This window comes from Camponotus vicinus, unplaced genomic scaffold, assembly GCF_025532165.1.
Source record: "Camponotus vicinus isolate PSW18456_S1 unplaced genomic scaffold, iyCamVici1.0 SCAF_14, whole genome shotgun sequence".
Taxonomy (NCBI): domain Eukaryota; kingdom Metazoa; phylum Arthropoda; class Insecta; order Hymenoptera; family Formicidae; genus Camponotus; species Camponotus vicinus.
In genome coordinates, this window is record NW_028141950.1 from 11,793,108 (window position 1) to 11,865,196 (window position 72,089).

Genomic DNA, 72,089 nt, shown 5'->3' on the forward strand with positions numbered 1-72,089 from the left:
CCGCGTTTACATTATAACGTGACAAATATGGATGATTTATGGGAGGCGGATTTAATCGATCTTCGTAATCTTAAGAGTTATAATGACGGATATTCCTATCTACTGGTGGTTATCGATGTACTTAGCAAATTTGCTTGGGTAGAACTTTTGCGCGATAAAACTTCGGCGTGCGTGATAAAGGCCTTTCAGAACATATTCTCGAGAAACAAAAAACGTTTACCTGTGTACCTACAAACCGACAAAGGTAAAGAATTTATTGCCAGTGCTGTACAAAAATTTTTAAAAGAAAAAAACATCTGTTTTCGTGTAGCTCGTAATCCTGATATTAAAACAGCTATGGTCAACTGTTTCAATAGAACACTTAAGGAGAGGATGTGGCGTTATTTTACGCATAAAAATACTCGTCGTTATATCGATATTTTGCAGGATATTGTTCGCGCTTACAATCATACTCGTCATTCTAGCATTAAAATGCAACCCGCGGCCGTTACGTTGGAAAATGCGCGTATCGCGCGAGAAAATATGAATCGACGTTGGAATATCAATGATGATGATGATGCTGAAGGGAGAAAAAATCGCGGACGCAAACAAAAGTGTAAATACAAAGCGGGCGAACTCGTACGCATCAGTAGAGCAAAAGCAGCGTTTGAGAAAGGATACGAGGCTGGTTGGAGTGAAGAAATATTTCGAATTCATCGCGTTCTCGAATGGAGAAGACCTCCTGTATACGAACTAAGTGATTTACAGGGCGAGGTTATAGACGGGATTTTTTACGAGCAAGAATTAACACATGTTATTAAAGACTTGCGAGAGGGAGAATTTATCGTAGACCGTGTGATAAAAACTAAGGGACGAGGTAACAATAAACAATTACTAGTTAGTTGGCGGGGATATCCTTCTAAATTCGATTCTTGGATACCAGCCTCGAGTTTAATATCAAAATGAGAGGGGAAGAATTTTACATAATCCTCCCGAGCAATAGTAGCATGCGATACTTTCCGGAAAATAAAACATCGTGTTTCACCACCGAATTACCTCAACGTATAAACTTAAGCGGTCGTTGGGAAGTAGCGCTCACGGAGATCCAGTTTCCGTGTAGCTTTTTACATATACGCCCTGGAGAAGGTATATTACAATTCCTCAATGTTAGAAGGAAGAACGAAGAGATAATTCTCGTAGACGATGCCGAAGTACCGCCAGGCGTTTATTCAAGTATACGCGATATTATAGAAACGATGAATTACGCGTCGAAATTGGTAAACTCGCATATCGTTTGGGAATTAAAAGTCGGAGGTAGAGTTGTTGTGAAACTTTCTTGCGTAGAAGAGAAATGCGACATGCTCCATTACGTATATTTTTCCGACAAACTTTGTCAAATACTCGGTTTTGATATAGACGCTAAAAAACGTTCACGCTTACTTTTCCCGTCATTTCTTTTTGCACTCGAGGATGCTACCGAGCATATAATAGCTGACAAACCAGCTAGCTTGTTGCGAGGCATTCCCGACAAACTTTTCGTCTACTGCGACATTTGCGAGCCTTATATCACGGGTGACGTTGTGATCGGACGATGGAGAGAATTTGTTAAAATTTCGTGTATATGAGGTTCCTACCTTATCAGTTTTAACGGTCGCCAGCTTGTTTGACCCTCCAACAAGCAAGGAAATGCTTTTCGGGTTGATATTCCTCAAATGGTAGCCCGAGTTTGATAACCACTGCTCGTGGTTGCAGACCGGATCCCCAGGTTGAGCTGCACTGGGTAGTTTTCCAGTCACTCGTCCCACTGGACGTAATTGCGCAGGTGTTTCGTTCCCCTGTCGCTACTGCGCAGCTATCACGTTTCTGTTGCGTGATCGCCGCTATGACCAAGATGGCCGCCCGATCCTGTTTCGACTTGTCGAACTGCGTCGTTTCACTCTCGGTCTTTACTAATTCCTTTTCCCTTTGTTTCAGGTCGCCGCTGGAAACTCAATACCCCCGTTGGATTGCTGGATCCTTCCGGATACAGAGTAGCTCGCTAACACCCAAGGAAATATTAGGAATAAAGATTTTTTAATCCGTTTCTCGATCTATTTGCAGGTTGCCGTTCGGACTACACAGGACACTGGACACCCACGAGAGAACACAGGATTTCTTTCGAGAAGTTTCAAACACCACGACTGTCAGAAAACGAGGGTTCGGAAATGTCTCCACGCACGCGTGGAAAATAAATAATATTCACTTTGTTTAAATATAAATAAAATATATTTATTATAAAAGGAATATTTAATTTTAATTAATGTATATTTTCACATTCACTTTACGCTCGCACGCACTTAACGTTACGCCGAGAAAATCGAATATGATTTTATTTTTACGTCTCGCTAGTAAATTACGCACTATTGCTAATTACTTTAATTGCACGACGGACTTAGATTTCTCGAACTTTTCAGCTTGGTGTTTCATCCGGGAAAAAAGCCCGGAACGCTCTCTGCGCTCGCTCTTACAGTCTCCCCACTCTTCGGTGGGCGTGTTAACGCCAGCGCCATCTCTTAGCGGCGCTACGCACTCGCTACTTAAACGCGTGGTGCACTTCTTGCGCGTTGTACACCTTTCCTACATTTTTAACGAAATCAAATTAAAAACGCTTGCAATACATATAAAACGCTTCCTTACATGTTTTAAACATAAAATAATTTTTTCGGGTATTTACACCCGGTCTGTGCACTTTGTACACTTCGTGCACTTTCCTCTTTAATTTCCGAGGAATCGGTTCAAAACAAAAATAACATAAACTTCCGTATTCCGGACGCAAAATAAACAATTTTTGCGTTTTGCACTTTTAAGTGCAGTTTTGTGCACTTTTGTGCACTTTACATCTGAACTTTTCGCAATTGATGCGAAATCGCTCGCGATATACATATTGAATGTATTTGCATGCATTTCAACGAAATATAATTATTTTGACATTTGCACTTTTGTGCACTTTTTGCACTTTCGAGTGCAGAAGTTATTTTTACCACAAGTAATTATCCAATGACTCGCACGCATATCATACATATTAAAATATGCTTTTGTTTTATGTTTTACATAAAATATATATTTACATGCACGTTTACATTGGTTTACACGCATTCGCAAAAAACTTATATTATAAAAGTCTTTTTCTTTTATTTTCAGACAATCCTGTCTATAACTTTTTCGGATTATCATTGGCTTGGGCTACCCTCCAGTCGCATCATCGGGTCCGTACTGTCCTTCAACGGCAGAGTCCGGGCGGTGCTTCCTCTCGGGCGTCTGGTCAGGCTGGTATAGCCTTCCGGTTGCATTGTACAATCGCCCCTTCTTCGAATAGTCGCGCACAATGGTCGAAATAATTATTCGTTTGCATCTAGCCAGATAAGCCATTTCTCGCCCGCACAATACATCGCTTTGCGTCAAACATGTTTCCGAACAATCGAAATAGATATAAGAGATCAACTGGGGGGAGGTATACCATTCGAATTCGGAACGTTGACTGTGACTTTGCACTTTAGACGTATCGATTAGATATTATAAAATACACGGAATCTGCGAAAGAGAAAAAGTGCATTTGACCGTTCATTATTATTATTATTAATGGACTATTACTCGGTATATCGCGACGAATTACAGAACAGAGGCGGTCGCGGTGGCGGAATCCCGCGAGTTTTCGTCGGATCGCCCTATCAGCGCGGTCACGGAATCGGTAGTTTTCTCGGGGGATTATTCAGACGCGTACTACCATATTTAGGCCGTACGAGCTGTGGGGAAAGAAGCTTTACGAGCCAGCGTTAATGTAATCGAAGACGTCGAAAACAATACGCCATTTAAGATAGCGGTCAAACACCGTTTTGAAGAATCGCGAGACAAACTCAAGAGAAAAGCCAAAGAAAAAATAAGTAGTCTAATGAAGGGCTCGGGATATAAGTCTGATGCGAAAATGCATGTAGCTCAGTTCCCTTTTGTCGGGCTTGATAATCACATCGCACGATCCGCAATAACATCGGCTCGTAAGCGACGACGGACGAGTAAAAAAATCAAAGCGGTTGGGAAAAAAAGAACGAGTACAAAAAAAGCACAGAGAAATAAAAAGAAGAAGAAAAGTCATACGGTTGTGAAAAAAAGACTTAAGACGTCTGCGAAACGGCATAAAATCGATAAAAAACGTACCGTATCCGATATATTTTCTTAAGCGGTTATATTCGAAGCATTCTAATTTAACGACGGAGGTGACCGACGGACGACAGCGAGCAATTTGCGATAAAGAAATATGTCTTTTCTTCACACGCATTCGAGCGAGTGTTTAAAAAGCGAACTCGATCTCTTCTCTCTACCACCTACACAAACTAGCATCGAAAGTTCGCAATGGATTCATTACAAACCCGTGACCTTTCTCTCGGACGACTCGCCGATAGAATTCGTCATCCCCGGACACGGAGAAGAATATTTAGAACTCACGCACACCATGCTGAGTCTTCGCCTACGTGTAGAAACAAACGCCGATTCCGCAAGACAGACTTCAGGAACAAGCGCCGAAAGAATAGCCGTAGGCCCCATAAATCATTTGCTTCATTCTATCTTCAATCAAATCGACGTGTATTTCAGAAGCTCGTGTCGCTTCCAAACAACGCTTACGCGTACCGAGCGTACATAGAGGCGTTGTTAAATTATTCTTCACCCGCAAAAACTTCCCATCTAACTTCCTGTCTATGGGACATGGACGCACCTGGACACATGGACGATCTGTTGGAATCAAATCCCGGCAATCCCGCTCTCGCGAGACGCGCTCGTTACATTTCCGGAGGGAAGGCGTTAGACCTCGTAGGACATCTCCATTGCGACGTTTTCAATCCAGACAAATTTTTAATTAACGGTGTAGAAGTACGGTTGAGATTCGTTCGTTCGAAAGATTCGTTCTGTCTCATGGAAAGTAGCGGATCATCGAAAATTCATATTCTCGATGCTACCTTGCTCATTAGACGGGCGAAAATAAGCTCAGGTTTGTTACTCGCGCATGCTAGAATGATGAGTAAAGTTACAGCCAAGTATCCGCTCACGAGAGTCGAGGTTAAAACATTCACGATTCATAGCGGTGTTATGGGTGAATCGTTAGATAATGTAATACTCGGTCAATTACCGAAGCGAGTAATAGTCGGTTTCGTTAGTAATAAAGCGTTTAACGGTGACAGAAAATTAAATCCGTTTAATTTCAAAAACTACGGAATAAATTTCTTTTCGCTGTACGTCGATGGCACGCAAATTCCCAGTAGACCTTTGCAACCAGCTTTCTCCGCGAAGTAACCGCTTTACATCGAAGCTTATCAAACGCTTTTCTCGGGAACAGGCATTCATTTTTTGAACGAAGGAAATTCTATAAGCAGAGACGATTATTTCAAAGGATATACTTTATTCGCTTTTGATCTTACTCCCGATCTATCCGCTGATTGCGCTGGACATTGGAATCTCGTCAAACATGGTAGTTTACGATTAGAAGTGCGATTCGTAAAGGCACTTTCCGAGACGGTTAATTGTATTATCTATGCCGAATTCGATAATGTCATAGAAATCGACTCGTCTCGTCAGGTCATCGTCGATTTTTCGGGGTAGATTTTTTATAGACGCTTAAAATTGTTCCCCCTCTATTTCGCTCAAAACACCGACATCAGTGCGCAACGTTTCGAAAAATATTCAGTTTCGTTAGAGACACGCTCGGCGTCGTTGTTTCACATAGAGCCTCGCGTCGAATCACATAAGTTTTTTCGTAAGATGGATATAGTCGTCGATATTCAGGGTTTCCGCGATGCGAAGAAAAAGTTTATTCCTAAGGAGGTTGCTGTTGTAGCGATTGACGCTCTAATCGTCAATCATTGGATTATGATACCGCCGCATTCGTTTGCCGAATTACCCGAAAAAATAAGGCAAGAAAACAACTGGCTCACGCGAAGTCATCACGGCATTGAATGGTTCGATGGCGAAACTAATCCGAAATATTTTACATCGCAACTGCGGCAAATTACAAGATGCGTGCGTCACATTTATGCTAGAGGAAACGAAAAAGCGAGTTATTTGCAGAATCTACTTTCTAGAAATATATATAATTTGGAAGGCATCTCACCGGCATTCAAAAATCTGACGGTAGAAGAAGAGTGCGGACATCACGGATTTCGAAAATTCGGAATCTTTCATTGCGCATTACGCAACGCTTACAAATTAAAAAGCTGGATAGTTGCGCAAAATAATTTCAACAGCGACGGAGACAGCATTACTCAAACGATTTGCAGTTCTTCCGAAATTTTGATAGTAAGCGACGACGACGACGACGACGACGACGACGACGACGACGATGAAAATGAAAATATTAAAGCACAATCAAATAATAAAATAGAGAAGAAAAATCTGCAAAAAATCGAACGTACGGCTATTAACCGCTCCACGCAAACAGACATTGAAAATCCGTTAGCTGTACAAGCCGAAAACAAGCCACCAAAAGAAATTATTCAAATAATACCGCTTGTTCGCTCGTCTTCGCTGCAAACAAATGGACTCTCGCGAAATTCTGCAAGCATTGCGTCAGCTAGATGTCAAACATGTGGGAGTCTATCCTGCCGACAGATTGCCGATGGTGTGGACGAGGTCGACGGCCATCGTTGCTAATACTGACAACCATAATCGCCCTGGACAACACTGGATCGCTTTCTTCCTCGACGAACACGGTACAGGGACATACTTCGATAGTTACGGAATACCGCCCTTGTATCCCGGTTTTTTCCTACGTCTCCGACGAAATTCCAACATTTATCGATGGAATACCGAACAACTACAAGGACTTTTCTCTCAAACCTGCGAAACTCTACAGTTGTGTATTTTTATATTATATGTGCAGCGGTTACGATCTTGATGGATTTCTTAGTCTTTTTTCCGAAAATTGCGAATATAACGATCATTTAATCGTAGAATTATTTCATAAAATTTTTCTTTGCGAAAAGAAACATGAAAAATATAATGTTAATTAATAGCGTGTTTAATTGTAAGAAGATATAAAAAGTATTTTTGCGAAGTACTACGAATTGTATGCAGGTATATTAATAAATGTGAAAATTTTTTATCTTAATTCGTCTTTAATGCTTTTAGCGGTAAGACTTCCGAATAGCCCCTACCTCCGAATTTGATGAAACTTCCAGCATTTGAGGACTATAACAGAACACATTCACACCATAAAGGATTTTTTGCGGAAACGAGTAGAAACAAAGAAACTCAAAAAAGAAAGTTTTCATATATTTCGCAAAAGATACTTATATAAATATCAGAAACGTATATATACACACACACACACGCGCGCGCGCGCGCGCGGGGGGTGTAAGGGGGGCCTTCGGCCCCCCTCCCGCAACCACCCCGCCGGAAGGCAAGATACCTAATCTTAACTTTAAATCTAAATTTCAATTAACTTATACAACTTAACTTAAATTTATATATAAATATCAGAAACGTATATATACACACACACACACGCGCGCGCGCGCGCGCGGGGGGTGTAAGGGGGGCCTTCGGCCCCCCTCCCGCAACCACCCCGCCGGAAGGCAAGATACCTAATCTTAACTTTAAATCTAAATTTCAATTAACTTATACAACTTAACTTAAATTTATATATAAATATCAGAAACGTATATACACACACACACACACGCGGGAGGTGCAAGGGGGGTCTTCGGTCCCCCTCCCGCAACCACCCCGCCGGTCGGCAAGGTACCTAATCTTAACTTTAAACTTAAATTTCAATTAACTTATACAACTTAACTTAAGTTTAAGTTAAGTTATATAAGTTAATTGAAATTTAGGTTTAAAGTTAAGACTAGGTACCTTGCCTACCGGCGGGGTGGTTGCGGGAGGGGGACCGAAGGCCTCCCTTGCACCCCCCGCGTGTGTGTATGTGTGTGTGTGTGTGTATACGTTTCTGATATTTATACTATAAGTATCTCTTGCGAAATATATGAAAACTTTCTTTTTTGAGTTTCTTTGCTTCTACTCGTTTCCGCAAAAAATCCTTTATGGTGTGAATGTATTCTGTTATAGTCTTCAAATGCTGGAAGTTTCATCAAATTCGGAGGTAGGGGCTATTCAGAAGTTGAGCCCTTTTAGCTTTTCCCTTCTTCCTTTATAACACCCCACCTCGCGTTCAATCATCTGTATGTTCATCTTTTTACCTCTGTAGTGCAATGTAGTCTAATTATAATTATTGTCTCGTGCTGAGACTTTGTCTTTTCCGATAAAGCGCGTCATGAACCGTTCGAGCGGAGGGGCTTGTTTCGATATTCCATAGTGGGCCCCGAGACGGAGTGGGGAGGTATGGATTGTTTCCTCGAGATATATACCGGCTACCCCCCGAAAGTCGGTAGGTGGGGGGTTCGTTCTGCCAAGACGTAGCGAGACTAAGGGTTAGGTAACGGGAATTTGACTTGGAACCCTATACAGGTGGACCAAAGCTGGAGTGGGAGGAGGATTGCTTCTTCGAGTCTAGTACCGTGGAGGTAGGGAAATAAAAATTTGATAAATCGGCGACATAGGCGGCGTCGACCAATCACAGCTCTGGGCCACTATGGTGCAAGCCAATCAAAATCGAGACTTCGGGAGATGGAGTATTGTTTCTTGAGATATTTAGCACCTAAACCAGCTTATCAATATCCTAGTCCAACAATCAGAACGCCTCCCTCCACTTCATCCGGTCACGCCCACGGCGCCAGGGGCCGACTGTCCCCTCCGGGGTACACCACCTTGTCGTGGTGGAGGGGCTCGGGTGATCTTACGATCCGCTGTGACAGTACCGAGGGTCCAACCCTCGGGAGGGCCGGCGGGGAGGATCACTCGCTAAGAGTGTACCAGGGCACCCGGCTTTGCCCAGGGGACAGTTTGTCCCCGAAGGGTCATTGAGACCCGATGTCGGTAGGGGAAGGAGACCCCGACTACAAACCCCGGCTGCACGGAGCCGATAGGGGAGGATTTCTATCCTCCCTCCGTGCACTTTGCGGGTGCTCCCGCTGGGGGTGAGGGTGCTGCGTGGTGGGTGCTCCTGCCACGTAGCGTCCCTCGGGTGGGGATGTGGGTGCCGGGGTGCCTTGTGTCTGGGGGCGGCATCCTCCTCGCGATCTTGCGGGGTGGGTGCGCGTCCTGGCATGGGGTGCTTTCGGCGTCCCACAATAAAGGGGTCTCGGGGCTAGCCCGTGACTCCTGGGGGGATGCGGTGGCCGGTCCACTCCGGGCCGGGGTGTCACCCAAGTATGGGTGTCCCTCCGGGGAGGGGTGGAAGCGGCGTCCCGCAAGGGGGTAGGCGCCTCCCACCGCTCGGCAAACGACCCGGGGTGTGACCCTGGGATACGCGCCGAGTAGGAGGAGGGGACGGGTCGGCAGGTTGACTCACCTGGAGATATCCGGGTGACCGGACTTGTCCGGACTACCGGCCCGGGTCGCACCGAGCCGCTCGGACGTTTCCGAGGCGGGGTCGGTGTGACGGGGATGGCGGCGATTGGGTCTCCCGGCGGGGGGGAAATAACTCCCCCCCGTCGGTCCCCGGTCGTCGTCTGCCGCCAGAGCCGCTCGGACGTTTCCGAGGTCGGGGTCTGGCGGCGGGTGTTTGGTTACCCGGTGGCTGCCGTGACCGTTTCCCCTTCCGAAGCGGCAGTCACCGGGAAGACGCATAGTCTCGGGTCTAGAGGACCCGAGACGGGACATTATGCTGGTCGTCACGGCGGGTAAGGCGGGGTAGGGGAGCGGCTGCCCCGTCCCAACCGTCCGTGGGGCCCCCCGGGTGGCGCCACCCCTGACGGTGTCCGCGAGATCGGAGGCGCGGAACCCCTGAAAGCCCATGGGAGCGTTAAAACTCCCACGGGTGAGTAGGGGGCTGGAGTCCTGTGCCGGCGCTGCCTTTGGCCGCCGGCCCGTGACATATGTCGACTCCCCGGGGGAACTTGGGGCCCCCCGTCGTGGGTGTTGCCGGTCATGTTTCGGGACACTCGCGGCGGGGGTGAGGGTATACCCGGTCGGCAGAGCCGTCAGGGGACAGTGGGATCAAACCAAAAATGAACTGCACTAACAAAACACAAAACAAAATCCCACAACAAACACCAACAAATATTCAGGAAGGAAGGAAGGAAGAGGAGGGGAGGTTAGAGGCACCCACCACCAGGGCCTCGAAGCCAGGCCCTCGATCATCCAAAATAAGGATGGTTGAGTGCAAAGAAGTCAGGATAAACCTGACAAGAGAAGCTGGGACCTCGGAACCCAGCAAATCCGTATCGCAGACCAGCAACCTTGTGACGGATGAGATGGGAAGGGACGACTATTACCCCGAACATGAGGAGGAACCCCTCCCAAAGAAAAGGAAGCAGAGTCGTTCCACGACTACAGGCGATTATGAGCGCCTGAAAGCGCGGAAAGCGGTGGAGCGGGAGAGAAGAGAAGCGGAGGAAGAGAGAGAAATGCTTGACCCCTCTACACCGCTAACCGGTTCCCGTGCGTGGAAACGAATGCAGGATAGAGTGGCTGGATATCTGGAGGAAATGAGAGAGATACCCAAGATGATGGGGACATTGTGGGTGCGATGCCCCCTGCAGGCGGCAAGTAAAGTCGCTACTGCAGGGAGGATCACGGTAGGCTGGGTTACTGCAAGGGTGGAGGCCTTAAAGCCAAGACCCTTGCAGTGCTACAAATGCCTGGAGAGGGGGCACGTGCGCGAGAAATGCACAAGCGCCATTGATAGGAAGGGATCCTGTTATAACTGCGGTGCGCCAGGTCATAAGGCGAATGAGTGCACCGCTAAAACCAGATGCCCCCTCTGTGCTGAAGCTGGTCTCCCAGCCAATCACAGGGTAGGGGGAACCGACTGCCACCCGAAAAGGAAAGGGAAACCCAAAAATGGGGGAAAATCCACAAACCCTTCCCAAAAGGTGGCAGCGGCAGAAGAGGAGGAAGACGGCCCACCCTCGAAATCGAGGTCGGATACCGCCTCAGATAGGAAGGAAGAGGAACTCCCTAAACCCCAAAGGAAGCCAAGGAGTAAGGAAGCTCCCCGGGGAAAGAAGGAAAAGGGCACCAATGAGGTGCCGGTCGCTGATCTGATACAGCTGGAGGAGGTGATCATGGAGGAGGTCTAAACTTAAACTGCTAATGGTTAAGATAGGCCTCCTCCAGACCAATTTGAATCATTGTGCCAGGGCGCAGGACTTATTCACCCATGCCTTGGCTGAAGAAAAATGTGGGATTGGGATTGCGGCCGAGCCATATAAAGTCCCACCCAACCACCCTTGTTGGGCGGCAGACGACAACGGCTCGGTCGCAATCACCTGGAGGCAGGAGCTAGGCTCCCCCCCATGCTCCAAAATTGGAGCAGGGAGGTGCCATGTGGCTGTTGAATGGGGTCCATTGTGGGTAGTTGGGTGTTATATCCCCCCCTAAGCATAAGAGACTCTGCTCAGTTCGGGGACGTCCTCGATGAGATCTCACTCATCATTCAGAGAAGACTCCCCGAACCAATTGTGGTGGCCGGGGACTTCAATGCCAAGAATAGGCTATGGGGTTCTCGGCAAACAAACCGCAAAGGCAGAGTCATGGAGGACTGGGCGGCGGTACTCGGCCTGGTCCTGATGAACCAAGGGTCGAGCAGCACCCTAGTCAGACCGCGGGGGGAATCCATAGTCGATCTGACATGGGCGTCTCCCTCTGCGGTTGACAGAATCGACAACTGGCGCGTGATGCCGCAAGAGACCCTATCCGATCATCTATATATTCGGATGAGGGTCGACGTCACGCGCCGAGGGGTGCTGAATCGCCGCCGAGATAGAGGGGACCCAACACCCAAAAGGTGGGCCCTTAAAAAACTGGATACGGACAGGTTGACGGCCATTATACTCTCGGAGACCTGGCCTGGTGTGGAAATTCCACTAGGTACAGAAGACCAGGTGGAATGGCTCGGGGCAATTATAACGAGAGCACGCGACTTTGCCATGCCCCGGGCCAGGCCGAGACCGCGCAGAGCGGCGTACTGATGGACCGAGGAAATAGCGAATCTACGCAGAACCTCGGTCAATGCCAGACGCCGCTTCATCAGAGAAAGGAGGCGCGGTCCCTCCGAGAGTATGGAAGAAGCACTTGAGGGATACAGAGGAGCTAGAAAATCCCTCAGTGCGGCCATCAGAAAGGCCAAGGCAAAGGCGTGGGACGAACAATTGCTCACGCTAGATTCGGACCCATGGGGGCGTCCATATAGGCTCGTTATGAATAAGCTAAGACATTGGGCGCCCCCTGCAACGGAGTCGATGGAACCCGAGGTCCTCGAAGACACCCTCTCTACCCTCTTCCCGGTGGCGGGAAGAATTCCCGAAATCCACCAGCGGGAACCGGTGGAGTGGGACGAGGGCTTCGAGGTATCCGACGACGAGATGGCCGGGGCCATCAAGAGATTACGGGCCCGAGGTAATAAAGCCCCGGGTCCTGATGGTGTACCCGGCCGGGTCTGGGTCCACGCCTTGTCCCACCTGTCCGGCACAGTGGCTAGGCTTTTCAGCTCATGCCTCCGGGAGGGATACTTCCCCCCAGTCTGGGAGAGGGCCAAATTGGTCCTCATCCCAAAGGAGGGCAGAGCAGCGGGCTGCCCTTCGGCATACAGGCCCATTTGTTTGCTGGACGAAGTTGGTAAGTTGCTGGAGCGCATCATTTCAAACCGACTCGTCCGGCACCTGAGGAGCGACGGTCCGGACCTCCACGAGGATCAGTTCGGATTCCGCGAGGGACGCTCAACAACGGATGCAATAATCCGAGTCCGTTCCCTCGTGGAGTCTGACACAATGGAGGGCAGGGTAGTTGTTGCGGTTTCGTTAGACATTAAGAACGCATTCAACTCCCTGCCCTGGGGCAAGGTGAGGGATGCCTTGTTGCATCACGGTATCCCTCAATATCTCGTGGAGGTGGCCAAGTCGTACTTCAGGAGCAGGGGCCTGGAGTACCGCAACAAAAGCGGTACTCAATGCCGAAGGGCGATGCATTGCGATGTTCCACAGGGGTCAGTTCTAGGACCCCTACTCTGGGACATCGCATATGACCGCGTGTTACGTACTGCCCTCCTCCCCGGCTGCAGAGTGGTGTGTTATGCCGATGACACACTGCTGCTGGCCGGGGGTATAGACTGGGGGGAGGCGATTAGGACGGCGAACCTCGCGGTGGCATGTGTCGTGCGTGCAATTAAAGATATGGGTCTGAGGGTGGCCCCCCAGAAAACGGAGGCCATCTTTTTTCACAATGGTCTCCGTAGGAGACCGCCCGGGGCCCATATCCAGGTGGATGACACCCCTGTCCAGCTGGGGAAAAACTTAAAATATTTAGGCCTACAGCTGGACGGAAGATGGAGCTTTGACGACCACTTCTATCGTCTGGCTGGGAAGGTAAATAAGGTGGTAGCAGCACTCAGTAGGCTGCTACCAAACCTTGGGGGGCCAGACGATCGGGTGCGCCGCATTTATGCGCACACCGTCAATTCGGTGGCCCTATATGGGGCACCAGCGTGGGCGGACGAGGCGGTTGGCAGGAAACATATAAGGGACACCCTGCGCAGGATACAGCGCAGGGTGGCCATCCGCCTCGTTCGAGGATATCGGACGGTGTCGCACGCGGCGGCCTCGGTCCTGGCGGGTCTCCCGCCCATGGAGCTTGTGGCGCGAGCACAATCCCGCGCCTACGAGAGGTTGAAGGAGCTTCGTGGGTTGGAAGTACCGATCACCGCTAGGATTCGGGACGTCGTCAAACTCCAAACCCGACAACAGATGATGGAGTGGGGGGAGTACTTAACCTCCATTCCCCCAACAGATTCAGGGAGCAGAGTCGTCGGGGCCGTGGGGCCTGTCCTAGACGAATGGACAGAGAGGCCCCACGGCAGTATGTCATACCACCTGACGCAGGTACTCGCCGGACACGGCTGTTTCGGCGAGTACCTGCATAAGATTGGGAAGGAAGGCACGACACAATGCCACCACTGTGAGACGGAAAGGGACACGGCGCAACATACACTCGAGATTTGCCCAGCATGGGTAGAGGAGCGCCGTGTCCTTTCCGAAATTATAGGGGAGGATTTATCGCTCCCGGCCGTTGTTAAAGAAATGGTCGGGAGCGAAGAAGCATGGAGGGCTGTGGCAACCTTCTGTGTCAGAACGATGACACAGAAGGAAGCCGCGGAGCGCGAGAGAGAAAGGGCTGCTGCCGCAATCAGCAGCGAAGAAGAGGATACGGAAAGCGACGGGGGAAGAAGTAGAAGAACAGGAAGAAGGCGAACACGCCGGAGACCCCCCCCCCCCGTCGCCGCCTCATTGGAGGCAGTGATCTCTGCCCTGTCCGACAGGACGGGGGATGATAAACCTGGGGGGAAAACACTACAGTCTTTCCCCCCCCTAATAACACCACCGGTACGGGGGTGGGGTGATCACTGAAACAGATCACCCCACCTATACATATAGGTAGTTCTCGCCTCCCCTCCTACAACAAAGAGGGGGGGAAGGCGAAACAGGACGGGGGCTTGAGCGGGAGACCCAAGCCCTCATCCTTCCCCGGGGAGAAGAAATTTGCTCCCCCGGAGGAGCGGCATGGGAGTGTGACCCTCCTGTGCCGCAACAAAGGGAAGGCCCCCTCTCCCAAATATACAAGGGAGAGGGACAAGGGCCGCCGTCCAATAAAAAGATGGCGGCCCTCGGGCAAGGATAGGCAGGGGCCCTCCGGAAGTATTGCAGGTGCTCGTTCCCGGAGGGCCCCAGACAGGCCCGGGCCAGGTCACCGCAGGGGTTTTAGTGGGTCGGGGGCGTGTCTTAAGCGCCCCTAAAACCCACATAACCCAATGTTTCGTCCCCGCGGGCATTGGGTATCTTGGAGATTTCCCCTGCGTCAAAAAAAAAAAAAAAAAGGGGGGGCCGACTGGTGGGGGTTTGTTTCGACGTACCATAGTGGCCCGTATCTACTGATAGCCGTTCAATTTCCGTTCAACGGTCGTTCATTTCCGTTCGACAGCCATTCGATAGCCGTTCAACGATCGTTTATTTCCGTTCAACAGCCGTTCGATAGATAGAAAAACAGCCGTCGAGCTGTCCAGACGCGTTTACGAGCCATAATTGTGTTATTAATCCGTTGTGTTAATCTGTTGTTCGTGCGTTCTGTGTTCATATTAAAGTTCTGTGTTCTTCAGAACCGTGTCATTATTTCTAGTACGCGAGTGGAAGCGTGTGCTTTAGTTGTGTCGCGCGCGCGTTCGATATATCTCGTGGTCCTCGCCCCGCGGGCGCAACAATACGATAAAAAAAATATGATTCAAAGTAGGTGATTCGGTACGCGTAAGTAAATACAAGATCATCTTTGAAAAAGGTTTTATGCCAAATTGGACGATCGAAATGTTTAAGATTTTCGAGGTGCAGAAAACTAATCCCGCGACATTTATACTCGAAAATTCGCGCGAAAATCTCGTCGCTGGATGATTCTACGAATACGAGTTACAACGCGCCGCTAATCCTGACGTATATCTCATGGAAAAAATTTTACAGAAAAAGGGTGATGACGTATATGTGAAATGGTTTGGAATGGATAAATCACACAACTCTTGGATACATAAAAATAATGTATTGTAAACATTTATTAAAATATAAAATATAAAATATATGAAATACGTATAAAATATAAAATATAAATATATAAGATATAAAATATATAATATATAAAATATAAAAATATAAAAATTATACATGGTTATGTACAAAATATATACGATAATAAACAAAATATGCATTTATTTACAATGGTATCCTATAATGTCCCACGGTAACGTATCGGTGGTTTCAGGTACGATATACGCTTATCGTCGTATGGACTCAGAGCAATTTTCGTCTCGCAGATCGTGTATACTTGGTGCAGTTTCGATCGTATACACGACTGCTGACGCGTCATTTCAATTTCTTCTTTCAAACACCGCGTGTAATCATCAAACGTTATCGTTCTCGCGACAACGTTGCTCTTGATGCCTTTAACTTTCTTCGTATCCTTTTTCCCATCGACTCGTAACGCGTACATCTTTGCTCTGAGCCTAACAAATTCGGTCATTATGGAACCGTTGTTTTCGTCCTTCATTAGACCCGGTACCTTTTTATTTACAAGCGGTATACCGTACGCATTGTTCACCGCATAATCGCTCGTGTCGAATCTATTGACGTCGCGCTTCATATTCTCATATACGTTTTCGCACTCAATGTGATGTATGAGACCGTCGGTGTCGGTGTACACGCACCGGCAGGAATGGTGTCGCGGTATGTATGTGGACGACGTCATACGCACACACGCGAAGCGCGCGCGAGCCACGAATTTATTCATTAAATTTTATCTTTTTATATAATTTAATTATTATTTAATTTAATAGAAATGAATGCCGATCTTTAGTGCATGCGGTTAAGCCGCATTTCTTAAAGAAAGTAAAGAAAAGTACGTATATCGATACTAGAGCGCAAGAGCACGTATAGAAATAGCGCGGTGTCCCGCGCGGTATATAGCTGTCTCGCTTGCACTCTCTCTTTCGAGCGTTGAGCGAGAGAGATGGCTATCGGACACCTCTAACTCGGTATCATGTCTTATAGTGTTTTCTCTCTCGCTCTTATGTCGTACGCGAAGGACGCATCGAAATGCCCCCCACTACTCTAACCCCACTTTCTCTCTCGCCGCCCAGCCCACGTACATGCGTGCTTCGCTTGTGTGAGTGTGACGTCAATGAGCGTCACACAAGCATACCGGGACACCATTCCTGCCGGTGCGTGTACATGACTTTACCTTTGTCGCAATACATTGGCCCCATATACTCGTGATAAAACTCATACAAACACGTCTTGGATATGTCGAGTATGCACATACCCACGTAAATTGGTTTGTAGAATTTCACCTCGAGTTTACGCAATTCCACAGCTATTAAGTTTTCCGAAAAGACGCTTCTGCTGTGGAAATTTGGTTTTGCGGTCATTGCCTCTGCGCCGTACCGCCCGTCCCAGTGTGTTAGTAATTTTACATCTACATGATTGCGCACATTTTCCATCGTTTTGCCAAATACCGCATTGTTCATCAATTTGTATAAATTTTTTTCGAAATCGTTTTTAGCCAATGTTCTGAAATGTGTATTAAGTTCTATGTAATTACGAAGCCAGGGAGATTGTGAAAATTGTAATATTCGGTGTATTTTTGTTATACAAAGACCGTGACGCTTACACTGCTGCAGGTTGCGGTAGTGTATCACGTAACGCTTCTTATCGTATAACGTTGCGAGCAGCTTGAGCTCTCGCTTGCCAGGTGGTTTGTCGCGTGTCGGGCAAAACGGTAGGTCAGTGTGAGCATCGTGAAGATGTTGCGTGTACTCGAGATCGACTTCGAGGATATAGCCTGTAGGCAAATCTAGCGCGATCGATGATACGTCAAAATTGGATACGTCATCGACCCATCGAAAATCGGCACAGGGTAACGGCTGACACATTGCCCATCCGTACAAGTTATTTACATCGAAATACATCAAGTATGATGATGGTTTCGATGGATCGTACGACTCCATGTACTTGTTATTAGCACGAGCATATCTGTTGGAACATTGGCTCAAACTGCCGCGTATACCACGTTCGATAAACATAACCATGTCGATATCTGTAAGTAGCTCGAACGTGATCTTGGTATGTTTCAACATGGCGTCCCACTTGTATCCGGGGAGAGTATAGTAATACGTGGGGTCGAGTCCGTAACTTTCGATACATTTATCGCGAAAGTTTTCAAAAATATCGGCTAATAACAAGACATCGATTTTAAGGTACAAGTCGCTATATTCGCCTAGCGTTTGAATGGAAAATCGCTTCCAGATGTTCTCGGCGTGCGCGTAATCGTTCTCGGATAGTTTCACTGGTCAAGGAACTGTAAAATGATTCGCGCGATGGTAAATAAATATCTTGCAACTTGTCAACGGAATCGATGTATTCGTACGGAAAGACGCCTTTCCGTGTTAATAAATTGAAATGTTCGGTGGATAAATTTTGAAATTCCGATTTTAAAATTTTGAGTTTATCTTTATCTAAAAATGATTCTAATTTGTCGAGACTCGATATTAGAAATTTGTATGAATCGATAAAACGTAATTTTACATGATTTTACATGATTTTTCGATTTTTCTTCTTTAAGGTCAACATTTTTGATAAACGATATATATTTCTCTTTCGTTACTGGAAGTAACTCGACTCTCCCTTCGAACGCTATGGCTATTTCCTTGATAATGAAATGTGAATTGTAACCAGATAAATTATGAAAAACTATGGGAATGCAAAAAGATTCTTTACAATTTAGATTACAATTTGAATGTGCGGAACCTCTGTACGTCCGGTCAGATGGCAATGATCGCGTACGCGTGTATCGTCTTGCGCGAATAGTTTTTTACATATATGACATTGAGTGGCGCTATGGAATTTTCCCCACTCCTCGGGTGTTAAATCTACCATAGGGACATTGGTTGTTAAAATATTCTTAACGCGAATTGCTAAATTTTTAAGGTCTTCAATGAACCATGCTATACAATCAGTACTGCGACGAGAATGGTACGCGGATAATGATTCGTCGTACGAGCAATGTACATAATATGCGATACTAAATATCCGATGGTGTTGATACGCGTTCTTCTCTTCCTCAGTCTTGGTCAAAACGCATTCCAAATCGACGTACACGATGAACGGAAGCCGCTCCATCCGATTAAAGTTGTTAAACTCGAGCCACTTGTCCTTATCGCTCGGTAATCGGATCGCACAGTCATTCATCTTTCCGCAGTCGACCGTATGTGACTGCAATTTGTCGTCTGAACTAAAATAATGCAGGCATCTGTAAAAGAAAAACATTTTTTAATTAAGATTTGAACAATTTGTTATATAACTTATAATTATTTAAATTATATAAATTAAACTTACCGGTCGCAGATATATTTCTTATGGTCCTTTCTGCTCAGTTGCGAGCTCACGAGCCGGGATAAGTTCTTGATCCACGCGAAATGTCCGACGTTGTTGCCGTCTTCCACGTATAGCAGATTCACATACTTATCCCGCTTTTGTTCCGTAAGACAATATCGGAACAATTCCCTCGTTTTCGATGCTGTACACATTGATTGAAACGTCGTTAACAAGTTCAAATTTCTTAATCTGATTCACAGTCACTGGAAACTCAATGTCCCTGAGATTCAGCATTGTCGCGTAATGCGGATACGAGGATTCCCGTTCCGCATTCCTTTCGGCGGGATATAGGGCGACGACCACTGCCCACGCGAAACACGCATTGTCTTTTGATTGCACATTAATCACCGCTCTTTTCATCATAATCTCCCGCGGCAATATGATATGACATCCCGCGCGCATAGGATTATACTTATTTATATTTATATTCAAATTAAGTATTCGCGACAATGCCCACCCGCTGTCGCGTTCCTGAAACTCTTCCAAGGACGCCAAGTGGGTTCGATAACGCGCCGTTCGTACCACTCGCGTAAATCGGATGTGCGAAAGAGTTCATAGTTTCTCGTATTGATACTTTTATTTGCGCGTTTATCACCCGACACAAATTCACCGTTAAATATAGTGTTCACTTTCACATTATAGTGTTTTTTCATAACGTACTTCACATGTTCTAACACAATGTCTTTGGCATCATCGAGAAATTGGCGAGGTTCGATGTGATTATAGTTTATCACCGCACCAGTCAATACGGGACTCTCGAACGCCGTATCAATCTCGCGCCACACAAGTCCATTTTGAAGCGCGCTACATCCGGCACCCGCGTGTACGAAACGTCCGCGTAAAGAATTTTTCAAACCCTCGAGGCGCGCGACCCGAGCAATCAGCGATTGTCGATTTCCGATCGATAATCGCGGTCGTTTGATTCGACTTTTCTCTTCCAACGACTCGATGTATTGATCACATCATTGCTCCCACACAATGTAGTCTTCCAATGAATTCACCAAATTGGATTGCAAACTTTGTTCCTCCATATTGTAACACACTTGCGAAAAGCGCTTTCCAATGACTGTTCTGATGTACTTTAGCGAAAATACTGGCGGGGTGTGCCTCTTTATCATGATTTATATTCTCCTGCATTGTTTTATCATCGAACATTCTAGAATGATTTCATCTTAAAAAAAAATTCCCTGGAATAGCGTGTGCAATTTAACCTTGATAATTTCGCGTTTTGTCACGTACATTTGAAAAAATCTAACGTGATCGCATCAGGAGCAGCCGTACATCGGCGCTTGATTTTAACGCATTCAGCTAAATATTTGTCTAGGGGTGATGCGCATTTTAACGTTGGCGGTTATTTTTTTCACGATTTGTCACGTACATTTGAAAAATCTAATGTGATTGCATCAGGAGCAGCCGTACATCTGCGCTCGATTTTAGCGCATTCAGTTAAATCTTTGTCTAGGGGTGATGTACGTTTTAACCTTGGCGGTTACTTTTTTTCACGTTTTGTCATGTACATTTGAAAAATCTAACGTGATTGCAGCCGTACATCGGCGCTTGAAAATTTTTGTTATATTCAGCTAAATCTTTGTTCTGGGGATGATGATATCATCGCAGCCGTACATCGGCGTGACAAAATTTTAGAGGAAATTAAAATGTTGCGTCAGCAATCCCCTCTACATCGCAATTTGCGATACTATTTGAATTAATAATAATTCTAACACGATCAGTATTGCATCAATCGCGCGTGTGAAAGGCTCACCGAAGAAATCAATATGAATTTTTACGTTCCGATTCGAAACGGTGAAACTCCACCGTGTAAGAAGCCAAAATGCGACACGTAAGATTTGATTATTTAAAAAAAATTTTTTATTAATTTTTTAATATTGTGGTCTAATTATTTTTATTTATATAGCATTCAGCTTCGTCGTGCGGCTCGCATACTTGGAAGAAGATACGCTCTAACGCCGATGTCGTATTTGGACATTGAAATAAGCGTTGGAGCTGTATCGTACGTGGAGCTGATTCTCGGTGATAATCGAGGCAATCAAATAGTGTTGCCTTTTTCGACGTGGAATTTGTTGATGCAGAAGCAAGCAGACATTGACTGTTTTCTACAATCGACTGCTCCTCCATTAAGGATTGGAGATCTAACGATCGAAATGCATATTTTGCATCAATCAAAAATTGTAAAACTCACATTATGCGAAAATTCTTTGTATATGAAACCACAAACATTATTACATTTATTTAATTTTGAAAATTGTATCGATCATATGCACAATTGATTATGCGAGAATACCTATCTCGTTAATGAAAAATTTAAACAATTTGAAACTGTATTACAACGTAACAATATTACTACTGTAACGTACGGTTTTTCGTGTACCGCGTAATCTGAATTATACGGATAGCCGACGGATCCAGGTGGCGGAATCAATAATTCGGTGACGTGGATGTGTGTGTGAAATAATGTATTTATTGTTTCTGGTGTATATGTACAAATGTGTTGTGTGTGTGTATGCGCGTGTTTAAATGTATATGTACAAGAATGTTGTGTGTGTGTGTGCATGCGCGTGTATAAATGTTAATGTACAAAGGTGTTGTGTGTGTGTGTGTGTGTGCGCGTGTATAAATGTATAAATTAATACCGGGCGCGATGCACTCGCCCGTTTCCTAGTATCGGCGCGTTATCGCGTTCTTGCGGCTCGTCGGGCGCGTTTTTGTCGCGTTTCTTTGGCGCGGTTCTTATCGCTCAGCTGTTCGGCTTTAAATTGTTCGGCTTTAAATTCGGTCTGATATTCGGATTTGCCTTAAATTTCCCCGGATGGATTTTCGGGTTTTTCGGAAGGCGTCGCGACGCTAGCGAGCTTCGGAGGCGGCTCTCGTTCCACCCCGTGAAGGCGCGATGCCTGATAAGGATCTCGGTTCGGAGGCGATTTCACAGGCATCGATATCGATCGGCAGAGGCAGCGTTCACACTACCTTCTGGCCTCGTTACTATCGCAAGGATTTCTCTAGACTGCTTTGCTTGCCTTCTGACTAGCTCGGCGGCTTGAGAGGATTGCAAGGATCTGCCTGGTTGTGCCGTCGAGAGCCCGTTTTATACTTGGCTAATTACCCGCGCCGGCGTATTCGGTAATTACCCCCACCGAGCGGCGGTAAAAATCGGAACGGTTCGGATCCGCCCGGGGAGTTAGGAGTGCCGAACGCGGGTTCTCAGCCGCCGGTAACGGCTCCCGACGGCAGTGTCTCAATAATTGAGAGTCCCTGCCCGGTTGTTTGCTACGTAATTAAAAATGGGCGCACAGTGCCTCTGCCATTGCCCGACCGATGTTCGTCGGGTGGCAGCTTCCGGCCGGTGTTCGCCGGGAAACGATGCATTCGGGGGTGCATCGTTACATCACTCCCCCGCTAAATAACGCCTGAATTTGAGGCGTGGCCGGATCTTCGGGCCTATCTAATGCGCCGGTGGTAACGCAGTTTGCCGTCTCTGCTAAACCGCAGGATCCACTGCCCGTCTGCGGTGCGTGGGCGGTATCGGTGCGATACGTGGACCGCGAAGTGCGGGACCTCGAACACCAGGCCCGGTTCAACCTGGACGCGAATCGGCGGTGCAGGAATCGGGCCCATCGGCATCAGCAGCTCTGGCTCTGGCTCTGCGGATGTTGCTGCCGGCCGATTCTCCCGGGCCGGTGGCGGCGGTCGGCGCTCATAGGGCCGTGGTTGACGGCGTCTCGGCGGCGGCGGAGGCGGTGTCGCCAGGAGGGCGGCCTTCCTGGCGTTCTCCCGGTCGGACTGCTGGATCACGGTCCCGACCCGTGGCGGCCGGGGCTTCTCCGCTGGCAGCCCCGGTGGTTCCACTGGTGCGGCTTTCGTTTCGGCCTCCTCGGCCAAGTAGGCATCAATAGCTGCCACGATATCGTCGTGTTCGTTCGACATCTCGCTGCTTTGTGTCGTGAATTCGGTTGTTCACGGCTTATTCGGCGTCGTCATCGCTGTCGGTGGGGATGAGGTCGTCTTCTCCCGGATTGTTTTTGTTTTGGGCCGTTGCCTTGAGGTCTTGTATATGTACGTGTCGAACCCATTTTCCCCGCTTGCTCTTCAGGTCGACAATTACGGGGGACACGTATTTCCTTACCTCGAACGGCCCACCATATTTCGGTGCTAGTTTTGCGTTAAAAGCGTCGGCTTTTTTCGACAGGGGGTGCTCCTTTTTTAGCTCCCCTAGCTGTAGTTTCCAGGCCCGACGCCGCAGGTCATAATATTTCCGCTGGCGTTGAAACACCTGGGCCAGGTTGATGCGCATGAGCTCGTATGCCTCTTGCAATATCTGGTGCATCGCGTCTGGTGTTTCTGGCGTCGTATTCCGCTCCTCGGTTTCGGCCGGCGAGGCGAGCTCTCTCCCATGATTTAAATAGGCGGGCGTGTACCCGGTTGCGTCATGTACGGCCGTATTGTACGCGAATTGTAATTCCGGCAGGTGCTCGTCCCAGGTGCGGTGGTCCTTGTCTACGTACTAACTGATCATCGTCTTGATCGTACGATTCGTACGTTCCACCGGGTTGCAATGCGGTGCGTATGCCGGGGTGATTACGTGTTTAATTCCGCTCTCCGCCAAGCGTTCCTCCAATTGTTTTGAGCGGAGTTGCGTGCCGTTATCTGTGAGAATGGATCCTGGACGGCCGTGTTTCAGGATGACGTAGTTGGTAATCGCCTGTGTTACGGCATCGGCGGTGACACGTCGAAGAGGCACGAACTCGGCCCATTTTGAGAACCTGTCCTGCATGGACAATAACCATGTATGCCCTCTGCGCGACCGTTGCAATGGTCCTACTAAATCGACTGTAACTTGTTCCCGGTCGTGTGATGTTGGTCGCGTGCATCTTCCCGGCTGGTCGGTGTTGGTTCGCCTTATGTCTTTGGCAATTCTGGCAGGCCTTGACATAGTTCGCCGCCTCGCGGAACATTCCTGGCCAGTAATAATGTTCGGCCATTCTGGCGATTGTCTTGGCGATTCCCAAGTGCCCGGCGGTCAGGGCATCATGGGCCTTCTCGAGCACCTTTCTTCGGAGCGGTTGTGGAACGCAGATCTTCCACTGCTGTGCCTCCGGTGTTTCTTTAAAATCGAGGCTGTGCAGCACATGCTTGTAGAGCCTCCCTTGTTCGATTTTATAGTCGGGTCTCGTGGCAGGATGGTCCTTAACCTCCCGGAGGATATGCTGATACCACCGACAGCGTGCGGTGCGAGCGGCACAGATCTCGGGCTGGCGCGACAGTGCGTCCGCGACGCGATTCAGGGTCCCGCGGCGGTATTGTACCTCCATGTTGTACTGCTGCAGTTCCAAGGCCCATCGCCCGAGGCGTCCCGTGGGCGAGTCGATTTTCCGCAGCCATTTCAGGGCCTGGTGATCTGTTACGACCGTGAAGTCGTATCCTTCCAAATAATTACGCATCTGTCGGATGCCCCATATGACGGCGAGACACTCAAGCTCCGTCGCGCTGTAGTTTCTCTCGGTCGCGTTGAGTGTTCGACTCGCGTAGGCAATAACTCGGTCGCCTTCCTCATAACGCTGGGTCAATATGGCCCCGAGTCCGGTACTGCTGGCATCCGTTTGTAAAAAGAAACGTCGCGTGAAATCCGGGGCAAGCAAGTACGGGTGCGGAAATTAATCGCTCCTTGAGAGCGCGGAACGCGATTGCCTCCTCGTCCCCCCATTTCCATCGGGCGTTTTTACGCGTTAACTGTGTCAGCGGCTATGGTTGAAAAATTTTCGATAAACCGTCGGTACCATGACGCCATCCCGAGGAATTGGCGGATTTGCTTTATAGTTGTTGGCTCTGGCCATTCGGCCACGGCGCTGACATTTTCCGGGTCAGTTCTGATCCCGTCCCGCCCCACTACGTGTCCCAGATATTTTAATTGCTCGACGCAGAATTTACACTTCTCCGGGTTCAGTCGAAGACGCGCTTCCCGGAGCCGACGGAAGGTTTCGGCGAGCAGCTCGAGATGTTCCGAGAACGTGCGGCTAATGACGATTATGTCGTCCAAGTACACGAAGACGTGCGGTTCGAGGTCGGGTCCGAGGACAGTATCTAATAGCCGTTGGAAAGTGGCGGGCGCCGAGTGCAGTCCGAACGGCATGACCCGGAAGTGAAAAAGCCCTTTTCCGGGCACCGTAAAGGCGGTAATTGGTCAGCTCTCCGGCGTGAGTGGTACCTGCCAGTATTCGTTTTTGAGATCGAGAGTCGATAAATAGCGGGCCCCCCCTTAATTTGTCTAAGGTGGCGGTTACCTGGGATAGCGGATACGCGTCGCGATGGGTCACCTCGTTCACGCGGCGGAAGTCGATGCAAAAGCGGGATTTGCCGTCTTTTTTCCGGACCACCACTATCGGTGAACTCCACGGGCTGTCGGAGGATTCAATAATGCCTTGCTCCAGCATTTCCTCCGCTTTGCGGTCGATTATGGCCGGATTCCGCGGCTAGTACCGTTGCTTAATGGGTGTCGCGTCTTTCAAACGGATCCGATGTTGGATTCTCCCGGTGGGTCCGCCGATTTCTTCGAACTTCCGGAGTTCCACCTCTAAAAAATCCTGGAGCACTCGGCGCTCCTGCGGTGTCTGGCTGGCCAACCCTTTGGCGGCCCAGCACTGACCTCCCTCCCTGATAACGGACAGGGGCGTTGGCGGAACCCTCAGCCTTAATTTGGCCTGAATATCGATCCCGAGAAGGAGATCACTCACCATCTCGGGCAGAATCGTGAAGGTGTGCGTGACCTTCTTGCCTCGTACGCAAAGGGGAACGGTCACGGTCCCGGAGGCGTTTGCCGGCGTCCCGTCCACCAGCAAGGCTACCAGATTGCACACGCTGCGTCCAGCGGCGGCACGATTTGTATCCCCACCACTTTCGCACACTAAGGCATAAGCTCTCATCCGTGTACGCTCGACATTCGGTCATCTTCGGTTTACAGAGGAAGACGGATAGATTAGCTTCTATCCCCTTCTCTCCTGAGAGGTCTAGTGTATCGTACCTACCTCTCTGAATACAATAGCTATGTGATCCTCGAAATCTCGAGCTGGCGAGTTGGCGATGCAAGTTGCATCGTTGCAAGTATCGCAGCGATACTTATTATCACACATAATATTTCCCTATTGATTTCTTTTTTATAAAAGTTTATATGTTGTTTAAAAAAGAGAATATAACATATACAAAAACAAATTTTACATATTTTTATCTAAATTTTTATCTAACATATTTTTATCTCAATTTTTATCTAAATTTTTCCACTCGGCCAATATGTACGCTTTTTTATTAAAAAAAAATTTCTTTAAAAAAATAATTGTAATAAAATATTTAAATTTATTTTAATAGAATTGTATTTTTTATTATTATTTTGTATTAATGTATGACGTACATCTTGTTGCTCAACGGAAACCGCGAGAAGGTGATGGTCTCTTCCGTTAAAAAGGAAATGTAAAAAATTTAATAAATGAATAATAATAAAAATAAAATTAAAATAAAATAATAAAATAATGATAAATAATAAATATAAATAAAAAATAAAATTATAATAAAATAATAAAATATAATCAATTTTCTAATTGATAAAAGGTCAAAATATTATTTCACATTTCCTTACATACATACATACATATATATACAGGGTGAGCCATTTTAATTAACGCACGCAATTATTTCGGAAACAAAGCATTTTAGAGAAAAATGTTTCAGACAAAAGTTTTATGGTTTCGAGGGGGCCATAAGATGGTATCATTGGTTCGACACTGAAGAGTCATTTGAAGGTCACGTGAAGGTCACTTCAATTTTTTTAAATGGAACACCCTATATATTTTTGCACACTCTTGTAGCTTATCTCGAGAGCTTTCCAAAACACTATAATTAAGTACCTTTTCGTTAAGTACTTTTTGAGTTATGAGGCTTGAAATAATTTCTTAATTTTACATAAACCGTAAAATATCTTGTAAAATATTCATTTTTCGATTATCTTACCTTAATACTTTTACGTACAAAATAATGAGAGGAATCAATTGGTGTAAAGAAAACACATAGTTGTTTTTAAGAAAAAATATGGAATTGTTAATTGCAAATTACATATTTTTTCTTCAAAACAACTATGTGTTTTCTTTAGACCAATTGATTCCTCTCATTATTTTGTACGTAAAAGTATTAAGGTAAGATAATCGAAAAATGAATATTTTACAAGATATTTTACGGTTTATGTAAAATTAAGAAATTATTTCAAGTCTCATAACTCAAAAAGTACTTAACGAAAAGGTACTTAATTATAGTGTTTTGGAAAGCTCTCGAGATAAGCTACAAGAGTGTGCAAAAATATATAGGGTGTTCCATTTAAAAAAATTGAAGTGACCTTCAAATGACTCTTCAGTGTCAAACCAATGATACCATCTTATGGCCCCCTCGAAACCATAAAACTTTTGTCTGAAACATTTTTCTCTAAAATGCTTTGTTTCCGAAATAATTGCGTGCGTTAATTAAAATGGCTCACCCTGTATATATATATATATATATATATATATATATATATATATATATCTTTACACACTTATTTTTTAAGTGATATATATAAAAATTTATTTTAAAATTATTTATCGCAGGAAGGGCCTGCTACGTCAGCATCCGCATGGACTTTTAAATTGTTTTTATTAGCGGCATATAATTTATCCGCCGACATAAAAGATAAATGCTCTTCATTAATGAGCATATTTAAAGCTGTTTCTCCTCTAGTTTTTAATGCGGACTTAAACACACAAATAGCATTAACGGAAACCGTTGTAAAGCTATTACGTGTTTTCGTTTTTAAATTGTTCAAAAGAGAAAACATTCTCTCAGGATCGGCATTAGAATTCGGAAGCGTTCGAATAGTATTTATAATATTCGTTAAATTGGAATATTTAGGAACATTATTCGTGTGCCGACGTTGTAAAATTGCTTTCCACATATTGTCAAAATTTAATTTAGAAAAATTTTGTTTTTCTTCCACTGTCTGATGCTAATGCAATCCATTCTTTTTTTAAAGCATCTTCATCAAAACCGCCGAGAGTTTTAGCTACGAAAGAAACATCATCAAATGATGTTTGTCTATTATTATCGAATAAACTTACAGATGGTTGAAAAATTTGTAACTTTAATAAAAATTCATTATTTATAGGTAACCTTTTACAAATTTCTTCTGCAGCAGTCACATAAAATGTTAAACAGTTCTCTCGAACAATTTTAACTATGTTTATGTGATCTTTCAACGTTAATTCGTTCAGATATTCCTCACATTCTGATCCCAAAATAATTTCATTAATAGGTTTTTGATTTTCTTTTAATGAGAATATAATATTTGAAGAAAATGGTTTTAAATATTCTTCTTTTATAAAATTTCCACAGATTTGGAAAAGAAAGTTTTTAGATTTTGGCTGCAATAAATGGATTCTCGTTTCTGACGCTTGAAAGAATGCATTAAATGCGTTAAAAAAATTTAAAACATATTTAAAAAAAAAAATACGTTTCAGAAAAAACGTTTGATACAAAAGTTTCTTATTTTTTCATGTACAATTCGAATCTGTAATAAAAAGTACCATGTACCTCTAAAAAAATTCGACTTCCGATGCGGATGGCGTATTTCCGGTCGGAATCAGAAGTTGAAAATATCACCATTTGATAGAGCGTACCCGATTTACTTAAAAATTGTTCGCGATTTTTGATAAAAGCCATTTATTTTCATTTTAAAAGGGATGTGTTAAAAGGGGTGATCTGGGACACTCTATATATCCAAATATATATTTAAAATATTATATGTGTTTGACATTGTTTTTTTCTCGACTCATGTCGACTGTTATCGACTAATTGTTGATTGTTGACTGTTGACTGTGCTTGTCTTGCGAATACGTTCGTGACCCAGTCAAAAGATAGTTCAAAGCAATCGACAAAAGATTGGTGATATTGTGCCGACGAGAAAATAAATTAAGTTAAGAATAGATAATCAAAATGTGTGATCAATTAACCAAAAAACGTAAGCGAAATTTTTTAGAAGCTTGGCTTAGTGATGATTGATATAAATCTTGGATACGCAAAGTACCATCCGACGATAGTCTTTATTATTGTAGTATATGCAATAATAATTCGTGCAATTCAACACTATCAAGACATGCGATTTCTGCGTGTCACAAAAATAATATTAAGGTAAATACGCTAACTGATAATAATAGTAATGTTGATTCGCCAATAAAAAAATTGCGTAAATCAAAATTTCAACAAAAATGGTTAGAAATTCAGCAATTTAAATGTTGGTTACGTGAAGTGCCACATGATGCAAGCTTATTTTTTTGTTCGATTTGTGATAAATCTATCGCTGGCGGTTTATGGCAAATCTATCGTCACGCAGAATCTAATGTTCATATAAATAAAGAAAAAAATTATATTGAAACAAGAGTTTCGAATGAGGATTCAAATATACAAATTAATGAATCACTTTTATCTTTTGATGAGCGTAAGAAATCAGCGGAAATCAGATATGCTGCATTAATTGCCGAGAAAAATATTCCTTATCAAACGGCAAAAGAAATTCTTAATTTTTTCCAACATATAGGAAAAGATCCTAATGTGTTGAATAGTATGAGTATGGGCCGAACAAAATGTACAAATATTATTACAAACGTTGTATGCCCGGTTGAGACTAATCGTGTTGTCAATATTATTCAAAACACAAAATTTTCGATATTTATCGATGAAACATCTGATCTCACTAATAATAAATGGATGACTTTTTTTGTCCGATACGTTGATCCGGAGACATTAGATGTTCGCTCGCAATTAGTTAAATTAATAAATATTGATGCCAAAGATTCAAGCGCAGAAAAGTTGTTCAATGCATTTAAAAGTGAAATGTGGAAATTACAGATACCATTTTTAAATATTGTTGCCCTATCATGCGACAATGCTTCCGTCATGACAGGGAAACATTTATCGTTTAAAAAAAAATTGGAAGAAATATGCCCACATGTTTTAACATTTTCATGCGCGTGCCATTCCTCCGCATTTGCAGCGCATGCTGCTTGTTCCAAAATGCCTGCATATTGCGATGAATTTTTAAAAAAAATTGCAAAATATTTAAATAGCAGTCCAAAACGAACAGCTATTTTTCGCGAATTTTGTGAATGTTTCCAAGAAACAAATCACAAAATATTAAAATTATGTGACACACGCTGGCTTTCTCATTATTTATGCATCGAACGACTTCTTGAATCTTGGGATACAATTAAATATTTTCTTACTGAAATGGTTGCGAGTGAAAAAACAAATTCTGGAAAATATTTATTATCTATGATGAACAACATAGAGATAAAAGCTTATTTTCTTTTTTTAAAATATGTTTTAAGTATTTTTAACGCATTCTTTCAAGCGTCAGAAACGAGAATCCATTTATTGCAGCCAAAATCTAAAAACTTTCTTTTCCAAATCTGTGGAAATTTTATAAAAGAAGAATATTTAAAACCATTTTCTTCAAATATTATATTCTCATTAAAAGAAAATCAAAAACCTATTAATGAAATTATTTTGGGATCAGAATGTGAGGAATATCTGAACGAATTAACGTTGAAAGATCACATAAACATAGTTAAAATTGTTCGAGAGAACTGTTTAACATTTTATGTGAGTGCTGCAGAAGAAATTTGTAAAAGGTTACCTATAAATAATGAATTTTTATTAAAGTTACAAGTTTTTCAACCATCTGTAAGTTTATTCGATAACAATAGACAAACATCATTTGATGATGTTTCTCTCGTAGCTAAAACTTTCGGCGGTTTTGATGAAGATGCTTTAAAAAAAGAATGGATTGCATTAGCATCAGACAGTGGAAGAAAAACAAAATTTTTCTAAATCAAATTTTGACAATATGTGGAAAGCAATTTTACAACGTCGGCACACGAATAATGTTCCTAAATATTCCAATTTAACGAATATTATAAATACTATTCGAACGCTTCCGAATTCTAATGCCGATCCTGAGAGAATGTTTTCTCTTTTGAACAATTTAAAAACGAAAACACGTAATAGCTTTTCAACGGTTTCCGTTAATGCTATTTGTGTGTTTAAGTCTGCATTAAAAACTAGAGGAGAAACAGCTTTAAATATGCTCATTAATGAAGAGCATTTATCTCTTATGTCGGCGGATAAATTATATGCCGCTAATAAAAACAATTTAAATGTCCATGCGGATGCTGACGTAGCAGGCCCTTCCTGCGATAAATAATTTTAAAATAAATTTTTATATACACTTAAAAAATAAGTGTGTAAAGATTTTTAAGTGTGTAAAAATTTTTATATACACTTAAGAAATAAGTGTGTAAAGATATATACACACACACACATATACACACACACACACACACACACACACACACACATATATATATATATATATGTATGTATGTATGTATGTATGTAAGGAAATGTGAAATAATCTTTTGACCTTTTATCAATTAGAAAATTGATTATATTTTATTATTTTATTATAATTTTATTTTTTATTTTTATTTATTATTTATCATTATTTTATTATGTTATTTTAATTTTATTTTTATTATTGTTCATTTGTTAAATTTTTTACATTTCCTTTTTAACGGAAGAGACCACCACCTTCTCGCGGTTTCCGTTGAGCTACAAGATGTACGTCATACATTAATACAAAATAATAATAACAAAATACAATTCTATTAAAATAAATTTAAATATTATTTTATTACAATTATTTTTTTAAAGAAATTTTTTTTTAATAAAAAAGCGTACATATTGGCTAAGAGTGGAGAAATTTAGATAAAAATTGAGATAAAAATGTTAGATAAAAATTTAGATAAAAATATGTAAAATTTGTTTTTGTATATGTTATATTCTCTTCTTTAAACAACATATAAACTTTTATAAAAAAAAATCAATAGGAAAATATTATGTGTGATAAGTATCGCTGCGATACTTGCAACGATGCAACTTGCATCGCCAACTCGCCAGCTCGAGATTTCGAGGATCACATAGCTATTGTATTCAGAGAGATAGATAAGATACAATAGACCTCTCAGGAGAGAAGGGAACAAAAGCTAATCTATCCGTCTTCCTCTGTAAACCGAAGATGACCGAACGTCGAGCGTACACGGATGAGAGCTTATGCCTTAGTGCGCGAAAGTGATGGGGATACAAATCGTGCCGCCGCTGGACGCAGCGTGTGCAATCTGGTAGCCTTGTCCACCAGCAGAATTTATCCCCCTCCCCCTATTTGTTCGATCACTCCTTCCCGTCGGAGTGCGTCTACGGTGTGGCGGTTCATGAGGGAGACCTCCGACCCGGAATCGATCAGGACGTCGAATTGCCGTCCCTTGATGGTCACGTATATGTGCGGTCGGGGAAGAAACCTTATGTGGAGTCTTGGGCGGGGGTCGCGAGATCCCCCACCCCTGATGCGTTTCCCGGACGCGGATGACATTCGGAGGTCAACACGCCGTCCTTGCCGCACTGGGAGCAGAACTTTAAAGCTGAGCGCCGGCACTGGGCCCGCGTGTGCCCCCGCTGCTTGCAGCGCCAGCAGCATTCGCGCTTGTTATACGTGGCGGCGACGGTCGGGGTCGGTTTCTCGCGCTTCTTCATCTCCCGTTCCTCCCGCTCTATGTCCTCGAATTCTTTTGCCCGGGACTGTAACTCGGAGATACTCCGGATATCGTCCACGCGAACATATGCCTTGTATTCGGGATGCATATTCTCATATATTAAGTCGAGCTGCACTTCGCGCGAAAACCCCCCCGGCCCGGCGCATCAGTGTTATCATCACCATGGAGTAACGTGTAAACTCCTCACCGCTCGTCTGATGACGACCCATGATCTCTCGGCGCAAAGAGGCCGCATATCGCCGTGGGAAAAATTGCAAATGAAATGCTCGCTCAAAGTCGTTCCACGTCCGCCAATCCTCGCGGTGGTTCCGGTACCACAACAACGTATCGCCCTTTAACATCTCGGGCAACCCCTTTAGCATCTGGGGCCCCGAGATCCCATATCCATCCCTGAGTTCGCGGAGTCGCTCCAGAAACGCGGCAGGGTCCCGACCATCGAAATGGCAACCCCACTTCCGGATCTGATTGATTATCTTCGCGTCCGTGGCCGGAGTTTCCACGGCGTGCTCGTGTTGGTTTGGAGTGGTCACCGTAATGCACGGAGCTGGCCTCGCGCTTGTCTCCCCCCCCGGCGGTTCGAACTCGTCCGGATTGTCATCGACAAAATTATTCATTCGGCGACGGAGTTCGTCCAGCAGTCCGGCGTCATCAAGGTCGTATGACTGCAGAATGGCCGTCAACTGGGCCTTCGGTAGGGCGTAAATCCACCCCTTCATTTTCACACGTCTCCTTGCGCACACACACCGGCACGGTTTTCTATTTAAACGGTCCCTGTTCGGGCGCCAATGTAACGTACGGTTTTTCGTATACCGCGTAATCTGAATTATACGGATAGCCGTCGGATCCAGGTGGCGGAATCAATAATTCGGTGACGTGGATGTGTGTGTGAAATAATGTATTTATTGTTTCTGGTGTATATGTACAAATGTGTTGTGTGTGTGTGTGTGTGTGTATGCGCGTGTATAAATGTATATGTTGTGACCGTTAATTTATTAAGGGCTGATGATATTACTTGGCCGGTGATTTTGGCCCACGGCACACTTTCGGCGCGATTTCTCTTCAAACTTCAACTCTAAATTTGCATGGGCGCCAGGTGCGGGAATACGCACCGCTCTAATAAAGTCTTTGGGCGATATACGACACTTAAAAGAAAGCGAAAGAATTTCAAAGCTATCGCGACGGACACTCGGCTAGCCCCGTATCGAGAATGGTAGAGGGGCGGTCCGTTTAGTTTCTAATTTAATTAGAAAGGATCGGGAATACAAGGTCGCTGAAAATAACACAAATTAATAAAATGACAGAAATGGTAGTATATTTGACATGGATAATTAAGAACATTAATGTTTGCTAGCAGGCCGGCGCGGGCGGCTTGAGAAAAAGGTTTACATAATGGGTTTTATTTCATCGCCGGCAGCAACGGGCCGGTGTGCGGACACAAGTATCGCGGTAACACACGCCAAGCGTTGACAAAAAGCGTTGAGAGAGTTTTTGGAATTCCGCGCTATGCGAGGCTTGTCGGAGTCTCGACAGCTAGGAATTTAAACAAATCTTTGATAATGATTACCGCGCTATTCGCCCGGTTAATTTTATTTACCCTGCGTGAAAGAAAGAGAGCGAATTATAAGATTAGAATAAATAGCCGGACGCAAAATGAGTGAATTCTTTACACAATGAATTTGATTATCAGTTACCGGTATGTTACACGTTAACGAAAGGAATTTAAATACGACTCGATTAGTTAATAAAAGACACACTAAATCAAACGCGAACAATTACTCTCTATGATATAATACACGGAATGCGAGTCGACGCTGCAACGCAATTGCCAGCTATCGAATATCGAGATCGCCATACGTGTGTGAGCTCGGTTACAGTACTTTTAACGGACAAAAATTTACAGTTAGCAATAATAATTGTACAACAAACACTTAAAGTGACTGTCGGCGCGCAACTGGGAGAGGGGGCACTTAATTTTACGAAAGCTCGAACAAAGTCTTCCGGTCGGCCGTCGTACTTTAAGACGCAAATATTAAAGACGCAAGAAAAGGAATCTCACCATGAATTTAATGACGGCAGCTATGCGGCACCGACATTGTTCGAGCTAATTCTACTTGAATTATTTAACAAAAGCGGTCAGATGGGGTCGACGCTTGTCTCACCGGTGACTCCTTGCAGTTCTCCGTGCTCTCGGCATCCACTTATCGGATCGATAATTTTGGGCCGTCGTTCCCTTCGCCGGTCCGCCGAACAGTGGCGAGCGGAAGGCCCGTCGGAATCATGCCGGCGAATTAACGCGTAACTAGGCCACCTGTGGCGCTTCCGCAACCCTCAGGGTCGTCGTGTGGTCCATCTTATCCTGCGGCATTCAGGGGCGTACATGTGCCTGTCGCACCCCGTTTTCTCTTGGATTTTTCCTAATTCCTCTCGTTGAGGCCCGTCAGGAGGGATATTTTCGGCAGCCACTCGCCGTTATTTATAATGTTCTTCTTTAGCGCTGTTCCGGCCGAGGGGGCTCCGACTTGGGGTCCCAGTGTTAATTTATCCGCTAGTTAGCCTTCCCCGCAATTGTTCCCCGCACCTGCTGGGCATATGAATGTTCACAGGGGCGGCAGCGACAGTCTTAAGTGGACTTTACTATTGACGAAATTAGATAATAATACTTAGCTTGGCGTGTTCCTTTTAGTCGGCGCCTCCGCTCGCCCGTCTCCTTGTATCCTGGACTTCTTCCTCAAGTTGAGCCACCAGATGAGATCCCGCCAGCGTTTCCCATCACGTCCGCGCTTAAACTTAATCTTATCACGCTAATACATAAATTTTTACGCAAAGGAGGCGAGTTTAATCTCGCCTCCAATAGCCGCTCTCTCCCTAAATCCGGGGAGAACGAGGGCCCACGACTATTCTCGGTCAGATCTCGCGATCCTTGTGACGGACCGTCAAGTGTCACGTCACAATGTACAAGAGTGTTTTGTGTGTGTGTGTGTATGCGCGCGTATAAATGTTAATGTACAAAGGTGTTGTGTGTGTGCGCGTGTATAAATGTATAAATTAATACCGGGCGCGATGCACTCGCCCGTTTCCTAGTATCGGCGCGTTATCGCGTTCTTGCGGCTCGTCGGGCGCGTTTTTGTCGCGTTTCTTTGGCGCGGTTCTTATCGCTCAGCTGTTCGGCTTTAAATTGTTCGGCTTTAAATTCGGTCCGATATTCGGATTTGCCTTAAATTTCCCCGGATGAATTTTCGGGTTTTTCGGAAGGCGTCGCGACGCTAGCGAGCGTCGGAGGCGGCTCTCGTTCCACCCTGTGAAGGCGCGATGCCTGATGAGGATCTCGATTCGGAGGCGATTTCACAGGCACCGATATTGATCGGCAGAGGCAGCGTTCACACTACTTCTGGCCTCGTTACTATCGCAAGGATTTCTCTAAACTGCTTTGCTTGCCTTCTGACTAGCTCGGCGGCTTGAGAGGATCGCAAGGATCTGCCTGGTTGTGCCGTCGAGTGCCCGTTTTATACTTGGCTAATTACCCGCGCCGGCGTATTCGGTATTACCCCCACCGAGCGGCGGTAAAAATCGGAACGGTTCGGATCCGCTCGGGGGAGTTCGGGGTGCCGAACACGGGTTCTCAGCCGCCGGTAACAGCTCCCGACGGCAGTGTCTCAATAATTGAGAGTCCCTGCCCGGTTGTTTGCTACGTAATTAAAAATGGGCGCACAGCGCCTCTGCCATTGCCCGACCGATGTTCGTCGGGCGGCAGCTTCCGGCCGGTGTTCGCCGGGAAACGATGCATTCGGGGGTGCATCGTTACACTACTGTATGCGATGCTGTAAAAACGATACGCGAGAGTGATGTCTTTAACAGTGAATCATTAATTGATTGCGAATTATTAACATGTGCTTTAAATGATATTCTTTACGATTCGTGTAATAAATAATTATTTTTATTCCATCTGTGATTTTAATTCTTTCCTTCCATGCGAATAAGAATAGTTGATAATTTTCTTAACACGCTCCACCAAAGATGTAGAGAAATGCTGAAACGTGATGCTGTAGTTAGAATGAGACAAAAGATATTAAAAGATATATAATGAAGAGGAGTATGCGACATTAGAATATTATTTCTTTCGTTATTTTGTGTTTCGTTGGTCTTGTATTTCGTTGGTCACGTATAATGTCTGAAGAAGACGTTATTATCATCGATGATGATACGGATGATGATGATGATTATTGGATGGAGAGAAATGGAGAGAAAGAGAGAGGAGAGAGAAATGGATGAGATGGAGAGAGAGAGAGAGAGAGGAGAGAGAAATTGATGAGATGGAGAGAGTGAGAGAGGAGAGAGAAATGGGGGAGGAATCATCCGATGAGAAACCTGATTTCCGTTTTCGGATTAGTCAAGATGAAGAATTACTTCGAACAGAGCGGGAACAACTTTCGAAGAAGAATCTGGAAACTTCAATCGTTCAGTTTATAAGACATCAAGAGCTCGGCTTGAAAAAACCCTGCACAAATTCGTTGAGGACATTTCTCCTAGCTCGAGAAATATGTACGCGAGAATTTTTAAAATATCATGGATGTACATGTTTCAATATAGAACCTAATCATTCTAAAGTAAAATGTATTGGAAACCAACTATGTGTGTGAAAAATTTGAATTAATAAAAGATTTTGAAAAACTGGGAGAAGATGAGCATGAGAATATACTACGGCGGAAATTGGAAATGTTGAAGGTAAAATATTTTAGTCGATGTGTAATAAATTTAAAATACTTAAAATTATTATGTTTGATTTTAGAGTTTACGCGATGATATGAATGGCCGACGAGAGGATGAACAGATATGTGAATACCTGTATCAAAATATAAATTGAGCGTATTGTACAAAGATGAACCATGGAAAATATTGTAAGTATCTTTCAATTTATAATACATCAAAAGTCCTAAAATAAATTATTAAAAAACTATTCAAATGTATGTCTTTTTCTGTTCCAGGAGCGACCCCCCTCAGCCCGGCGCATCGCCCCCTTAGCCTTCCAGTAGCGGCGCATCACCCCCCCCCACCTCCCCTATATATATTTTATATTAAATTTTATATTATTATTATTGTTATTATTATTCTTATTATTTTATTGTTAGACACACACACACACACACACACACACACAAATGTATAACACTTTAACAAATTTTATATTTTTAATTGTAAAAAAAAATTGCAATTATTTACGCGCCTCTCCTTACGCTCCCATTCTTTGGCATCTCTCTCGCGCGCTAGTTGTAAGTCTCGCGATATCTTCGTTGCGCTCTCTCTCGCGCGTTAATCATAAGTCTCTATCTTCGGCACGCATGATTGTTCTTTCGCGCTATCTCTTTCTCTCACGCTTAGATAGAATAAGTATAGTAATCTCTCTCGCACGTGCTATGACACAAAAGTATACACATTTAAATAAATTTTATATGTTATATTTATAATTGAAAAAATGTATTTATTTACACACCTTTCCCTTGCGCTCCCATCCCTTGCGCTATCTCTCTCGCGCTAGTTATAAGTCTTTATCGTTGTCTCTATCATACTCGTCATTATTCTCGCGATATTATCGTTGTCTCGTGATATTATCATTCTCTCTCGCACCCGTTATTCCCGTTCTCTCTCGCACGCGTTGTTCTCGCGATATTATCGTTCTCTCTCGCGCGCTAATTGTAAGTCTCGCGATATTATCATTGTCTCTCTCGCACGCGTTGTCTTCGCAATATCGTTCTCTCTTTCGTACGCGTTTTTCTCGCGATATTATCGTTCTCTCTCTTTGGTACGCGCTATTATCATTCTCTCTCTTTCATATGCTCGTCGCTATCACTCACTCACTTACCTTTGCGTCGTCCTTCTCCCATCTATGCGCCATCTTACAATGCGTCGTCCTTGCCTCACGTTGACGCCATCCTTGTCGCACGTTGATGCCATTCTTATCGCACTGTCCTCTTCACTTAGCGCTATCCTTTTCCCATACATAGCGCTATCCTTCTCACACCTTCGCACCGTTCTCCTCCTGCGGATCCCCCTTCCCCGCGCGGGCCCCCTCGTCCATCGGTCGCGCCGCGGATCCCCCTTCCCCGCGCGTGACGTCACTCCCCCGCGCCGTGGTTCCCCTCGCGCCTCACCCCCCCTGAGAGGATCTGAGTTAGAACCGGCCCTATACATCTACTTATATACAGGGTGGACCATTTTAACCTTTAATAGAGAATAACTCGAAAACCAAGCCCGGGAGAGAAAAATGTTTCAAACAAAAGTTGTTTGGTTTCGAGGGGGCCATAAGATGGTATCATTGGTTTGACCTTGAAGAGTTATTTGAAGGTCACATGAAGGTCACCTTCAATTTCTTAAATGGAACCTACTATTTGTCATTGCATATTCTTGTAGCTTATCTCGAGAGCTTTCCAAAACACTATAATTAAGTACCTTTTCGTTAAGTACTTTTTGAGTTATGAGGCTTGAAATAATTTCTTAATTTTACATAAACCGTAAAATATCCTGTAAAATATTCATTTTTCGATTATCTTACCTTAATACTTTTATGTACAAAATAATGAGAGGAATCAATTAGTGTAAAGAAAACACATAGTTGTTTTTAAGAAAAAATATGGAATTGTTAATTGCAAATTTGTACTATCAGCAGCGTGGCAGTGACTGATTGGCCAGTTCTACGCTCCCCTTGCCCCGCGTAGGACAAAATCGTTGACGCGTACTGTACATTAAAAGTATATTATTATTGGCGCAACCATGCAGCCAATATATGTAGTGCAACCATGCTGCCAATATACAGGGCGATCCCGAAAAATCTTCTGTCTGTAAAATGACGTATTCCTGACACCATTCTAAGACAATTTTTCCTTTAGCAAAATTTCGTCCGAAGCTTAGTTTTTGAATTATTAAAGGAAGTAGTTAACGTATGACGGGTCGAATACAAGAGGCAGGCAAGGGTGGCGCGATTCAGACCCGTCAGACGCGGCTGCTTACGCGGGGCGCTTGCTGCGATCAGCTGGTCGCTATACACATACAGACACACATGCGAACACATACATTCTCTCTCTGTCTGTCTGTCTGTCTGTCTGTCTGTCTGTCTGTCTCTCTCTCTCTCTCTCTCTCTCTCTCTCTCTCTCTCTCTCTCTCTCTCTCATTCGCTCACTCACCTGTATTTTTTTTTTTTTTACGAGAGAGTGGAAAATGCATTTTATGCATACCCACCGGTCGATCCAGTGAGTTATGTGGGACTCGAGTACCAAGTCGAATTACCAACTCGGTACTCCCTACCCACTAAAAACCCCTCTCTTTTCACGAATTTCCTTTGACACACTGTCCCTCTGAATTCCCGAGATCTGTTTTCACATAACGTCAAAAAATAGTTATTATTACCTTGTTCGATGACTTTTGATGTATTGCTGTAATTGCTTGAAGGAGAAATGAATTTTCCGATAGATCGTACGTTCTCAAATTTAACGTAGATATCACGTTGCAAAAGACAAGAAATCCACACTAAATTATTAACTGAAAGTTTTTCTTCTTTCATGAACTGTATTCTTTTATAAACTTTAACATAATCACATTTATTTACTCACTCGATAAGACGAGAAATTTACTAATGACTCTATCTGGCTATGACTAATCACTATTAATCACTGTCGAATAATAACTGTTGGCGATTAAAAATCACTCGATGAAAGAAACACGCGCGGACACGTTACTACACGACGCGACGACGCGACAATGCGACGATAATTACTCGGCGACGCTTTTTAGGGGTAGAAAGCACCCCTCAACCCCTGGAGGTGGAAACAGTTATGGCTAATTATTTCTGAAACGATACATTTTCTGAAAAAAGTGCTTAGGATCAAAGTTGTAGAGTTCAAAGTGATGCACTTGATGGCGACCTTGAAGTCGACCTTCAAGGTCGATTTTCAAGGTCATTTGAAAATCATTTCATATTTTTCAAAGGGAGTAGTTTACTTTTCATCCCGAGAATCGATAAAGCGTAAAATTTTACATTCAGAACGTTAGTGGTTTGTAAATAAAACAAGCCTCTGCAATTTAAAATTGTTCATTGATCCAACCAATTAAGGCAAGATCAGTCAATAATTCGATCAATAAAGGAATTAAAAGTTAATTATTCATTCAAATAAGGCAAGATGTGATCGAGATCCAGCCAGTGAAGGCAAGATTCTTTTCATAGTCTATGTGTTCGAGAAAATAAGAGTTTTATATAGAGAGTTTATAAATTATATTATTATTTGCTTCTCGAACGTCCTAAAGCGAGACGACACGTTCGAGGCCTTATGTTCGTTCTGTTTTTGTGATTTCTTCACATCGTTCGGTTCTGACAAACACCTCGGTGTCGATCACCGATTGGCTCTCGGAATCGAACGATCTAGATTCTGATTGTTTTGGTTCACGCATCGACCGTGACTATTGTCCGTGGGTCCAAAAGAAGGGCTTTTCGTCTCTCACTGTGCTGCGAGCCTTCACCGGGAACACACCAAAGTCTACTGTTAATCAAAACGATAATTCGTGTGTCCGATCATATCTTGCTGTGTTGCGCGTGCGATTATCTCAGACGGTCGTGGAGTTGATATCGAATTCGAATAAACTCTTATATACCCATTAACCCGGCTCCAATTCTTTACGTCCTGTCTCTCCGATCGGCGAAACAAATAAAATTCAGTTAATGTGGACGTGTAAATCGAAGGCGCGGCTACACTATGAGTATAAATTCCATGATAATTGGCATTATTCTTTATATTCATGGCAATAATGAGGAATAGCTTTATCTTCTATCGCAAAAAAATGCTCTATACACAGAGAGTTAGTACACCACGCACATTTTATTACTGCAATGTTATTGCAGATTTTGCAGACTGTACCGCAATTCTTTAAACAGAAATCAACAGGCGTTTCACATCTATCTGGTTTTTCTTCAATGTATCCACTTTTCCACCAGACATATTTAATCATGTTTTGGAATCGGGGTGATAAGAATTGATTGTGGATTAATGATTGAATTTTGAGAATGTTATTCCTCAAATGTAGGTTAATATCATAGTTGTATAAGAGAATTAAGTCCGAAAATTGTTTCAAGAAGTTTTTCCACGGTCTGAATACGTAGACATCCAATGGTTGAGTTGTTCCCGCAGGAATTGTAAGGATTTTTACTTCTTTATTACCCTTGTCTATATTTTCAAATTTCTTTTCTGTTTGTCCTGACCAAGAGTCCAAACACAAAATAGACTTCTTGCCAGCATTAGGCAAGAAGACATCTTCAAACCATTTAATAACAATGTCGGATGTCAATTTTCCAGATTTTGTGGCGAAAACGAGGATATTATCTGCTTTGTACATTGACTTCTGTATTATCGGTCCGAAACGGCCACTTGTTTCTTGCAGAACTATTAATAAGGGGGATTTCAAGATACCATCGGCAGATATAGGTTGTATTGTGTAACTGTGAGTCAAGGAATTCAAAGATTGAGCAAGACACTCCACTTTTAAAGAACCCTTTGAGGCTAATGTACGACCAGTATGTGTTTCCAAATTGAACCCTGATTGATCTGAATTGTAAACGTTTGCTGTTCCTAGGAAGCCTATCTCTAGTTTAACTTGACTCACATAATTGGAAGATTGTTCCAATAGTTCTGCTTTATTTAAAATATGCGCTTGTGTCACGAATTTATTTATTTTTCTTGAAACAATACCATGTTGTATTTTAAAGTTGTGTATCCATTTTGATGAAGCCGTAAATAATTGAGAAGGCAAATGAACTACCTCTCTTGCTTTCAAGGCCCATCTCTTTAGATCTAAATCGTGAATGGGTAGATTTCGATCAGATGCACTGTTAAATTGTTCTAGAACGTATTGAGAGATATATAACAATTTATCAGTCCTTGACCCACCCTCAGCAACTTGTGCTTCCCATCGGTACAATTGTGTTACATTTATAACTTTCTTAAATCAGTTTTTAACTGATTCTATATTCCTTCTTTTCTTTTGTCCAGATCGCCAAAATTCAATTACTCTCTTCTTATAATCAATGTCTACAATTTCTCTGAATTTTGTATCGTCTTGCACAACTTCCGAAACATCTTCTGGATTGTCTTCAACTAAAACAGCATCAGGAATCACACTAGCATCAGTACAGTTCAAACCCATAAAACATTAAAATATACATAGTATATGCGGTATATATACATTTATGTATATTGTATATTCCATGTATATACCTCATTTAGCAAATACACATACAATGTATGTGAAAAGTATATGCAAATGTAACCGGAACTATGTACATAATAGATCCATAGTATATACATATGCACATGATTAGTACAATCTATGTATATACATTCTGTATATACATTTTACATTTAGTATGTACATACTGTGTATGTACATCTGTATATAAATTACATATCAAATAAACATTAAAATAATATACTTAGTATATACATCGTATATACATTTATATATTTCATGTATATACTTCATTAATCGAATAGACATACATTGACATATGATATGTATGTGCAAATGTAATCTTTACTCTGTATATACATAGAAGATCCATGGTATCTCTCTCTCTGTCTCTCTCTCTCTGTGTGTGTGTGTGTGTTTGTGTGTGTGTGTGTATGTGTGTAAAGTCATGTAGAAGAGAAGCAATTCTACTATATATTTTATGCTTTTACTAATCTACCTATATTATATATATACTATATTATACTATACTATTATTATATATACATATACATAAAAATCATGTAAAAGGGAAACAACACTACTAAAGAAAAAACAGACTTAAATAAACCACACATATATTGCATATGTAACTTCGGATACAATTATTTATGTCTTTATAAAAACATAAATTTTTCTTGAATATATAATATTGAATACAATATTATCCATACATGTAATCTCGAAAATGGATAAAAAAATTATTTTTTGATATTTTTGGAAATTATAGGCTATTTTATTAATTAATACATCTTGTTATTGTAGTTATATAATTATTGTAATATAATAAAAAATGTAAACAAGAAGAAACTACAAATATTAAAATCTATTATTATTTAAGCAAAAAGAAAATTATTTAACATGTAAAAATAAAAAATTGCACAAATTAATTTAATTGATTTAAAAATTTAAACAATAAAAAAACTGCAAACATGTTTTAAATTTTAAAAGAAAATAAAATATTAAAATCCATTTTAAAGTAAGCAATAAGAAAATTAGATTACATCTAAAAATTAAATTGCACAAGTTAATTATTGATTTATAATATATAATAAAACAAAAAATAGATTAAATTATATATATATATATATATATATATATATATATATATATATATATAATACAGAGTATTACATAAAGTGTTGCAAGTTGTTTTCTTTGCCAGTACTAAGGATTAACTTGAATTTTTTTATTAAATGGAACAAGATACCTGAAAATTTGATGGATCAAAAAAAATAATGTTGGGAGTTTTTAAGGAACAAAAGGGAAACTTTCCTTTTATTTTTCTTAAATAGAACTACTATAATTTTTTTATATAAATCGATTTCTTGCAATATTTAGCATAAAGAATAAGAATAGTATATGATCAAAAAGTGAATAGATATTTTGTACTTTAATATGACATAATAATCTTATATAAACAATAAAATATCTCTCAAAATATTCATTTTCCAATAATTTTATCTCAATATTTTTATGCATAAAATAATGGAAAGAATCAATTGATGTAAAGAAAACATAGTTTTTTTCCAGAAAAAATATGTAACTGCTAGTTGCAATTTATATACTTTTTCTTGAAAACAACACGTGTTTTCTTTACACCAATTGATTCTTCTCATTATTTTGTGCATAAAAGTGTTGAGGTAAAATCATCAGAAATTGCGTATTTTAAAAAAATATTATATAGTTTATGTAAAATTTATGCCACATTAAAGTACAAAATATCGTATAAAATATTCACGTTTTGATCATCCGTTTTGATCCCTTATAACTTTTTGTGTCAAATATTGCAAGAAATCGGTTTATATAAAAAAAATATAGTGGTTCCACTTAAAAAAATTAGGAGAATCCTCTTTTGTTCGTTAAAAGCCTCCGACATTTATTTTTTTATCCACCAAATTTTGAAGCTCTCATTTAATTCAAAAATTCAAATTAATATCTCTAGCAGTTGCAGAAGAGACAGCTTATAATACTTTATGTAAAATACCTTGTATATTGAAATAATATTATTACTTAATATTAAGCATGAACTTTTTACGTCAAAATTTCTTTTCCATTGTTAATGAGTCGACTCTTCAGTTCTTTCATCTTCTTCAGACATGATGTTTTTATTTTTGTTATTATTGTTAAAGCGATCTTTGCTTCTTACAAGCCACGCTTTTATAAAACATATTATTTCGGAATCTGTACAATCTTGAGTGTTCTTATTAAGTCGTACAGCAGCTGTAAACATTTATACAAGATATATATATAGAAAAAAATATATATATATATGTATTTATTTAAAAAAAAAATATATATATATATAGTATATCTTTTATGTTATAAAGTATTAAGGCATACGCGTGCTTGTGCCACAATATATATATATATATATATATATATATATATATATATTTCAAATATATTTTATGTAAAATACATAAATATTTAAAATTATGTTACACGTAAATACACATACAACAATTATGTCTAAATTGCTTTATTTTCTTTGTTAATCTTTAAGATTCATACTAACTCCCTCAACCAAATAAGCAATCCATCTTACTATTTACTACACGTGTGTTTTGTGCACAGGACACGCGACAGTATCCCTTAATACCTTATATTAAAATTAAGTATGTGTTTGTATCATATTTAATTTTAATTTTTATAATTTATATGAAAATTATAAAACATTATTTGTTTTTCCAGTTCATATAGTTTTATTAAACTGAATTAAAATTAGATCATACCACATTTTTAGTAACATATAAAATATAAATATATGCCGATAAAAGTATATCAAAATATGAATGCTTGCAAAGATGTTGTACTCGTTTTGAAATTTTATTTCAAATAAAAAAATATTAACGATTTTATACAAAACTTTTTTACCATATGTTTGGCTATTAGATAGGCTATTAAAAGCAAAAACTCTATATTGCATTATAATATATGTTACAGAAATAATTATAATTTTTTAAAAAGTCTCGTTGTTTATGTGTATATGTCAATAAATAAATAATAAAATATTATAAGTTTATGTAATATTTATAATATAAAATAAAATATAAATATACCTTAAAATAAAATTATTTACAACTTTAACGAATACACATGATACTTTTCAATTATTCTTTCTTTATTTTCTTTCATTTCATTATGTAATATTAATGTTTCCACTTTAAAAAATACTTAATATTATTTATTTTTTGATAAAATTAGACAAAAAGACTTTATAAAGTAATTTAATAACTTACAGATAATAATAGATGCAACAGCTAAATTTTTGAATACTTTTTTTTTCTTTGCTCCTTCCCAAGAATAAGACATGCCGACTTCATTAGTAAAAACCCGATACATTATCCTTCGTACAACTTCTTTAACGTTAAGTCCTCCAATACGACTTAAATTTTGAGACTGGAATGATAAGAAGATAAAAATTTAATTATTTATATTTATTATTCAATATAATATATATATATTTTCACAGACCTTTTTAAATATAGAAAATATTGAATATATTACAAATTATTTATATTATTATATATTTTTGTATATATATAACCTTACAGAGATTTTTTTAGTTAAATAATATAGAAAAAAAATGTTAATGTAGAAAATATAGTGCTAAATATAGAAAATATTGAACATATATTATATATATTACATGATTACAGAATATTCTAATATGATATATTAATTCTTTGACACTACTGCACTCTTTATTTAGTAGAGAAATATTTTGATTTCTCTTACCAATATTGTTTTATTTTGTTCAGAACTCATTAACCAATCTTCCAATTGAACCAAAGCATCATCATTTACTGGGAATAATTTGATAATATCGGGAGCCTCACTACATGCAGATAATTTATTCGTTGCATCTGCTTTATTTTTCAGTACAGCATTCATAATTTCAGAAATGTCATCAATTTTCAAACTGAGAATGTACAATTCTCTCAAAACCCGTTTTTGAAACTCTAAAATGTAAATAATTATATAATTGTAAATATTGTGTAGTAATATTTTCTTACATATAATAATACTTTCTTCCAGAATTTAATTTAAAAACTCTCTCTCTCTCTCTCTCACTCTCTATTTATTTATTTACATATAGATAGTATAATAAATTATTAAATATCAAAATACCTTTCTCACTAATGTTTTGTTCAAAAGTCGAACCAGATTTATGATATAGCGATGCAGTTTTCACTATAGTTCCAGATGTACAAGTAGTATGTGTATTAGAAGTAGAAGCTTTGAGCTGAATATTCTTATCAATATTATTGTCTACTCTCATCTCTAGAAAAATGTAAATTAAAAATACTTTTTTCGCATATAATTATTAAACTTTTGTATGTATAATATACAATAACTACTACAAATAATTAATAGGGACAAAATGCTAATAAAATTTTAAACTTTTTCCTGTTTTTGTATTTTTTTAAATATTATTTTTATTATAAATATTTTCCCAAAAATTGTCTAACTTATTTTGTATTATAAAACATTGAATTAATACAATAACATATTGAATGAATATAATATATGTATTATGCAATTATCGTGTTTTTTACTTACTATCGCTTGAGTCACTTTGTTCAATTGGAATGTCAGGATATCTTACATCATCTGATGAAGATATTTCTGTTTCAGTGGACAATTCGTATTCATTATCAGATTTGTTAGAATGCCTTCCATTTTTCTTTTTATTTCGTCTATATTTTTGTTTTAATTTTTCATTGTTGGAGGAAAGATTGTTCGTATTCCTTGCCTTATTAGCTTTCTGTTGCGCTGTTTTATAATTGTCTATAAAACCATATTTTAAATAAATAATTTAATTAATATTAAATTGTAAAAGTGAGAAATCTGTGTTTTTACTTCAAAAATAAATTATTAATAAGCCATGAGTATATATAATTATTACTTATATAATACAGTTTCTATATACATATATAAAGATTTCTAAAATTATTTCTAAAATATATTTGTGCCATATATATATTCTGTACGTATATATATTTTTTATATTACATAGAAAGCAATTATACAATAATGATATATTTTATATGTTTAAAAATATATACTTTACCATATACACCCAAAAGAGTAGCTTCATAGAGTATCCAATTTGCTTCGGGCATATGTTTCTTTTTTATGAAGTCTATTATAACGTTTTTTATAGTACCTTCAGGTGGCCAATAACATTGTGCATTTTTTTTTATATACCATGTATTCGGTACTGCTTCTACTGTATCTTCAAAATCAAATTTCACAACGAACCAGGTCATCTTGTCATCAGATCGTTGTTAATTTTATAACAAAAAAAATAATATTTTATAATATGTATATATGACAAAAAATATTAAAACACATGCAAATAAATAAGTTTATAAAATATAGCTAATTTTACACACTTTTACTTATTTGATAAGAAAATAAAATTTGTATGTAAATTTTTATGCAAAAAAAGGTACAAATATATTAAGCATAAAATAAGCATATCTTTCTTATATAAAAAAAATTATTATATAAATATTATATATTATATACAAGTAAATTTCAATTATACATTTTTTGATAAGTTTAAAATTAGCAATCATTTAAATATGTAATAAAGGAAATGAAACAAGATTGTGCTTGTAAGGTAGTACTATCAATTTTCTTTTGATAAAGTCGATATTCCATACTTCAAGTGAGTTAGTTTCTTTCTTTATATATTGGATATCAAATAAAGACGAGGAACATGGCTTTGAGTAAAAATTATCTTGCTTACTATATCTGTATCCTAATAAGCATATAGAGGTTTCATAAGAAGCAAAATTTTTAATTTCAACAATTACATTATTTTTTAATTCGACAAATCTATCGGCTATTTTTGAAATATCTAAATAATAATTATTTGTCTGTATTTTTCTGTATTGTGGAGATGTGCAATTATTAATCAAAGGACCATTGAAATGTTCCATTAATAGTTTTACACAATCATTATTCGTAATATTAGACAAAACGTTTTGACTTATATTACTTTCCTCAAACACACGATGTATGACTTGTTGTAAAGGCAAAGCAGATTTACGAACCTTTTTTTTTAATTGTTGCATATAATTTTCAAAAGGGAAAGCACTAAAATTATCAAGTGAGCCATATAATTTTACACAGTCACTTAAATGTAAGAAGTTATGTATGTTGTGTGATATAAAGTCTGGACCGTAAATTTTAATAGATTGACAAATATAAATTTTCATTAAACTATTAGCATATAACACATAATTTTCAAATCTCGAATAATATTGACTGATCATTATAGAACTTGCAAGACTTAATGTAATGAAATTATTGTAGACTTTGGATGACAGAACTTCTTTTAAAACTATAGGACCAGCATATAGCAAAAAAAATCTAAATTCCGTAGCTTTATACCTTTTACACTCAAGTATAGAACGTGTCTTTCTGGAAAACTCGTGAGGAACATATCGTTTTAATTTTAGAACATTTTCTGAAATTTTATTAACATCACGAGCTCGTAATTTATGCGGTTGTTTACCATAAATCCATCCATATCGTTTGTGACAAAGAAGTCTTTTCATGCCACCTAATAAAAGATTATGCATATAATCTATTGGAACACTGTCTATCATATTAAAGTTCGGTATATCTAATAGCATACTTCTACCAATATGATGTTCTGGTTGAGCAGTAGTTCTAAATGAAGTATCGGTTCTTTTACAAAAACGCTCTGTTTCAATAAAGCATAATACATGATTAAATAATTCACCTTCTTGGTCACATTTTGTACATGAAAAATGGCCTGTATGATTTTTAATAGCTAAAACAAATGATTTTGCCGGTGAATCACAAATCAACATTAAAATTCGGAATTTATATGTAACAGAATTTATTAATATTCCGTTAGTCGATAGATGAATAGATTCATTTATAAAATCTTTAAAAAAATCATCAGATTTTGGTTTTGCTGAACCATGATATAATGCAACTAAAAACACTTGATTTATAAGAATTTTTATTGATTTTACCGAACATAAAATAGGCCAAAACGAGCTATTTGAACTTTTGCTTAAAGGTAAACCATCAATATTGATAGCTAATAAGAACTCTTCATTTTGTTGTATGCTGATTTTATGATTTATACAAAACGAATTTAACGTTTTCTCTATACCAAAATAAAAATATGTCCCACAACCTATAGATTTTACATTTATTTTTCTGGGTGTTTTGACAAGTGTCCTTGGATCCTTTGGTATATCATTACATCCCGGTATTTCTCGTATTATAGGAAGTAGTTTTCCTAACGCCGCTAAAGTTATATTTTCGTTTATAGCCCATGCAGCTAGTTTTGAAGTTAACGATACATTATTTTGGGCATTATTACTATTGTTATTATGATTATGTTCAATATTATTTGATGATTCATCGACATTATTAGTAGATAACTCATTGTTGTATGGAATATTAACGTTTATATCATTATTTGCACTATCAATAGTAATATTATCATCTGCGATTTTTCTAATGTTATTAATATTATGAGAATCGTTAAAATTATCTGATAGAGAATCACAAGATAACACTGAATTGTTGCTAATTAATGCTAGAGATCGATTAATCTTATTTGTAAGCTTTCTATGAAACTTTATTTTATTCCTCGTCTCTGACTTATTCATGGCTATTATTATTAGGTTAGACTAAAAACAGAAATGTTCGAGTATCAAGTATTTATATTATATTTTATACATATATAATATATCGTACTTACTTCGAAAAGGAAGGTTTCGTCCAATAACCATATACACAATAAACGAATATGATATATAAAATATGTGTATCACACTACAGAAACTTTTGGCGGGAAAAGGGTATTAACAATCGCGAAATGCAGGCTGCACGAGGTCTTGGCTTACCGTGGCGACTTGGCAGTGAAGAAGATAAAACAAATGTGAATCGCGTATGTAATGCGCATGTGATGCGCAGAGCACTTTGCACATCGCATGTACGCGCGGCCATATTAAAAGCTATTTTATTGATGCTCAAATAATAAATTAGTATTCTCTATTATAATAATAGAATTTATAATAGAAGATACTGACAATTTATTTTCTATTATAATTAATATATATATACGCAATAATATATTAAAAATTAAATATATATAATAAATATTTAATATATTATTGCGAATATATATATTAATATATATATTATATATAATATAATTATATAATATATATATTATATATATTGTATATAATATATTTATATAATTATATATATATATATATATATATATAATGTTATTTAATGTTTTAACATATACACATTATTAATTAAAATATAAATTTATATATATACACACATACATATATATATATATATATATATATATAATTTATATATTATATTAATATTATTTACATTTATAATATTTACTTATAATACTATATTATATCATCTTATATATTAATAATATTATTATAATTTATTATATTGGGTGTCTCTTAAAAGTGAGCCGCTATTTTAGGAATTGCATTCTACTCATCGAAATGAGCAAAAAAGTTCATATAAACAAAAATCCAAAATTCATTTTTGCAGTCATATTTAACTTGAAACTTAAGTAAGATAATTACAAAGCGTGTTTTAATATATATATATATATATATATATATATATATATACATAGAGAGAGAAAGAGAGAGAGAGAGAGAGAGAGAGAGAGAGAGAGAGAGAGAGAGAGATTGATCATAATTTATGTATATACATCTTACGTACAGCAAAGTATATATGTATTATGTATGTGCAATGTATGTATTTAGAGATTGCATAATGTATGTACGTATAATGTACAGCAATGTATATACATCTTACGTACAGCAAAGCATATACATATTATGTATATGCAATGTATGTATTTAGAGATTGCATAATGTATGTACGTATAATGTACAGCAATGCATATACATCTTACGTACAGCAAAGCATATACATATTATGTATATGCAATGTATATATTTAGAGATTGCATAATGTATGTACGTGTAATGTACAGCAATGTATATATATCTGACGTACAACGAAATATATACATATTATGTATAGACATTTGACATACATTTAACATACATTTATTATATATACATATAAAATACATCAATGTATATACATATTATATATTGTTATGTATATCCAAATCATGTATATGAAATGTATAAACATTTTACATACAAGATATTATTTTCATATCATGGAGAAAATATGCATATTCATAGAATGTCCGATGTTATATGGGAAGTATCATAAGTCTCTTTAAATATATCAAAATTGATAGCATCTTTTATCAAATCTGCAAGTTGAGAAGCGAATGATCTTTCTTCATCTGTTATTCTAGGTTCTATATTGTACACTGGGTCCTCGAAAGTGAGGCATAATAACTTTAAAATATTTTTTGGGTTTAATGACATTATGAAATTTTACAGATTAACAATGCTTTAATAATATTATAACAGAGATTCAAAGTAAATTCATAGAAAGCAGAGTTTATGATTGTAAGCCTAAATGAAATTAACACAAAAAATAGTCGTGGGAACAAATGATGGAAAAGTACTTGCAGTAAATACTTTCCGAAAGAATTTTGAAAACATTCACGAGAAACAGCAGTCGTAAGAACAATTGACGTAAAACTATAAACAATGAACACTCGCCCAAGTACAGATGTGAAAATGATGGTTGAAGGTATATTCGAACGAAATTCACGAGCAAGATAGCTCATAGCAAATAAGTGATCAAGAAGTAATTTTGGAAAATGCTTGCTCAACGACAGTCGGGAAAATAATAATTGATCATATGTCCGAATGAAATCTTAATACAAAATAAAGAGTAAAAGGTATTGTGGATAACTCCAGAGCAATAAAAATTTAAAATTTGAAAATTTCTAATATAGCATGAAGGTAATGTTTAACTTACAATTAGAGTGACATTTTATGTTTTCTTATCTTTACTTCTATTCTGAAGTTACTTACAAAACTTTTTTCTCCTTCTTATTTTTTCTATAAATTTGCGCCTATTTTCCCATTACGTCAGGTTTTTTTTCTTTTTTTAGAAAAATAACGCAACAAATCAATTTTGAAGGCAGATTTAGAGTCAACGCATAAAATTACTGATTATAGATACAGGATGTGGTCAAAGTCCGGCAACGGCTAATTATTTCCAAATTTAATTGACCTTGAAAATCGACCTCAAGGTCGACTTCAAGGTCGCCATAAAGTGCATCACTTTGAACTCTACAACTTTGGTCCTAAGCACTTTTTTCAGAAAATGTATCGTTTCAGAAATAATTAGCCATAACTGTTTCCACCTCCAGGGGTTGAGGGGTGCTTTCTACCCCTAAAAAGCGTATTTAGCCGAAAAAAAAACACGTATTTAATATTTTTCGGTGTTTAATAAGTATGTTAAGTTTCATTCAAATCGGTGAGTATCAGTTGGATAGTGTTACTTGTAAATGATATATATATAATTATCTATGTAGAAGTTTATATATTTGCAGCGTAATCAATAATATAACATAATGCGACAGAGAATCTTCTGTGTAGCCACATAATTATAATTATATTATATTTCTGCAATCATAGAAGTTTAGGTATTTGCTGCGCAGCAAAGAATGATTGCAGAAATACCATACAATCATAATTATATGGCTACGCAGAAGGTTATTTTCTCTCTCATTATGTTATTTTTGTATTATTTATTATGACTATGCTGCAAATATAAAGAACAATGGGTAAAAAGGGCCGATTTTGGCCCATCGTGGGGAACGGATAAAACACATCATTTCCAGTGGATTTTGACCCGCTGAACACGATGCCGTAGTTAGTTTTCGTCTAAAGCCTGTGGAACATGTTCTTATCCGAGGATCTATCATCCAATAATCCAATGGCCCGGGAAGCTTTTGCGTAAACATTGAAGCTATTGCAAACGTGTATTCGTCAATAAATGAGACCCATGATGAGGAATGTTAGTAGAGTGAACACGAGGGAGTCATGAGCTCTCATCCCTAATCCTAAACCTATAACGTAATAATTAGTTCACACCCAGCGAACGACTGATTTAATTTTTTTAGTCACAATCCGACTCCTCATCTGTCATAATATTTTCCCCGTCAGGATTCTGAAACAACTGTGAAAGATGAGCAGCCGGTGCTGGTATAGATGCGAGATGGCGTGCGTAACCGTAGTACCATATGAGAACTGTTACATGTGAACAGCATCCAACAACTCTGCGTCCAACTTTACATCCGCAATAATGTTGAATAATGCTCTTAATGCCTTGGGCACTCGTATTAATCAATAAGTAAACGAAGTACTAATTCGAATTGGAATGTCGTGAACGTATTTTTGCTTTGAGCAAATAGCAGCTCAATCGATCCACAACAATGCCATACTTTGCGTAATTTATTGGAGAAGATTGAACAGCAATCTCAACTTTGAAATCTCCATGCTCATTTATATGTTCAGCATAATAGCTGCTTGCTATTCGAAGCTGATACGTACCACAAACATAGAGGGTTAGCTGTTCCAAATCAAGTTTTGGAAATCGTTCCAGCTGCATCTCTTCAATGTATTTGAACATGGCTGTTTTTCTATTGAGGTTTTCTTCTACGACTAAGTCAGCTAAGAGATTGGGTTCACTCACTTTTTGCAGCATTCTGTTAATGATGAGGTCAGAAGTCTTATTGGTAATGGCAGTGAATATGCAATTATATATGGCACAGGCAATCCTAAAGTCATCAAAAATGGTCAAAAGAATGGTATTTCTTACCGTTGAATTAAAGAGCTGGAAAAAATTCTTGATCTTGCCGTTCACATATTCCACTATGTAACGTGACTTGGTCACCATACGAGAAGCATTGGCCTGTTCCGTTGTCAATGATAATCTAGGAGTATCGGAAAAGCATGGCATTTTCGCAACAAAACCTTTTTCCTCAATTGACTTCAGAGAATCACGAAATCCACGATCTACGAGGAAAATATCTCCAGGTTTCAACGCAGTGGCTTTACCAGCGTTTAGTTCATCTATCATAATCGTAGCGTCACTCTTATTTCCTGGATACGGTCCCCACACGTCACCGATATATCCATCGGGATAGACAACCATGAATGGTTTGATAAGATTTCTCTTTTTGTGCCCCAAGTAACTCAATTTCTGGAAGTGGAAATTGCTACTTTTCTCAATGAAAATATACGTGCCATCAAAAACTAAAATCACTGTATCCCCTGTTGTGGCATGAAGTCGAGTGGTAACAGTGTTTTGGTGATGAAGCATCTCTTCTCTGGATACGTTCAGACCTAAATATGTATTCAAAAAATCTGTACTCAAATGTTCCCTAACTAGGGAGCAGTACTTGCTTACAGTCTTACGGGTGATTTTCCATCGGTTTGCAAGTTCCTCAAATGTAGAGATCCACGTTTCAATCTAGATAAGTAGATACCAACAGCAAGATCTCGTTCACGTACTCGCAATCGGGAAGGAAAGATAGAATATGTTTGAACTGCATTTTATTAAGACCTTCATCGGGAAGGAAAGATAGAATATGTTTGAACTGCATTTTATTAAGACCTGTTTCAAACTCCAGAGTCGTTTCTTCCATTGCCAAAAATGACTCTGCAGTTTTCCGCTCGTTTATGATTTTCTTCCGCACAGCTTGGAGTAACTCACAATCAGTTACATCATTTGAAGATAGTTGGATTCCACTGTGTGATGTTTCGAAATTCTTCGGTACTTGGAGGCCTCCATCTCTCCAGTGGTCAAGGCAAGCTCGAGCACCATAAGAAACATAAATCTCTCTTTGAACGTAAACTTTGATGCACTCTTCTCGGGATAATCTTTGTAGATCTGTTTTCTGGTTGGGAGAACAATTAAAGATGCATTTTTGATGAGAGAGATGTCCCTTCATGACTTGCAAGTGAATGGTAGAATTTCTGCATCCTTGTGAATCTGAAGCAAGGTCATCTAAAGACTCAGATGATCTCTCAGGATGCATTTCTGAATTGGCGAGATCGAGTACTTCCGAAGACCGTTTACGATTGGATGAGAATAAGGATTTATAACAAGACTTACAATAATGTTGATCGTTCCTGAAATGATATTCAGATTTCGACTTCTTAGCCAAAGACTTGGTACACTTCGCACACTGCAACCAGGGCCGGTTCTAACCTGAGCGGGGCCGGGTGCGATTTAAAATGCTAGACTTAAAACTTTTATATTATCTTTCATTGAAATCTATTTTATATATATTTATTTTTCATTGAAAACAAAAAACATATTATTTTATAAATATAGAAATAGTTATTTTTGTATTACATATTTAAAAATAACAAAAACTTGACTTTTTGCTTTGGGATTTAAAAAAATTTCATATAATAATATGTAAACTTAAATATAATAAAAATTATGTGTAAACTTAAAAATGTATTTTTCTCGCTTTTGCTGCGGCAAAGACATCAATTACGTTATTAAAATCAGTCTCATGAGATATGTCATTTTCTATCGACATCATTGCTATGCTCGATAGTCTTTCTTGCGATATACAAGAACGAAGATAGTTTTTAATTAATTTTAATTTTGAAAAACTCCTTTCTGAAGAAGCAATCGTTGCTGGTAGAGTTAGCAATATACGAAGTGCTATATATATATTTGGATAAACTGAACTGAGTTTGGTTTTAAACAGGTACTTTAATACATCAAACAGGCAATTTTGTTCATTATCAGGAATTATATGAATAAATGATCTCAATTCCTCCAATAGGAGGAATTAAGATCATTTATTTCTAATCCACTTATATCAGAGTCACCTTCATCTTGTAATATAATGTGCAGGTCGTTACAGTTCTTTTTCAGCTTTTCCTCAGATAAATTTTTAATGTCACGAAAACTATATGAAAACCCAAAATTGTCTCTGATATAGTTTGAATCGTTCAATAAATGATTGTATGGCCTTGTCAATATAATTAAAAGGAAATATTCGATGCGAAATTTTTCCTCCTCTTGGGCTATTATCTCATCAGCACATTCATAATCAAATTGACGTGTTGTAACAGCAATCCTTTTTTGAGGAAAATAAGGTATTATGCTATTCTCTGCTGCAATATTTTTTGCAATTCGCACACTTTCGTCGTAACCAATAGTTCTAAAAGTTGATAGTCTGTTGAGTAGAGCTTCTAGAAGTGATATTGCGACATCCATTTGCATACTTTTTTGTTGCAGCAATTTACTCACTCTGTTCACTTCTACAAGTAATTCGTACCATATAACGGTTGATAATATAAATTGATAAGATTTAATTTCTTTCAACAAAGATTGTGTTTCACTAGCAACTTTTGCGTCTTTAGGCTCGCTTAAAATTTCTTCAAATGTTTTTATAAGTTCTTTAACTTGGAACCGTACAGCTTTTACACTTTCTATCCGGCATTCCCATCTAGTTTCAGATAATGATTTCGGTGTAAGCTTTAAATATTTTTTCGCAATATCGTATCTATAGTTAGAAGCTGACAGAAAAGTATATATGCGTTGAATAATTCCAAAAAATGTAATAGCCTTGGAAGAAACACTAGCAATATCGGAAAGTACGAGATTTAAATTATGGCAACCACATGGAGTGAAAAATGCTCTTTGATTTTCTCATAATAATTGTGCTTGAACACCAGATCTGTGTCCTTTCATATTTGCCCCGTTGTCATATCCTTGTCATCTACAATTTTTTAAATCAAGTCTAAGATCTGTTAGATGTTTTTTTAAGGTTTGTGTTAATCCCAATCCGCTACTGTCTTTGACAACCAAAAAACCTGTAAAACTTTCACAAATACTTCGTCTTCATGTGCATATACGTAGCGTATTATGCAGGATAGTTGCTCCTCATGGGAAGTATCAGGTGTGCAATCAAGGAGAATTGAAAAATATTTGGCAGCCCTCACACGATCAGTCACTGTATTTCTAATTTGATTCCCCATCAATGATATTAATTCATTCTGTATATCTTTGCTGAGATAATGAACTTTATTTTTTTTATTCTTTACTTCATTGACATGTTCCATCAAAACAGGATCGTACCGAGACATAAGTTCAATTAATCCTAAGAAATTCCCATTATTTTTTATGAAAAGCACGTCAGACGAACCTCTTAAGGCCATATTACGCTCGGATAGGTATTGGATAATAGAGATATTATTCTTTCTAAAATATTCCTCCATTTTTGTTTTTCTTGGATAAATAATTTTTCAGACACGTGAATAATATTATTTTTGTTTGTAAGCCTTTTGCGTGCGTCATTCCACATATCCATCGATTTAAAATGTACTTTAGACAATTCATGCTGCTTTAATCTCTCTGATGTGTGCTGCCAGTCATTAAACCCATCGGTTTCAAGTTGACCTAAACCAGTTCGAAATAACTTGCATGGGAAACAAAAAATACGATTTTTCTGTTTTGAATATGTTAACCGTGCCCTATCAATTAGTTCTCCATTGCTCATTTTTCTGTTATAATATATCTTAGAAAAGGATCTGTTTTTGTCATCTTTTAGATAGTAATGTAGGTAATGTCTTTCAAGGCCTTTTTCTATTAAAAATGTTTTCTGAGATTGAGTTAGACATAATGGCCAGATACCTATATCTTTAAGTTTTTTATAATCGACAGCACTTGTACATTCTTTCTCAGTGTTTATTGTGTTCTTGAAACAAAAATTTATACATGTGTGTGAAAGAAAGTTAATATATGAATAATAAATAAATAAATAAATTAACCTATCATTGTTCTTAAATCTAGTGCAAACAGCACTAATTTTTTTGATACACTTACAGTTCCTATACTTAGATTATGTTCAAGATTATGTTCCAAACTAATATAATCTTGAAAATCCTGATTTTCATTTGTGCTTTCAACTATTTCCCATGAATGTTGTGGACTTGTACCAGGCACTTCTTCGGTACGTTCATTCTCTAATGTATTTTCAATTTTTAAAAATTTGTGCATGGCATCTTTTTGCGTTTTTATATATTCATCTCTGGCTTTGCGTTTCCTCTCCTTTTTTGCACCACTAACATATTTCCTACCAAAATCTCTGCCCCTACTAGTCATGTTCTAAAATTATTATATAATTTAGAATATATACAAATGAAAAGGGAATTGCCTGTGCCTTTCGTGGAACGAACCTGTATCTAATATCTGCGAGAGACAAAAATATTATAGTAATCGCGACTCCCAAACGTCCACAATATGCATACGCAGATATCGTCGTACGTATATGTTTTAAGCGCGCTTCTCTTGCCAAATAGTAGGTAACCATGGCAACGACGATATCTGCGTATGCGCATTGTGGGCCACTACCTTTCTCTCTCGCACAGATGTTAAACACAGCCTCAGTACTCGATTTCCATTTATATATGTTCTAAGTTATATAAGTAATAAAACTTTACTTTCGTTTGCACACAACCCGCTGGGCGAGATTTCTAACCTACTAATTGTAAGGCTATAGTACTAAGACTAAGGGTGCTATTACACATTTGTCGTATGACAAATATAATATCGGCCTAATACATGCGTCATACGATAAGCTTGTTTCAATTAGCTGTCGGATAGAGACACATGTAATATTAGCATTATAATGAATTTGACTGCTTAGATAGCGTGGGGCCGGTCAAATCGCGGTGCCGCGTGCAACGCACCGTTCGCACGCCCATAACGCCGGCCCTGACTGCAACATTTCTTAGCCGCTGAAGCAAGAATGTCCGTGTAAACGACGCAGATGCTAAATAAGATTTACCATGTGCAGTAGTCGTAAAAACGGCTAAGTGCTCATATGGTACTACGGTTACGCACGTCATCTCGCATTTATACCAGCACCGGCTGCTCATCTTTCACAGTTGTTTCAGAATCCTGACGGGGAAAATATTACGACAGATGAGGAGTCGGATTGTGGCTAAAAAAATTAAATCAGTCGTTCGCTGGGTGTGAACTAATTATTACGTTATAGGTTTAGGATTAGGGATAAGAGCTCATGACTCTCTCGTGTTCACTCTACTAACATTCCTCACCATGGGTCTCATTTATTGACGAATACACGTTTGCAATAGCTTCGATGTTTACGCAAAGGCTTCCCGGGCAATTGGATTATTGGATGATAGATCCTTGGATAAGAACATGTTCCACAGGCTTTAGACGAAAACTACCCACACGGAACTTGACATCCATTGGACATCCATACAACCTCCAGAACTCCATACGACTACAAAAACAACTATGTTTTTTCTTTACACCAATTAATTCCTCTCATTATTTTGTACATAAAAGTATTAAGGTAAGATAATCGAAAAATGAATATTTTACTAGATATTTTATGGTTTATGTAAAGTTAAGAAATGATTTCAAGCCTCATAACTCGGAAAGCACTTAATGAAAACTAACTTAATTATAGTGTTTTGGAAAGATCTCGAGATAAGCTACAAGAATATGTAAAAGCATGTAGGGTGTCCCATTTAAAAAGTTGGAGGTGACCTTCACATAACCTTGACAACCCTATTCGAGGTCATAATAATGTTGCTGTGTAATGCGCCACATAAAACCCTATAACTTTTGTATGAAACATTTTTCTTTTAAATGCGTATTTTTCGAAATATTAAGGGGTTTCCACACTTTTGGTAAACCCTGTATAAAGGGCGATCCCGAAAAACGATTCGTCTATAAAATGACGTATTCCTGACACCATTCTAAGACAATTTTTCCTTTAGCAAAATTTCGTCCGAAGCTTAGTTTTTGAATTATTAAAGGAAGTAGTTAACGTATGACGGGTCGAATACAAGAGGTAGGCAAGGGTGGCGCGATTCACCGTCAAACGCGGGGCGCCTGCTGCGATCAGCTGGTCGCTATACACATACAGACACACATGCGAACACATACATTCTCTCTCTGTCTGTCTGTCTCTCTCTCTCTCTCTCTCTCTCTCTCTCTCTCTCTCTCTCTCTCTCTCTCTCATTCGCTCACTCACCTGTAAATTTTTTTTTTTTTTTTTTTACGAGAGGGGAAAATGCATTTTATGCATACCCACCGGTCGATCCAGTGAGTTATGTGGGACTCGAGTACCAAGTCGAATTACCAACTCGGTACACCCTACCCACTAAAAACCCCTCTCTTTTCACGAATTTCATTTGACACACTGTCCCTCTGACTTCCCGAGATCTGTTTTCACATAACGTCAAAAAATAGTTATCATTACCTTGTTCGATGACTTTTGATGTATTGCTGTAATTGCCTGAAGGAGAAATGAATTTTCCGATAGATCGTACGTTCTCAAATTTAACGTAGATATCACGTTGCAAAAGACAAGAAATCCACACTAAATTATTAACTGAAAGTTTTTCTTCTTTCATGAACTGTATTCTTTTATAAACTTTAACGTAATCACATTTATTTACTCACTCGATGAGACGAGAAATTTACTAATGACTCTATCACTAATCACTATTAATCACTGTCGAATAATAACTGTTGGCGATTAGAAATCACTCGATGAAAGAAACACGCGCGGACACGTTACTACACGACGCGACGACGCGACAATGCGACGATAATTATTATTCGGCGACTGCAAGCAGTTTTTTGTCATGGTAGGTTGCGGTAGGTTAATGTACTACTGGCGCTATCGAACACGATCATGTGTTCGATTGAAGAATGCGGTAAACACAATGAACATTTAACATATTAATATTATTATTATCATGAATGTGTGTGATATCCATACATCGTATGATATCTATTTAAAAATTAATTAGATTAAATAAGTGTTTTTAAAATATTTATTACTTTTACTATTATCATATAAAATATTAATATTAAATATTTATTTAACTATTTTATCTATTTATTTATTTATTTATCTATTTCACCTATTTATTTTTAACTATTTATTATCAATGATCGAAAATCGGTCATTCATAATAAATAGTTAAAAATAAATAGGTGAAATAGATAAATAAATAAATAAATAGATAAAATAGTTAAATAAATATTTAATATTAATATTTTACATGATAATAGTAAAAGTAATAAATATTTTAAAAACACTTATTTAATCTAATTAATTTTTAAATAGATATCATACGATGTATGGATATCACACACATTCATGATAATAATAATATTAATATGTTAAATGTTTATTGTGTTTACCGCATTCTTCAATCGAACACATGATCGCGTTCGATAGCGCCAGTAGTACATTAACCTACCGCAACCTATCATGACAAAAAACTGCTTGCAGTCGCCGAATAATTATCGTCGCATTGTCGCGTCGTCGCGTCGTGTAGTAACGTGTCCGCGCGTGTTTCTTTCATCGAGTGATTTTTAATCGCCAACAGTTATTATTCGACAGTGATTAATAGTGATTAGTGATAGAGTCATTAGTAAATTTCTCGTCTCATCGAGTGAGTAAGTAAATGTGATTACGTTAAAGTTTATAAAAGAATACAGTTCATGAAAGAAGAAAAACTTTCAGTTAATAATTTAGTGTGGATTTCTTGTCTTTTGCAACGTGATATCTACGTTAAATTTGAGAACGTACGATCTATCGGAAAATTCATTTCTCCTTCAAGCAATTACAGCAATACATCAAAAGTCATCGAACAAGGTAATGATAACTATTTTTTGACGTTATGTGAAAACAGATCTCGGGAAGTCAGAGGGACAGTGTGTCAAAGGAAATTCGTGAAAAGAGAGGGGTTTTTAGTGGGTAGGGAGTACCGAGTTGGTAATTCGACTTAGTACTCGAGTCCCACATAACTCACTGGATCGACCGGTGGGTATGCATAAAATGCATTTTCCCCTCTCTCGTAAAAAAAAAAAAAAAAAATGTGAGCGAATGAGAGAGAGAGAGACAGATAGACAGACAGAGAGAGAATGTATGTGTTCGCATGTGTGTCTGTATGTGTATAGCGACCAGCTGATCGCAGCAGGCGCCCCGCGTAAGCATCCGCGCCTGACGATGAATCGCGCCACCCTTGCCTACCTCTTGTATTTGACCCGTCATACGTTAACTACTTCTCTTAATAATTCAAAAACTACGCTTCAAATCAAATTTTGGTAAAGGAAAAATTGTCTTAGAATGGTGTCAGAAATACGTCATTTTATAGACGGATCGTTTTTCGGGATCGCCCTGTATATCTCTAAATACACAAAATGTAATATCATCTAAAAATAGCTTATAGAATTGTGGTTAAATAATAGTATATTTTTTTATATCTTTTTTGTTATCCTCTTTATCTACACTGCAATGGGCGTTAATTTTTTTTTCTTTTAAGAAAGCCTCAGATTTGCGATATGTTATGTTATCAGAAACTTTTGTGTATCGCGTTTCATCATTGACCGATTAAGTAAAAAAATTACCTGAAAAGAAACTGGCATACATTATTTAAAACACAATTCTATAAGCTACCATGAAACACAGAATAGGTTAAATATATGTAATAATATAAATAAATATATATATATATATATATATATATATATATATATATATATAGTAGTAGTAGTATATATTTATTTACAGTATTTCCCCCAAAGGGGATTACACTCTCTATACATGGCGCTTTTCTCAAGGAGCGTTCCCGAACCTTCGACTCTTCTTATCTCAACTTACTTACTATTTCCGCTATTCCTTATAAACTAACTTAATATCTAATCGAGCTTCGGAGTTGGCCTTTATCCTCCTCCTCCGCTCCTCCCTGCACCACACACACATCGCCTCCGCCTGGGACTTCCGTTTCCTATCGCATTCCTCTAATTCTTTTTATTTAAACCCCCTTCCCCCAATTCCACATTCATACACTTCATACACTCTCCACTCGTTCCCACCTTCTCCTCCCTTTCATCCCCTCCCGCCTTATTTTCCTCTCAATCCACTATCGTCCCCTCTTTCTCTTGACCCTCTCTCTTCTTAATCTCCTCCCCCCGTCCTCTCTCCTCCTCCACTTCCCTCATCCACCATTCCCCCTCTCCCTCCTCTCCAAGAATCCAACTCACCACCTCTTGCCAGCTTTTCTTTTCTACCATCCACTCTCTACAGTCCTCCCACACATGCTCCCACGTTTCTTTCTCTCTCTCACATAATCTGCATAGTACTGTTTCCTCCTTTTCCCAATACCTATTCGCTCTCATCTCATTTCCTAGCCTGAATCTCGCTACCCTGCTCTATCTATTTTCCTCCCAACCTTTTTTAAGGTAACTCGGTATACCCTCTCCCTTAATTAATTTGTACCAGCTGTTAAAACTCGCCCCCCTTATTCTTTCCCATCTCTCTTCCCTTTGCCTTTTTCTATCCTCCTTAACCAGCTCTTCAAACCAATCCTCTCCCTCCTCCCTTTTTTCTTCTACCCTCCCCAATATCTCCCATCTTACCTTAAAAAACTCTTTCCTCTCTCTCTCCCATTCTGAACCCGCTTTTCCTACCTTTGCCCTTTCCCTCATCTCCTTCCAACATCCCCGAGCTAGTCCGCTTCCTCTTCCCTCCTCTAGCCTTCTTTCAAACCCCCAGGCTCTTCTCCCTGCCCTAACCCTTAGTTTCTCCCTTTGTAACTCCTCCCTTAACAGGTATCCCGGTGTCCATCTATTTACTCCTAATAGCCATCTCAAGTATCTTTCTTCTAATCCTTCTATTTTTTCTCTCTCTTTCCACCTCCAGATCTCTACTCCGTAACCCATCACCGTCCATACCAACCTATCGAAGAACCATAACCTTCTCTCCCACTTTTTTCCAAACCTTCTTTTGCCTATCCCCCATACCTGTCCCATTATCGCCGCCGCCTTCCTTACCCTCTCTCTAATATGCCCTTTCTGTCCCCCATTTTTTTGCAATTTATATCCCAGATAAATGATTTCTTTAACCTCCTCTAATGCCTTTCCTTTCCATCTCCACGCTATTTTCTTCTCCCTACCTCCTCCCTTCCTGAATCTTATGATCTTTGTTTTCTTTTCATTTAACTCTAACCTTTTCCCTTCTAGATAATCTTCCAATCTTCCTATCATACTCCTCATGCCTTCTTCATCCTCGGCCAATAAGACTATATCGTCCGCATATGCTAACGTATATATTTTATCTCTATTTACTTTAACTCCACCCCATTTAACCTTCCCCATTTTCTCTTCCAAATCTGCTATTAGGATGTTAAATAGCATGGGGCTCAATGGGTATCCTTGCCTCAACCCTCTTGCCGTCCAGAAACTCTCCCCTGTTTCCCCGCCTACTCTTACCCTACATTTCGTCTCTCCCAATATCTCCATAATTCTTCCTACTAAACCTTTTCTCACTCCCCTCTCCCTCAGCGCCTCCTCTAACTTCCCTCTATCCACCGAGTCAAACGCTGCCTTCAAATCAACAAACATCATTACCATTTTCCCCCCTTTCTTTTCTATCTGCCTATTTATTAAATAATTAAGTATGTAGATGTTGTCTATTGTCCCCATTCCTTTCCTAAATCCCGTCTGGTTTTGCGGTATTATCCCCTTAGTCTCTACATCCTCTCTTAACCTTTCCGCTAGTATCGACACATATATCTTATAGATAGACGTCATCAACGTGATCTCCCTGTAATCCTCCACCCTCTCTCCTTCTCCTTTCTTAACTAACGGTACTATTACCCCCTCCTTCAAATACTCCGGCCAACTGTCCCCCCTCCATACCCTGTTGCAGAACCTCCATATCCAATCTTCTAACTCCTCACCCCCGTACTTCCATACCTCTCCCGGTATCTCATCCACCCCTAATGCTTTCCCTTCCTTTATCTTCCTTATGGCATCATTTATCTCTTTCCTGCTTATTCCTTCTTCCCCATCTCCTTGTTCTCGTCCTCTTCCCCCTCTATCTCCTCTTACCACCCTCACCTCCACTCCTCCCAGGAGTCTCACAAAATGTTCCCTCCAATCGTCCATCCCAATATCCTCGTTTATCCTCCCTCTTCTTTTCCTCTCCCTATTCACTATCTCCCATACATCGGATTCCCTTTTGGCTTCCGCCACCCTCCTCTCCCACCTTTCGTTATCTTCTTTCTTTTTCTTTTCGCATAATTTCTTGTATGCCCTTTTCTTATCTTTATATTTCTCCCCCTCTCCTCCCTCCCTCCTCCAATTCCTCAAAACTTTTCTCACCTCCCTTTTTGAACTTCTACATTCTTCATCCCACCATTTTCCCTTTCCCCTACCCCGTTTCCCCATGTATCTTTCTGTCTCTCTTAAGGCTTCCTTTAACCTACTTTCCACTATTCCCCACTCATCCTCTATCGATAACTCCTCATTCCCCCCTCCTATCCCTTCCACTTTTTCTTTAAATATATTACGACCTTCCTCATTCCATACTCCCCTACAGCTCTTGTTCCTTACTCCCTCCCTCTTACTTTCCTGCTTTCCTTTTACGTACACCTCTACTGGGTGGTGGTCCGAATCTATCTTGTCCCCTATTTTTAGACTATCCACCCACCCTCTCACATCTTCCCCCCCTATAACGTAATCAATTACCGTGTTCCCCCTACCTCCGGTGAATGTGAATTCTCCTTTTTCATCCCCCTTAATGTCTCCATTCATAATACCCAGCCCCTTCTCCTCCAGAAATTCCACTAATCTTTTCCCTTCACTATTTAATACTCCATCCTTGGAGCATCTTTTACTTTCCTCTTTCTCTTCCTCCTCTCCTTCTTTCACCCTCCCCCCTCTCTTCCCGTTCTTGCATTAAATCCCCACCTATGATCGTTACTCCCCCTTCCCTCACCAACCCCGTCCATTCTTCTAACCCCTCCAGTGCCTTCTCTATCCCTACCCTCGCGTACACACCAACTATCTTCCAGGTTACCCCGTCCTTTTCTACCGAACCCACTACAAAACCCTCTTTTCTTGTCTTTATCTCTGTCCCTGACTCCTTAATCCCTTTTCTGATACCCATCAACATCCCTCCCGCCGCCCTACCTTTCTTGTTTGACCTGCAAGCCCATTGAACTCCCCATTCATAACCCAACGGTAACCTTTTCTTTATCTTGCTCCAGTCCTTTTCCTCCACTCAAGTTTCCATAAATACTATCACATCCCATTCTTTTATACCCCTCCAAAATTCCTCGTCTTTGTTAATCAACCCTGCCACATTCCAAAAGGTTATTTTCCATCCCTCCTTTTTATCCCTCCTTCTTTCTCCCCTCTTTATTCTTACTCTACCGTCATTCCTTTTTCCCCCCCTACACTCCCTTTTTTTAATTCTTTTACATTCCCCTTACCGTCCCTTAGCACCTCATTTTCTTCATCCCATCTCCACCATGTATTCTCTATCCTGATTCTTCCGTACCTTATCCACACCCTCCTCCCCTCCCTTTCTTCCTCCCTCGCTATCTCTATATTCCATTTCATCTTTCTTTCCCTCCATGTCAAATCCTCCCCTATTCTTTTCCTTCTTCCCTTCAACCTCCCTTTTTTCTCTAATATTTCCCCTCTCTGCTCTTCATCTCTTAGCCTCACCCACACCATCTCCCTCCCCTTCTCCCTGTCCTCTCCTATCTTTTTGGTTTCCACAATGTCCACCCTCGTACCTATTTCCTTCATTAATTCCTCCACCTTCTTTCTCCTCTCCCCGCCTTCAACTTTCAACCCCCTTATGATTATGTTTTTTCTTCTATCCTCCCTCTCTTTTAATTCCATCTTTCTCTCTATCCCTTTCAATCTATCCTTCATGTCCTTGCTCCCCTCTCTCCCCTCTTTTCCTTCTCTATGATTCTCTTGCCCCCTTCCCATCTCCAGCCCTTTAACTCTTTCCTCAATCTTTTTCAGCTCCTTCCTTAAGAAATCTCTTTCTTCCTTTCCCTCCTTCATCTGTTCTCTGAACTCTCTTCTTATCTCCTCTAGCTCCTCCCCCACTCTCTTCCCTTGATCCCTTACCTCCCTCCTCAGTTCCATCAATGCATCTCTAATCTCCTCCAGCATCGTGCTCCTCCCCTCACTTCTAGTTGGAGACCTGCCCGTCTTTTTGCTTTTTTGGAATATCTCTTGTTCCCAGCTTCTCTCTAAATCCTCTCTCTTTCTCTTTGACAACTCTTCAACAATTCCTATACTTCCTATTCTCTCCCTTCCCCCCCGGCTCTCACTTTCCCCTAGAAACTCTTTTCCCTCCATCCGGCCCTCTGTTACCTATGCTACCTATTCAAATCTACCGCGCTCCTCACGCTTTACCAGATACCCCGCTTAGTTCCTGCTCCCCACCGCTGACGCTTCTGTCAACGCACCGAGCCCGTGCGCTACCCACGCTTCCCTGTCTATACACTCTATCTCTATGCCCAACTGTCACCTGTCACTTGTCCAACTTTTCACTGTCCTTTAACCCACCTCTACGACCCTCTCCCTACCTACCTGTATGCTCCACACACTCTCACTCATCCACTCTCCCCACACACTCAACCGCCCTTATCTCCCTTGCTTATAGCCTCACTAAAAATCCGCCGAATTCTCTTACCACACTGACACGTGTCATACACTATCGCGCCGGAAACAGAAGTCCTCATATATATATATATATATATATATATATATATATATAGATATATAGGCGGGTTCTAACTCAGGGATCTCAGGGGGGTGAGGGACGGGGGAACCGGGGGGTGACGTCACGCGGGGGGGTGACGTCACGCGAAGGGGTGACGTCACGTGCGGGGGGGGTTACGTCACGCGTGGAGAAGGGGGGATCCGCGGCGCGAGCGATGGACGAGGGGGTCCGCGCGGGTAGGGGGGGATCCGCGGAAAGAAGACGGTGGTGTGAGAAGGATAGCTCTAGTTGTGAGAAAAGGATAGCGCTAAGTGTGTGAAGAGGACAGTGCGACAAGGATGGCATCAACGTGTGACAAGGATGACATCAACGTACGACAAGGATGGCGTCAACGTGGGACAAGGACGACGCATTGTAAGATGCTGCATAGGTGGGAGAAGGACGACGCAAAGGTAAGTGAGTGAGTGATAGCGACGAGCATATGAAAGAGAGAGAACGATAATATCGCGAGACAACGTGTACGGAAGAGAACGATATTGCAAGAGCAACGTGTGCGAGAGAGAACGATAGCGCGAAGAGAACGCATACGAAAGAGAACTATAATATCGCGAGACTTAGAACGATAATAGCGCGAGAACAACGCGTGCGAGAGAGAACGAAGATATCGCGAGACGTACAACTAACGCGCGAGAGAGAACGATAGCGCGTACGAAAGAGAGAGAACGATATCGCTATACTTATAACTAACGCGCGAGAGAGAACGCAACGAAGATATCGCGAGACTTACAACTAACGCGCGAGAGAGAGATAGCGCAAGGGATGGGAACGCAAGGAGAGGCGCGTAAATAATTACATTTTTTTCACAATTAAAATATATAAAATTTATTTTAAAATGTGTGTAAATACATTTATGTGTGTGTGTGTGTGTATGTGTACTTAAAATTAAGAATATTAATAGTAATAATAATATAAAATATAAAATTAATAATAATAAAAATATAAAAATAATTAAAATTTAATATAGAGGGAGGGGGCGATGCGCCGGACTGAGGGATGCCGCTCCTAAAACAGAAATACATTTCATTATTTTTATATTATTTAATAATTTATTTTAAGATACTTTTTGATATATTACAAATTGAAAGATACAATATTATCCATGGCTCATCTTTATATTGAGCAATACGCTCAATTTATAATTTTACGCAGGTTTTGATTCACATATCTGTTTATCCTCTCGTCGACCATTCATATACTCTCGTAAACTCTAAAATTAAACATAACTGTGAATGTTTTAAATTTATTACACATCGGTAAAAATATTTTTACCTTCAACGTTTCCAAGTCTTGCCGTAGCATATTCTCGTGCTCATATTCGAATTTGTCCATTTTTTTTCGTAATTCAAGATTTTCATCTATTTCCAAAACATCGTAATGTAGTGTGATTAGGATCTTCCTCGTAGATACACGAACTTGCATCACATTTTCTAAGTGAGTTCGCACAATATTTTCGAGATTTGAGAAATCTCTTCAACGAATTTGTGCGAGGTTTTTTCAAGCCGAGCTCTCGATGTCTTATAAACTGAACGATTGAAGTTTCAAGATTCTTCTTTGAAATTTGTTCCCGCTCATATTGAAGTAATTCTTCATTATCACTAGTCCGAAAATCGAAATCAGGTTCCTTATCAGATGATTCTTCCTTCGCATACAATTTCTTCCATTTCTTTCTCTTCTCTCTCTCTATCTCAATTCTTTCCGCCTCAACTGGATCTATCCAACAATCATCATCATCCGTATCATCATCGATGATAATAACGTCGTCTTCAGCCATTATACGTGACCAACGAAACACAAGACCAACGAAACACAGAACAACGAAAGAAATAATATTCTAATGCTGCAGACTCCTCTTCATTATATATCTTTTAATATCTTTTGTCTCATTCCAACTAGAGCATCACGTCTCATCTACCTCAGCATTTCTCTACATCTTTAGCGGAGCGTGTTGAGAAAAGTATAACTATTCTTATTCGTATGGAAGGAAAGAATTAAAATTATAGATGGAATAAAAATAATTATTTATTGCAAGCATCGTAAAAAATATCATTTACAGCGCATGTTAATAATTCGCTGTTAAAGACATCACTATCGCGTATCGTTTTTACAGCATCGCATACAGTAGTAATATTTTTACGTCGTAAAACAGTTTCAAATTGTTTAAATTTTTCATTTACGAGATAGGTATTCTCGCATAACCAATTATGCATATGATCGATACAATTTTCAAAATTAAATAAATGTAATAATGTTTGTGGTTTCATGTACAAAGAATTGTCACATAATGCAAGTTTTACAATTTTCGATTGATACATTTCGATCGATAAATCTCCAATCCTTAATGGGAGAGCAGTCGATTGTAGAAATTGTTCAACGTCTGCTTGCTTCTGCATCAACAAATTTCATGTTGAAAAAGGCAATACTATTTGATTGCCTCGATTATCGGCGAGAATCAGTTCCACGTACGATACAGCTCCAACGCTTATTCCAATGTCCAAATACTTGTACGACGTTGGGGTTAGAGCGTATCTTCTTCCAAGTATGCGAGTCGCACGACGAGGCTGAATGTTATAAAATATATAAATTAGATCAATATTTAAAAAAAATTAATAAATAAAATTTTTAAACGATCGAAACTTACGTGTCACATTTTTGCTTCTTACCACCGATACGTTACCGTGGGGACATTATAGAATACCATTGTAAATAAATGTATATTTTGTTTATTATTAATTGCATATTTTGTACATAATCATGTATATATTTTTATATTTTATACATTTTATATATTTTTATACTTTAATAAATTTTATATTTTTTATACACATATTATATATTTTTTAATAAATATTTATAATACATTATTTTTATGTATCCAAGAGTTGTATGATTTATCCATTCCCAACCATTTCACGTATACGTCATCATCCTTTTCCCGCAAAATTTTTTCCACGAGATATACGTCTGGATTAGTGACGCGTTGTAGTTCGTATTCGTAGAATCCTCCAGCGATAGGATTTCCACGCGAATCTTCGAGTATGAATGTCGCGGGATTAGTTTTCTGCACCTCGACAATCTTAAAAACTTCGGTCGTCCAATTAGGTGTGAAACCTTTTTCAAAGATGGTCTTGTATTTGCTCACGCGTACAGAATCGCCTACTTTAAATTTTGTCGGAGCTGCAATTTTTACGTTGCTATACACCGTATTTAAAAGTTTTTCGACGATCGCTGGAGTGACGTCGGCAGGTCTCATACCGATGGTGCGATGTTTTCGCGTATTGTACTCTGCAACGAGTCGAGATAGCTCGTCGATCCATTTGTAATTTCTGTTGAGCGTAAACATTTTCCACATATTGTTTTTCAAAGTACGATTGAATCGTTCCACGACCGAGGCTTTCATAACAGAATATGTCGTGTAATGATTAATGTTGTGTTTCTTCATGAGTTTCTGCACACTCGCGTTGTAAAATTCTTTTCCTCTGTCGGTTTGAAAATTTTTCG

At 39.7% G+C, this 72,089-nt stretch overlaps 5 protein-coding genes and 1 pseudogene across 5 annotated transcripts; 3 read left to right on the forward strand and 3 right to left on the reverse strand.

Annotated features, from left to right (window-relative positions):
• The first annotated feature begins 4,270 nt into the window (after positions 1–4,270).
• On the forward strand, positions 4,271–5,607 carry LOC145964881 (uncharacterized protein F54H12.2-like). Its single transcript, XM_083088040.1, has 3 exons — positions 4,271–4,546; positions 4,606–5,164; positions 5,345–5,607. The coding sequence occupies exons 1-3, from the start codon at positions 4,271–4,273 to the stop codon at positions 5,605–5,607; spliced, it is 1,098 nt and encodes a 365-aa protein (XP_082944166.1).
• Positions 5,608–5,766: 159 nt separating this feature from the next.
• LOC145964882 (uncharacterized) lies at positions 5,767–8,136 on the forward strand. Its single transcript, XM_083088041.1, has 2 exons — positions 5,767–6,300; positions 8,071–8,136. Exons 1-2 carry the CDS (start codon positions 5,767–5,769, stop codon positions 8,134–8,136), a joined length of 600 nt encoding a protein of 199 aa, XP_082944167.1.
• Positions 8,137–11,402: 3,266 nt separating this feature from the next.
• LOC145964883 (uncharacterized) lies at positions 11,403–12,035 on the forward strand. The gene has a single exon (XM_083088042.1). The coding sequence runs from the start codon at positions 11,403–11,405 to the stop codon at positions 12,033–12,035; it is 633 nt and encodes a 210-aa protein (XP_082944168.1).
• A 2,802-nt stretch (positions 12,036–14,837) lies between these two features.
• On the reverse strand, positions 14,838–17,680 carry LOC145964884 (uncharacterized). Its single transcript, XM_083088043.1, has 2 exons — positions 17,263–17,680; positions 14,838–14,908 (listed from the first exon to the last, which is right to left on the reverse strand). Exons 1-2 carry the CDS (start codon positions 17,678–17,680, stop codon positions 14,838–14,840), a joined length of 489 nt encoding a protein of 162 aa, XP_082944169.1.
• A 26,978-nt stretch (positions 17,681–44,658) lies between these two features.
• Positions 44,659–50,987, reverse strand: LOC145965463 (uncharacterized). The gene is made up of 7 exons (XM_083089023.1): positions 50,742–50,987; positions 48,057–48,255; positions 47,546–47,773; positions 47,114–47,266; positions 46,721–46,944; positions 46,222–46,381; positions 44,659–45,202 (listed from the first exon to the last, which is right to left on the reverse strand). Exons 2-7 carry the CDS (start codon positions 48,253–48,255, stop codon positions 45,039–45,041), a joined length of 1,128 nt encoding a protein of 375 aa, XP_082945149.1. The 5' UTR covers positions 50,742–50,987; the 3' UTR covers positions 44,659–45,038.
• An 18,745-nt stretch (positions 50,988–69,732) lies between these two features.
• Positions 69,733–70,362, reverse strand: LOC145964886 (uncharacterized; annotated as a pseudogene).
• Positions 70,363–72,089: the final 1,727 nt, after the last annotated feature.

What these genes read in the sequence shown, in the direction of transcription:
- LOC145964883 (XM_083088042.1), top strand. Translation starts at nt 11,403, where the DNA reads ATGGGGTCCATTGTGGGTAGTTGGGTGTTATATCCCCCCCTAAGCATA.
- LOC145964881 (XM_083088040.1), top strand. Translation starts at nt 4,271, where the DNA reads ATGTCTTTTCTTCACACGCATTCGAGCGAGTGTTTAAAAAGCGAACTC. An exon ending in CAAGCGCCGAAAGAATAGCC is followed by an intron (nt 4,547 to 4,605) that starts GTAGGCCCCATA and finishes CGTGTATTTCAG; the next exon opens with AAGCTCGTGTCGCTTCCAAA. An exon ending in AGTAATAGTCGGTTTCGTTA is followed by an intron (nt 5,165 to 5,344) that starts GTAATAAAGCGT and finishes TCTCGGGAACAG; the next exon opens with GCATTCATTTTTTGAACGAA.
- LOC145965463 (XM_083089023.1), bottom strand. Translation starts at nt 48,255, where the DNA reads ATGACCTGGTTCGTTGTGAAATTTGATTTTGAAGATACAGTAGAAGCA. An exon ending in ACAAAACATTAGTGAGAAAG is followed by an intron (nt 46,945 to 47,113) that starts GTATTTTGATAT and finishes TTTACATTTTAG; the next exon opens with AGTTTCAAAAACGGGTTTTG. An exon ending in AACAAAATAAAACAATATTG is followed by an intron (nt 46,382 to 46,720) that starts GTAAGAGAAATC and finishes TTATCATTCCAG; the next exon opens with TCTCAAAATTTAAGTCGTAT.
- LOC145964884 (XM_083088043.1), bottom strand. Translation starts at nt 17,680, where the DNA reads ATGGTTATGTTTATCGAACGTGGTATACGCGGCAGTTTGAGCCAATGT. An exon ending in CTACCGCAACCTGCAGCAGT is followed by an intron (nt 14,909 to 17,262) that starts GTAAGCGTCACG and finishes TTTTTGACGCAG; the next exon opens with GGGAAATCTCCAAGATACCC.
- LOC145964882 (XM_083088041.1), top strand. Translation starts at nt 5,767, where the DNA reads ATGGATATAGTCGTCGATATTCAGGGTTTCCGCGATGCGAAGAAAAAG. An exon ending in GTTCTTCCGAAATTTTGATA is followed by an intron (nt 6,301 to 8,070) that starts GTAAGCGACGAC and finishes ATTCTGTTATAG; the next exon opens with TCTTCAAATGCTGGAAGTTT.